This window comes from Pyxicephalus adspersus, chromosome 2 (assembly GCF_032062135.1).
Source record: "Pyxicephalus adspersus chromosome 2, UCB_Pads_2.0, whole genome shotgun sequence".
Classification (NCBI taxonomy): Eukaryota; Metazoa; Chordata; class Amphibia; order Anura; family Pyxicephalidae; genus Pyxicephalus; species Pyxicephalus adspersus.
The window spans coordinates 75,840,649-75,912,737 of record NC_092859.1 but is presented as its reverse complement, the minus strand read 5'-3'; the positions used below and the strand labels follow the sequence as shown (position 1 = coordinate 75,912,737).

The 72,089-nt window shown below is 36.9% G+C and overlaps 2 protein-coding genes across 5 annotated transcripts; one reads left to right on the top strand and one right to left on the bottom strand.

Moving 5' to 3' along the window:
- The first annotated feature begins 38,201 nt into the window (after nucleotides 1-38,201).
- CDC23 (cell division cycle 23) lies at nucleotides 38,202-46,390 on the top strand. The gene is made up of 16 exons (XM_072401069.1): nucleotides 38,202-38,355; nucleotides 39,481-39,553; nucleotides 40,668-40,805; nucleotides 41,540-41,582; nucleotides 41,987-42,092; nucleotides 42,169-42,301; nucleotides 43,098-43,275; nucleotides 43,355-43,452; nucleotides 43,533-43,614; nucleotides 43,725-43,878; nucleotides 44,064-44,183; nucleotides 44,263-44,338; nucleotides 44,837-44,898; nucleotides 45,205-45,283; nucleotides 45,359-45,478; nucleotides 45,938-46,390. The coding sequence occupies exons 1-16, from the start codon at nucleotides 38,249-38,251 to the stop codon at nucleotides 46,112-46,114; spliced, it is 1,746 nt and encodes a 581-aa protein (XP_072257170.1). The 5' UTR covers nucleotides 38,202-38,248; the 3' UTR covers nucleotides 46,115-46,390.
- A 2,457-nt stretch (nucleotides 46,391-48,847) lies between these two features.
- On the bottom strand, nucleotides 48,848-71,031 carry KIF20A (kinesin family member 20A). 4 transcript variants are annotated; one of them, XM_072401058.1, is made up of 24 exons: nucleotides 70,573-71,031; nucleotides 69,197-69,360; nucleotides 66,865-66,948; nucleotides 65,610-65,678; nucleotides 64,704-64,881; nucleotides 57,430-57,615; nucleotides 56,826-56,915; nucleotides 56,629-56,748; nucleotides 56,299-56,437; nucleotides 56,030-56,211; nucleotides 55,682-55,820; nucleotides 55,397-55,600; nucleotides 54,692-54,803; nucleotides 53,678-53,746; nucleotides 53,111-53,254; nucleotides 52,855-53,020; nucleotides 52,604-52,759; nucleotides 52,360-52,499; nucleotides 52,173-52,275; nucleotides 51,857-52,064; nucleotides 51,463-51,554; nucleotides 50,588-50,647; nucleotides 49,876-50,013; nucleotides 48,848-49,326 (listed from the first exon to the last, which is right to left on the bottom strand). In XM_072401058.1, the coding sequence occupies exons 1-24, from the start codon at nucleotides 70,768-70,770 to the stop codon at nucleotides 49,015-49,017; spliced, it is 3,453 nt and encodes a 1,150-aa protein (XP_072257159.1). In that variant the 5' UTR covers nucleotides 70,771-71,031; the 3' UTR covers nucleotides 48,848-49,014. The 4 variants fall into 4 exon arrangements, with proteins under 4 accessions (XP_072257159.1, XP_072257160.1, XP_072257161.1 ...); XM_072401059.1 differs by lacking the exon at nucleotides 50,588-50,647; XM_072401060.1 differs by lacking the exon at nucleotides 66,865-66,948.
- Between the last annotated feature and the right edge of the window lie 1,058 nt (nucleotides 71,032-72,089).

Genomic DNA, 72,089 nt, shown 5'->3' with positions numbered 1-72,089 from the left:
TCTCTTTTAAAAAATCAAGATGGTCATGATGTTCTAATTTTCATATTTACTCCAGGCTTTGTTTTTAAAACTGTCAAATCTATTATACCTATTTACTTTTGTTTTGGGCTTTTTCCAAAGTTTTCTAGGTAACTTTCTAATAATCAGCTCCCAGGAAGAATAGTGAGCAATATATTGCTATTAGGTTTATGTTGATGCAAATCATTATCTATACAGCAGACGGTATGTTCTATTTTTACAGTATTACTGTTCCGGGCACAAGTCCAAAGTTTACAGTTCTCTCCCAGATGAACGTGAAAGAATTAGGCTAACACGTTTGTATTATGCAAGTGAATTAACTGCTTCCTAAAACACAGTTAATGCAAAATTAGACAAGGATCTACCTCAAAGTCTGTTGTGAGTAATTGTTGTTGGGTTAATCAGTGCTTTTCTTAGTAGTTAGTTACTATAGTTCAAAGATCTTGGTATTTGAGTTTCTAAACTCTGCCCTTCTAACTATTTAGCAATGTTTCCTATTAAAAACTTTTTTCTGCATAATGAAACTCTGGTTAGAAACGATATCTTTTATTTAAAGTTGTGATCTACATGAAAATAGAATAAATTAGTGTGAATATAGGAGACTGTAACTACTACAAACATAGATGTGAATTGAGTGTATTTCCAAACTGTTGTGGACTGGAGTTGGACACCCCTGATCCATGCTTTTATACCCAGGGTAAGTGAACTGTAAAATGCACAGTTATTTCACATATAGCTAGTTTTCTATGCCTTGTAAATGTTATACAATGAAATACATGGCATGCTCCACAGCAAAATGGCCTTCATCAGCACAGTGCTTTTGTATTTTAGCATAAAACTATATGATCCTTTAATTTTTGTATCCTAACAGATTTGTGGCTCACATATGCTGCATAAGAAAAAATAAGAAAAAACTAACTATATCATATTTGAAAAATTTATCTATTATTACATTGGTCTATTATCACATTGATTCAACAATTTACCATAGTAAAATGAAGAGGGTAATCTGGGGAGTAAGATGCAGAAAAGTTTTGAAAACAAGCAAAACCTAACTTTAAAAAAAGAACTACAGAAAACAGTGCAAGATAGACAAAATAGGACAGGATGTTATCAGCTAGTGGTCAGGAAGAACATTTTTGCACTCATCAAACAAATCTTCTAAACAAATTTTAATTATTCATTTTATAGACCATATGTAGCAAATAGGATACACTTAAACTTTTGTTGCTCTTTGAACTTTATACTATTAACTGTTTAACTCTGCTATCTTCTTAGACTTTAGAGTCTATAGTAAACTTTATACAGCTATGGTTAAAACTTAGATCCTTGGAAGATCTAGGAGACAGAGCGGAATGGTGAAGAGATTAAACCAAAGTAACAGAAACTCACAGACCCCCTTTTCAGACATTATGTGCACTTCAATGATGATGCCCAATTGTTCAAAGTTTTTAATCAGTTATGTTTCAACTATGCAGATTAAAGATCAAGAGAAAGAAGATACGATTTCCTGTTTCTAAAGTTCAGAGAGCTCAATGTTCTCTCCTCAGGCTTCCCTCTGTAGTTCATTTGCTTTCTTTAATTACTAAGTGTCCAAAACCAAACAAAATAAGTACAAAATAATCACAATACACATTACAGTCAGGGACTGGCACCGTGCCATTATAGTAAATAGAGCCTAAAAAGTGTGTCCTATCCTAAATGTTATCTGAAATGATCTAATTATAGGGAAATGTATGTATTTAATCTTTAAAGGATCCCTATATGATATGTTTACTGAAAAACAAATTCATCTGATGGAACCAATCACAATATATGCGTACAATATACCAAACAAAATCACTTACAACATTCACTTTACATTATAAGCATGAATGGTATGCAATGTTGGCTTAAGATGAGTTCTACTATTATTTATGACAGTACTGAGTCCTTACACAAAGCCCATAATGCTTTTAATGGTTTATCACTGTTTGGTCAACAGTTACATCCTTACGTCATCCAACAAGTTTCCAATAACTGTGACTTTATCACCATCATAATCATCACTATCAAAGTGCACACTGATCAATAGGGCAAAGTGGTCATCAATAGTTCTTCTGGGTGAATTCAAGAAGGTCTTTTCCCTGTCATTAAATACAGACTTGTCTTTCCCTTCAAGGTTTTTATTTCAGATATGTTCTCTATGCAGAAATACATAACATTGCATTTCCTTTTACCTAGAATATATAGTAATAACTTTATAAAATGGCATTCTGTGTAAAATTATATATTCCAAGTTTAATGACTATTCCTGTAGGTCATGTGCCAATTAAGCCAAACAACAAGAGCATAATTACAGCTCTTTACTCGTTAACTTTTGTTAGAGCAAGAGTCAAAATGTGTCTGGCATGATACTTGGTATCCAATAAATAAATATAATATCAAAAGTACTCGGGGGGGCGGTAGAAGGTAAAAAAGTGCAAGCCTGAAACTCGCTATATATATATATAAAAAAAACATACACAATACAGTTGCTGACCCCCCCTGAAATGAATATATGTTTATGTACTACAAGCGTTGTTGAGGATAGTGAATTGAACAGAACACAAAGTTCTAAGTCCAGATGAAACTCAGTCATTAATATCATGGAGACAGATCAGCTAATATGTCCAGCACTGCTTGACGTCATGGAATATTGTATTATTAAGTAAAGCATCAGAGGAGCTTTGAGGCTGCCATTAACACAAGGTGACAGAGTGATTATACAGATGGTGTCTCCTGCAAGAGTCAAATATGATGGATTCAAAATTGAATCAAGTCTGGTTGGTTTGATGTATTTGTTCATTAGCTCTCACAATCGTTAACTCTTGACTTGCTTTTTTTGGGTAATGTTATTTTTATAAGGTTAAATCTGATGAACATAAAACTTTCAAAGTCAACCTTGAACTATGGACTACTTTGGGAATCACACATACATTGGGATCACAATTGAGTAGCATAGCATACATAGTATTTTGGTTTTTAATTGCTGCACTTTTGTCAGATTTCTCTGTTGACGACAAAACAATTCCCCATATGTTATAGAGATGAAGAGAGAATGATTTGTTCCGTAGTTCTAACACACTTGTGCTCCACATATACAGTAAAGTAAGTGCTGTCACCTTAGGACAGGAAGTGTGTCCACCAGGTAAACAACAGCATGAAAAAGAAAACTAATATTCTGCAATATAATATATCATATGTGTGTTTTAGGAATAGACATTCCTTTAAATGATTGAGGCACTACTATTTATAGATTGATCTCTTGTATTGTCTGTGAAAATAATAATCTATAATCGCTTTCTTCTGTCTCTGTGCAGCCCATAGCCCTGAATGTACATGCATGCCCAGTGTACAATACTTATATTGGAAAATTGTTGACAAGCACCACATTCAACACACCCTGATCAGAAAACAGAAACATTACTTTTGATGTTATACATCAATAATTTAAAATATTGCACCATAAAAATGAGACAGTAATATAAGTGCTGCTTTTGTCAGATAGCGTTAATCCTCAGGATTACTTTTGCTCATTTCAAAGAGCATTAGACAACCATTTTAGTGGTTATGCCGAGCAAACAGGACTAATTAGTGTAGAGGGTTTTTTGATTAAATAATAATGGGATATGTCAGTTTTAGAATATTTTATTGACTAAATACTTTTTACTGGCAAATACGTGCTGATGAACAGAATTACACACTTTAAGTGCAAGAAATGTGTCTGACAAGTCAGACAGGCGATCTTATCATACGTGAAATTTGTTTTCCTGTAATTCCAACTATAGTAAGGGTTATTTACTTTATTACTTAATAAAATGCAGATTTAAAAAACATCCAATTTATGTTAATTAACATTTTCTGATTTTAGAGTTATATTTATCATAAAGCTCTCGTGGGACTGCACCAAGGCCAACAGTCACACCCTCCTTTCTTCTCTGCATGTTTCATTTCGTTCTAGATCAGCTTTTCTCAACTAGTTTAACTAGGGGGAACCCAATTGCTGGCCATTGGTAAAAATGTCACCGTTACATTAAGGCAAAAAGATCATTGGTGTCAAGTAAACTGAGCTAAGGGCACAAACTGCTCATTGCTCAAGGAACCCCTACCAACCTCTGGAGGAACCCTGGTTGAGAAACATTGCTTTATACATAGACATGTTAAAGACACATACTTTATATAAAATGGAATTTGGAACAATGATATATGAGGGCAAACAAATGGATGTTGACCAAAGAATATATATTTAAAACAATGCTAAAATAAGCATCCTCAGTTTGGAAGCTGGACCATCAGCTCCGGCTTAGAACATCTTACTAAGTGTATTATTTTTCCCCTTTAGTTAAAGGCTCAGGTTGACATGTGTGTACATTCCTAAAACCAGGATAAATTGTAATATATTGCAGCTTAATATTCTTTTATTTTTCTCTTTAGGCTTATTTTCCTTTAAATTTCAGTCTTTCCTTTTGGGTGACCTAGGGGAAAGTGTTTTCTGGTCCACAGTGAGTACATGGAAAAATGCTAACTAAATCTAAAAATTCAGTAGGTATATTTTTGCACTACTATCATACAGATCTAACAAAATACTTCTCAATGGTATGCAGTATATAACAAACCTAACAAAAGGTCATTGTGAAGGTTTCTATTCACAGGACACACATTTTGATTTTTATATTTCTTACAAATCATTTTCTAAATTGATCTCAATCAATACATACAAACAGGAATTCTGCAAATGGCACAAGTCCTTTTTTTAAAAGAAGGCGTGAGTGCACAATTCATTTAGCAAAATGGAGATGCAAGATGACATTCTTAATAAGAGAGGAATCCATCAATGGCATGTGTAGACCTCTTGCATTATGCAAGGGTTTCAGTGAAGTGTTCTCATGAGAATTCCTCTGCTGTGCAATAAACTGCCCGTAGAGAGCTGCAAAACATTTTCTGCTTTGACAGATGAGTGTTAAAAAATCCTGCGACTTGCATTCTTAATCTTTGAGTCACATGGTAAAGTCAGATAGAAGTTATCACTTGTGCTCTCAGGGGTCTGTGTAACTTTGTCAAATTATCCTAATCAAAAGTGTCAAGAAGGATTACAGTCATCAAATGTCTCTTTATCTTTTCATCACTCAGTGCCCTTGTGTACAGGTGGCCAAGGAAATATTACATGGGATCTTTCAATGCTCATGTGTCAGCCAGAAGAGTTCTAATAATTCAAGGACAATAGATGTAATATTGTAATAAAGCAAAAATACCTTAGAACAGCTACAAAAAGCCTAATCTGAAACACATGTTGCTTATATGGCAAATTAGAAAATATCTTTGCAATCTGGTTAACTCGGCCACTTCTCCTCAAACCTGTGCTTTAAACTTGGAGGAGGACTGTTTTGATTATAATTGTTTTTTATCATGGTTTAACAGTATAATGAAAAATATATAGGATACAGTGTTTTAAGTAGACAGCAACATGTTGCAAGCTACATACATGCGTTAGATAAATGCCGCCCGACACAAATAGTCATGCTCGTATTGAATGGAAAGGAGAGTGTTGCAGGGTTCAACTTGCTTACTCCCACCTCTCCGCTTCAAAGTACATAACAACGCTGTGTGTACAGTGCTTGTTCATTCCTCTGTCACTGTAAATTATCATGAAAAACTGTTTCAAGCGACAATCTTCTGATATCTATTAAATGCCTCCATGAGGCTTAAGAGACTCATCATTGTGCAGACATATTTATGCATTCTTCCGCAAATGTCTAATGACTGCTCTGTTTATTTGACAGTCAAACTAATAACAACATTACTGGTCTCAGAAAACCTTACTTACTCCATATTCTTCACCTACATTTAACTCTTGCAATCATTGATGGGTGGAATAGAAAGTGAGAATAAGCAGCCTGGGTTTTTGTAGTAGAAAAAAATACAGAGGGGCATTTACATGTCCAGTAGCTGCTATAAGAAGAAGATGGCATACTGGTGATCAGTGGTATGAATACAGGAACAGGTCTATGAAAGAATCACTGGCTATCTGAACACCAGCTCTCTATTTGACCCTCTTTAATCTGGCTTTCGAGCTGCTTATTCCAACAAAACAGCTCTTACTAAAGTGGCCAATTACCTATTCAGAGCTAAGTCTTAAGGCAACGTTTCCCTGCTCCTTCTCCTAGACCTTTTCTCTTCTTTTGATACTATTGATCACCCACTTCCAATACATGTCATGTGCTCCATTGGTATCAGTGAACCGCTCTCTCTTGGTTTGCTTCCTATTTGTCTGACCACTTAAGTTTATATTAATGGTATTTCCTACTCACCTTCTTGTTGCTGCTCCCCAAGGGTCAGTCCTTGAACCGGTTCTCTTTTCTCTGTACACCATCATCTGTATGCTGATGACACTCAAATTCACCTGTCCACCCCTGACTTAAGGTTTGTCCTGGATAAGTTTTCATGGTGCCTGCCAGTCATCTCACCATTACAGAGTTTTGAAGCTCAACTTGGATAATACTGACTACCTCACTCATAACCTCATCACACGCATGGCTCCAAGACTTCTCTAGAGCTGCCCCAACACTCTGGATGGTCTTTCTCGTTCTATTCAGCTTGCTCCAACTTTCTGCTCATTTAAAAGAGCACTGAAAACCCATTTTTTTTCAAATTTGAAATTTGCCTGCCCATCTTCTTCTGTCTCCTAAACCGTCACTACTTCCCACCACCGCCATATCTCCCATCCTATTGTGTGATAGAGTGTGAGAATAGATGGGTTAATAGAGGTTAGTTCCCCACTTACCAAATGATGCAATCATCGGGAGGGCTCAAAAGGAATTATAGAGAGGATTATTTTGCATACAAAGGTTTTGGTGCTTTTTGACTACTTATCTGTTTACTATTTTTGTTACAATTTTTTTTTGTATAAATATTTTTATTTAAAGGCTTTGTACCTTTACTTATCATATTTAAGTTGAGAAGGGGCTTGGTAAATCATCATTACTACAAAGTGGAGGTTTGATTGGATGACTAAAGATTATGTATTTGAGGATGAAGTCCCTGGGGCTGATCTATTAGGTATTCCAAGTGTAAAGCATGTGAAGAATCTTGTCTCAGACAGTGGCGCCCTCTAGGGACAATAAGAGCAAGGTTCTATTTGTCTACAGCCCTTAAAAACATGCTAACCCTAAATACCCCAAACCAGAATTTTTTTTTTTTAATAAATTAAAACCTAAAAATGTCTATATTACAAAAACAATCTTTTGTGCTGATCACTTTTTTATCTCTCAATTCTTTAGATTTAGTTGATTAGTTGATGTGGATTAATTTGTTGTCTGCATTGGTTCGACTTAAAAGCTGAATATTAAGAAGCAGTCTTCCAATTCACATAATTCCTTAATAAACAACAGCATTAAATTTTCACATTATAAGCTACATGACTAACAATATTATGAAATAAATTATGGGCATCCATTCTAAGTAATTATAAAGTTGTAAATTTTCAAGTATTTTCACAGGAAAACATGAGTGGTTCTGAAATGAATCAGGTTGGAGCAAAGTGCTATTATATTGCTGTAATTAAATAGACCCTGAGTGTTATATTGCTGTTATTACTTACAGAGAGAAGAACAAGCTTATTTTGGTGAACGTGTAGTGTATAAAGTCTATTAAGTAGGTTATGGGTCATGGAGTCCAAGCTAATGTCAGCAGTTCTACACTAAGTGCTTGGTCAGAACAAGCCCATTTTATGGGAACATAACAAACATCATTTCGCAAAATTAAGACTTAAATCTGGATTAGTTGTTCGTTATGTCCTAGGTTTTGCATTTGTTGTTATTGTGGGTTATCCTGTAAAATGTTTGTTTTCAGTAGAGCGTAAGTAAATGATTAGGTGGTGTTAAACTTTCTTGTACTCTCTTTGTATATCTAATTATTGATGAGTTTTAAGGTTCACAGAATATTACCTCTGGCTTTGTGTTGATGAACAAAGGTTGTAACAGAACATTGTTATTTTGGTCAGTGTTAAGTTTTATGGTAGTCATGGTATTAAAGTTCTACTGTCTTTTTTTATGCTTCCTAAACCCAGAGACAACAAATTGTTGGATACAAAATTAGCAGTGTGTGGCGGTTGGATTAATTTTTTGTCTGTTTGTTAGAGAAGTTGGCAGACCTTCACTAGATCAGATCAGAGAAGATCTGAAAGTATTGTCAACAGGCTTTCAGGAAGTTTCTGCACTGTTTAAAACATGTTGAAAGTCTACCAGCTATAAAGCCAAACATGCATGGAAATTATGCACCAAAAGTCAGAAAGTTGCAGAAAATTGTGCAGTCCCCTAACATTAGTAGACATTGTATAAATGATCCCTTAAGTTTGCAGTCAGTGAAAAATTTACGTTAGGTGACGGAAGTCACTACCATTATCATCTATGTCTACCATTCCCAAATTGGAGCTCCTAAGGCTTCAGCAAAGCTACAATAATTTGCAAGTGGTGTGTAAAAGCTTGCTGTACATGCTTTTCTTATACAGATCGGAGCTTGTGTGCACATGGCCTAACATAATTATCTAAACATAAAATGTGTGATTTCTTTTTTTCTTTACTGGATAATTTAGTAGAAATCACATCATTATATTACAGAAGTAATTACAATAATAATTAAGAAAGCTCTTAAATTAATGAAGAGAGATGTGCACTTGCAATGTTTTCAGCCCTTCCTGGCTTTCCCTGCTAGTGTCAAAGAACAAGATAAGAAAAGTAGGCGTTCTGTTATCCACTAAGAAAAATTTGGCAAAGGTTGACAACACTGCTTGAATTTTCAGTACAGCAAAGGCTGTGTTAACTAATTATAGGAGGTTAGAAGCTCTCTGAAATGCTGGTAGATCTAATATTTTCTTGAATTTGCTTGAATTTTATCATAAAAATCACTTTTTCTTTTTTTGCAACTATTGTTACGGATCATCTCCAGCCTTTTGTATTCACTTTCTGTCTGCATGTACTTGACCATGCCTGTACAATGTGTGTCAGCATTGCTGATTATTGGCTCTATCAGTAGCATGTATCACAGGCTGACAACACAGGAGCACAACTGTAAGCAGGTCAGACAGAAAGGTGGACAGAGGAGGCAAAAGCCTTGGGCAGTTTAGCAGTAGGGAACTACAAAAAAAAGTCAGAACCTGCAACCTATGTGCTAATGGACCTTGTCTGACACTGCCTGAAAGGTAATTTTCCCCCATATAAAAAGCTGCCAAAACAATGACCTTCATAATAACATCTTTAGGTATTTTTAAGATTTACAATATTTTTCAAATTAAAAAACCATGTCATAGTTTATATAGGGTTATAGTGATTATGTTTACATATTTTTTGTATATATAGTTCAATAAAATATGTGCAATGCACAAAACCGACCAAGAGGGGAATATTTTCTTCTTGGAAAAACTGAATTGTTTTTTTATCACCTGTACCAGTGATGGAAATATTACTTATGAAATGGAAAAGTGGATGTATTATAATAAATTGTTTTCCTTAATGTTTTCCCAAAGGCATAGAAAAAAAAAAACTTCTGGTAATTATTTGCAATGTTGAACCAAATAGGTTCTTAGAAACTGTTATTCTGGGATCATTGTTTTGTATGTGAAAATGATTCATTTATTTTTTGTATAAAATTCATATTAATTGAAGACATTAATCTAATACTGGCAGTGGGTCTAATATTGGTAACTTAGTTTTATTTTTCTTATCCTTAGACAACCAGGATAATAAGTGTCATAGCATATAATACATTAGTACTGGATGCTGCAATTCTGAACTTTGTGCTACACTAGGAGGCAAAGTAATAAAAAGGAAAATTAGAGAATTCTTTTGACTTAAACATATTTTGTTATAGTGTACCTCTCAACAGAAAATTTGGTTTTGTTTAATAAATATCCCCCCAGCTCAGTTTTGAATTTATTTGCTTTAATTTTTTTTTTTTACATTTTTGATGTGCTGGGAGTTTGACTGACAGCTTCCTTCTGAGATACCCACATCATATATTCCAGGAGACAGCAGGTTCAAACTTTCACTGAAAGTTACTGCTTTTTGTTGCAGCTTGTTGTAGTTATAAACTGGTGAACACAAGACATAGGCTTTTAAAATAACTAGAACATATAGCCACAAAATTATATTGAGTGATGCTATATTTTGTCAGTTTGTAGCTGAGCCAATGGTGCAATAGCTGAACCATATCTATGATAAAACATTTCACAAATGTACCACTTCTTTAGATTATGGTTTATTGGTTCATCCTTTAAGCACCTCTGAGAATTAAACATTCATATTTTACTAAATTAGCAATAAAAAAGTAATTATGAAAAAAAGGGTTTAAACTTTTGCTCATTGAAGAACAACCATATGCAAGTTGATGATAATCCCAGATTTGGTAGGTATAGGTATTCTGCATTGAAAAATGCCTGAAAAGTAAGGATCATACAGGGAAAATTTATATGGGAAGAGGAGGTCTACTTTACCATGCGTAAATATCAAACCAACACATATAACAGGGACCTGTTTAGACTCCCACACAGGATCCTTTGGATAGATTTATTTGTTACATTAAATACTAACAGGTTACCAATGCCCTAACTAGATAACAGTATAGCCTACGTTTATTATAAAGCATATGAATTTTGTAATGCCAATGAATGAAGGGAGTACATACCCTTTTTCTATTTACTGAAAGTATCATTTCAAAATTATATTGCACTCTCTCAAAGACAAATATTTGATTAACATACGCTTTGTTAATCATAAAGTTGAAACAATATTTGTTTGGGTTTTCTAAAGACCCTAAAAATAGTCTAGATGAGTTTATTGTGAAGGGTAAAAAAAACTGTTTGAAAAAAAACCAAAAAACTTTCCATTCTGGGAGGACTAAAGCTACGTACACACTTCCAATAATTATCGTTTAAAAAAGAACGATCATGTACGATATCTTTGTACGATCGTATAGTGCCGATTCTATACATGCAGATAACAATACGATCGTTCAAAGATATTGCACACATGGTAGATGAGATCGTTTGAACAATACAGGAAGTGATGTGCACCAGAGGAAGTGATACACCTAGGCGCGAAGAGCGTATACGAACGATCAGTTATACCAATGAACATTCGGCCCACTGCTCCTTTGTCTCTCTGTGCATTATGTCTTTCCGAATTCTCTGAAGGAAGAAGAAAGCAGCTGTTGCTGTGATGTATCTGCTAAGTGATGAACAAGAGAAAGTTGAGAAGAAGCAGTGGTTGTGGTGTTAGTATTGGTTGTTGGACCGAGACAACATTTCGCATGAGAATCTGCTACGGGACCTGCGCCACTCATTCCCAGATGACTAAAAAAATTATTAATTAGGATGGGAAACAGCACATAAATATATATATATATATTTTTATATATACGGACACATAAATATGTGTATATATGTCATTCATAAGCAGCCATCTGTGAGACTCACACTGCATTCCTAGATAGGGAAACTCTATCCAGGAACACATACTACAGAGCCACTTTGTACTAGTAGTATGTGTTCTTGGATAGTTTCTCTATTATTATTTTTAATTATAATAGTTGTATTATTAAATATTAATATTTTAATATTAAAAATAATAATTATTATTCTCTATCTAATATTAGTGTGTGTGTATATATATATATATATATATATATAATATGGACACAGTGAAGCACCTGCAATGAACTTTCGTTCTTCACACATGCTCAGACCATGCATGATCACTGAACGACTGTACACACGATAGATAGCGAACGATTGTCGGACAATCAGATTTCCAATGACAATCCTTGTTCGGCAGTGTCGTGGGTCAACTTTTTTGCGAATGATTTTCGGCCGATTGGTCGTTCATTTCCAATGATAATATTTGGAAATGTGTAAGCAGCCTAACTCTGGAGTTTGATTTTTAGCTATATTTTCTTTACATTCCGTGTTGATAAAATTGTTACCAACCTTCAGCTAAATTTACCTTTTGATCTTCTTGGTTTGTCAGCTGTTCGTATAGGTATATGGGAAATCAGCTAGAAAAATGATTATCCAACAAGGCTATATAAAGTAGAGACCCTTCACAACATTCAAAGGCTAGATGAGGATGGTATGTAACATGGCCAAGCATTTATCTTCTTCTCCCTTCCACTGGACATAGTTACCAGTTCATAGAATCTGTACCATGGGCCTGCACGACCGATGGAGCGTAGATTTTACTCCAGAGTCTAGGTATCTTTTTCATCTAGATAGACTTTCTCATAGAAAAATATTTTTAATATAAGGGTGGAGAATTCTTTAAAAACCAAGGTCATGGTGTAGGTGGAAGTAGTAAGACATAATTACCCAAATTAATGTATTCTTAAAGACACTGCCTTATAAAGTTACATCATTAGGACTATGTTAATACAAAGACAGGTAGACTTGATCTTGTAAAGAAAGAGTAAAAACAAAAACTTTGGATTTGTGAAAAAATAAATTAAAGTACAGTGAAGTTATACTGATTTTGTTGTTAATTGTTATTTTATATGCCAACATTAATTGAAAACTGCTACAAGAAGAAAAAAAAATATTTATTTACCAACATTGGGTTAACCACATCAATAATACATTTCTACCACAATGTATGATAAGCACATTAGTGCTAAATATATTGTTATCTAGGTATTTACAATTTATACAGCCCAACACCCGACATGCAAGTCATATTGTGGTGAACTAGTGAGTCTGACATGTGATACTGAGTCAGTGTAACATAAAAGAGTCTCATTTTCTCCCCTTGACCCACAGATTACCTCATTTTCTCCATTTCCCATTGGATGAACTTAGGCTAATGAATCAGCAGCAATCATGAAATTCATAATTTGACTAAGATGCTCTGAAAAGGTCACAGTTTTTTTTTTAAGATAATAACACAGCAGTGGTAATCACCAGCATTTAATCAAAAGTAGAGGTATTGCTGGAAGTGACAAGTTATGTTTGAGCTGTTGTTGAATTACAAAAAATAATTTAAAAAGATTTGTAGACTCACTGTTTTTATGTGCCCATGATATCATCAAGGTATTAGAACACTGACCCTATCTGCTGTATTGATTAAATATATAAAGCATTTAAGGAGACACTTTCAACCTTTAAGCACCATTCAACACACCACTCATCCCACTCCAATCTTAAGTGTTTGGTACATAAATGATGGACAATATTGTACATTTAATATTTATATTGTGCAAGTTGACATAACATTTACAGACAAATCAAATTATTTTATTAAAATAAAAATGTGTAAAAATACGATGTATTGGGATATATATATAAATATATATGTATAATTACTTCAATAAACTTACAATATAGCAATTTTTTACATTACGTTATAGGTGTGGAAAGGAGAATTTATGATCATTCAGTGAAAAACAATGGAACTCACTTTTCACTTTTAAAAAAAAATATATTTATATATATATATATATATATATATATATATATATATTTATATGCCCATAAATGTGTGCCTGAATAGAATGACACACCCAAAAGAATAGATATTATTAACCAAATAAAGACAAGTAGTGCTCTTCTAGGCATTATTTGTGACAATGAGGTGATGCTGGATACATACTTACATACTTGCATTTAGTCAGAAGTGGTCAATGAAAAAGACGTTTTGCTTACCTGGTCTTTATTGTACAGTGGAGAAGTAAAGTAGGCCCTAAAGCATATAAACAAAAAATATGGGGGGCCTCATGACAGGGTGAGGGGGGAAGACTGGTAAGAGGTTAATTTATTGTCAAGAGCAGGAAAATTTGTATGGGGTGATGGGTGGAGTCGGCTTAGTCGGTGGGGTCAAAGGGCAAAGAAATAAAAGGGGGATGCAGGAAAGGGGGCAAGTCAGTTGCCAGGGGATGAAGCAAGAAATTGGAAGAGCGACAATCACAACAAAATGGGAGTGGTGGAGGTCATTAATAATAATTCCCACCCACCCTCCCTAAGTGTTTTGGCTTAAGGAGGTTATTTAGTCATGGCAGCTTGGGCTTGGTTGGTAGGTCCATGAGACTTTAAAATTGGTAGACTACAAAACAAAAGGGGGGGGGAACTCCTCAGGGCATGGAGTTCCCGGTAAGGGGGAGCCCCGCATGACACTGGGTTATTGTGGGGGAGAGAGATGGTGATGCCCGCTAATTGTCCCCGAGGCGGTGTGGTAGCGGCTTGTTAGCGGAAGTATCAGGGTTAAGGGATAAGGCAGGGGTAGTTTCATGGACCTAATACTGAGGTTGTTATTATCCTGTTCATACTTGAAGCTTGGTTAATGCTGTTTTATGGTTGTATTGTAAATGAAGGGGTTAAAGCTTATGATGTTAATAAAAAGGGCTGCTATAGCCAATTTATCCCACAAAAAGTGTTGGTGTGTTATTTCAGGTAATAAAGGAAATGGGGGTGAGGATGAATAGGTGATAGTGGGTTGAAAGGCTTCATCGGCTGTACCCTAGTCATGATCTGAAACGACTGATTTGAAAAGAGGTAGATGTTTTCCCAGCTATCACCCTTGGGTGGATGTCTTCCAGTCTGTAAAAAATCTAACAAGCAAACATTTGCATGTTACATAGTTACATAGTAGGTTAGGTTGAAAAAAGACATAAGTCCATCAAGTTCAACCACTAGGGAAGTAAACATATCAGTTCAGCTAATCTCTCCTTATAGCTGAGCTCCTCAATTCCTTTTATTAATTTAGTTGCCCTTCTCTGCACTCTTTCCAATTCAACAATGTCCTTTTTAAGAACTGGTGCCCAAAACTGGACTGCATATTCCAGATGTGGTCTAACCAATGCTTTGTACAGGGGCAGGATTATGTCTCCATCTCTGCAGTCTATTCCTCTTTTGATACAAGAAATTACTTTACTAGCTTTAGATATTGCAGCTTGGCATTGCATGCTGTTATTAAGTCTATGATCTACCAGATCCCCCAGATCCTTTTCCATTTCTGACTCCCCCATGTTGTTTGTTTAAAAATATTTAGACTAAACAAAAATTACAGCCAAAAACCTAAATTCAAATATTTATTATACATTTTTAATATAGTAGGAAAGAGCTGTAGCCTCTACTAACCTATACCAAGATTTACTTTTGGGTAAATATTTCTGAATAAACTGAATATATAGCCAGCTTAGTTGGCCAGATATGTCCATGCAGCTCAGAGACCCAGGACTATTTAATCCTGAATGTAGGCAGAAATGTATTAAGACCTTATACTGCACTGGACATCAGAATTATTATCAATATATATTTATTGCTAACATGTTGTACAAAGTTGTACATAAAATAAAAAAATTATCACTGAATGATGACAACATTTTGAAGCATTGACCATTTTGTTTAACTTGTAACTATTTTTTTACCATTTTTTGTGCTGCCCATTTACCCTGCTGGACTGGGTGCGTTATGGTAAAAATAGCTTGAGATGGTACATGGAGATGTATAGATTTTGTACAATAATATGAATGCTTTCTTAAATTATAAATATGTATAGCAAGCGTTGTACTTTACTATTTATACATACTTGCCAAAAAATACGAGGGGTTGCTGAGAAGTTCCTGGCTTTGCCCCCTTCCAGATGAAATAGAAAAATGAGTGTGGGGGCATATGACAGCCTAAAATCTTAGTATGTAACTGCAAATATGAGTTTTTTGCGATTCTTAAAACTGTTTTTTACTTTTAGTGAGAAGCTGTGATGGCAGAGGCACAAGCAAGTTTCATGTTGCTGGAGTTACGGGCCGTCATGAAGTTTTTGTTTCTCCACGGAAAGTCAGCAAAGGACATTCTCACTGAGATGTCACAAACACTGGGGGGAGAAGTGTCCTTCCCACAGCTCTGTCATAACCTGGATATCCCGTTGTAAGACTGGGCATTTCACTGTTGAAGATGAGCTCCGCAGTGGGCGCCCCCCAACCTCAACTGACCTAGCAACCAGCGATGCTGTCCATTAGCTGAATATTGACCGGCGAATATCCAAAAAAGATAGCCCAGATACTTGACATCTCACGGGAGAGTGTTGGGTTTATCACTACTATCCTAGACATGCGCAAGCTTTCCGCAAAGTGGGTGCCGAAATGTTTGAACAGTGATCAGAAGAAGGAACGAGTTGAAGCATCCAAAGCTGTTTTGGCCCATTTTGAAGCTGCACAGGACTTTTTGGCTAGGTTAGTGACTGAGGATAAAACCTGGCTCCACATTTATGATTCTGAAATCAAGGAACAGTCAAAGGAATGGCACCACAGCGGGTCCCCGCAGCTGAAGAAGTTCTGAACCCAGAAATCAGCCAAAAAAAGTAATGAGGTCCATTTTCTGGGACAAAGACGGTATTCTGTTGGTGGACTACCTACTTCAGGGCTCTAGTATCACCGGACAGTATTATTCTATCTTCCTGGACCAGCTGAAGGAGGCAATTAAGACGAAACGCTGTGGAAATTTGACCAAAGGGATCCTTTTTTTGCAGGACAATGCACCTGCGCACACGTCTAATGTTGTGGCTGCCAAATCGAACACCCTGGGTTTCCAATTGGTCCACCATCCCCCCTACTCATCTAACCTGGCCCCTTCGGACTATTATCTGTTCCTGAATTTGAAGAAACACCTGAAGGGCCAACATTTTGAGGACATTTCTGACGTCAAAGATGCTGCTGAGAGCTGGTTTGGGGCCCAACCAAAGGACTTTTATTTGAACGGTCTAGGAAAGCTGCAACTACGCTATACCAAGTGCATCAGTCTCAGGGGGGAATATGTTAAATAAATGTGTTACTTCATAACTCTGGCTCTCTTCTTTCTGGGCAAAGCCAGGAACTTCTCAGCACCCCCGCGTACATTGAGTTCCTGTTAAAACAAAGAATATCCATTATACTGACTGCTCCCCTTTGAATATATTATTTATACAAACATATCTATCGCTGGTTGTTTAGCAGGTAACTCCCCTAACAATAAACAGTGCACTCATCTCCCACAGGCACTAAATGCATTATATGTATTCTAGTTTACACCCAATCTACTTAGCAAATACATATTCCTATTGACTTATTGTTGTTAGTTCAACCCATTAAAAGATGTTTTATTGATCTACTGTAAGCAATTTTCAGTTACTCAGAAACAAAAAAATTAACCTGTTACTTACTAAATTTAAACATATTTTAAATTTATATATAACAAAGAAGTTAATAATATGCTTTACATTCTGTGAAGTTAGAGAACAAGAGCTAAAACGAGATTAGCTGTTCTTTTTTTTGCAGCTATGCCCCAGTTGCTATAAACCAGGCCTGGCATATTTTACTGTGCCCACATTTCATCATCTGTCATGTTCATAAATGTAATCTTAGGACAGTGGGATGTTTGTCATACAATACCAGTACAAGACAAGTTCAGATTGGCAGTGGGAACAGCAGTTCTCAGGTGGCTCATGGCGACTTGCATTTTGCCAGGTGCGCTGCAGCATCAACTACTGTTCTGATTCCTAATGAACCAGTGTTTCTACATTGGAAATGGAATGGGAGACCCACAGGTGAGTTGCTACATGTATCACAAGAACGGTAGAGGACATGAGAAGCAGTAACTACATAAAAATTTTTCTGTTCATCCATACTGAGCCTATATTAATAGTCATGTTTAAGTATAAAAATGTGAGTATGCAGGTTGTAAATTGCAGAAGGGACAGGACATTTTAACAAATGTATTTGCCTGTTTTCAATTATTTATCTAATTTCACCTATTCTTGCTCCTTTGCTGGTGCTGACATCTTCACCTGGTCCTCTTCTGCATGTGAGCTCCTCACATTATGAGCATCCATGTAGTGGGCCTGATTTATTAAAGCTCTCCAAGACTGGAGGGGACACACGTTCATCAGTGAAGCTGGGTGATCCAGCAAACCTGCAACTAATTTGTTAAAATTAATTTCCTATTTGCTAGCAAATGTTTTCAATCCTGGACCAGATCGATTCCAGGTTTCCTGGATCACCCAGCTTCACTGATGAAAGTGTATCCTCTCCAGCCTTAAGAGAGCTTTAATAAATCAGGCCCATTGACTCCAAAATAATTCCTAAATCAACCACTGTGTTCTGCTATATATATAACATTTTGTCCCGCTACACAAAAACACAAGTAAACCATGAAAAAGTATATATAATTTCAGATCTACTTTAAATATTTATATTACAAAATATATTACATGTATATTATGTAAAAATTAAATAAAACAAAAAAAAATTTAAATATAATAAATATAAATAAAAACTAAAAATTTATTCAGTGCTGCTTTTTCACCCATGAAGGGAAGTGGGGAGTCTAGAGCCAAAGTGGATAAAAATAAGCATATATTTTGGAGTAATTTTCTTTTAATGTTCCTGGCAGTTAATTAGAAGAGCTGTTACGTTATTAGCAAACAAAAAATCAATGGAAAAAGGATTTTAAGAGCCTTAGAAGTAAGCATTGGCTGCTTATGAACAAAGCACCAGAGGCAGCATTTAGCTACCATCTAAAACACATTAGTTATGAACACATGAAGCTATAACTATAGAAATTCCTTTAATTGAACTCCACATTAGTATTTTTGAACCTAAACAAGCAGAGAGTTTAAAATAAGTACCTAAACAGCCCTGATAGAAAAACAAACCTGCAGTTATATGATTATGAAGGGTGAGGAGAATGGAATTATTCTTACCTCACTATAGTTATAAAATACAGGTCTAATCAGAAAACACGCAAAATTAATACTGTATAATAAAATAAATACTACTAAGAAAAACTCAAAACACTAAGTCACTTGTATTGTATTAAAGAGAACAGTCGGGTGTGCAGACATGGTGGGACTGGCTTCAGAACAAAATTATCTACAAAGCCTGTATAACACTTCATAGACCTGCAAGCATCCTGAAATAACTTTGGAATAAATATTACACAAACTTTTCTGAGACTGGTCATAAATAAAAAATTTATAGACATTAGACTTTAAAAACTTAGTCATATACTGATGGCATCCAAAGAAGTAAACACGGGTACCTACTATACAGACACAAATGGGTTAAATGACTAAATATGTCTTTGGAAAAGTATATGTAGGCAAAAAATCAAGCATGATGACTATGCATGTCATGTACAAGTCATTTGAAAAGGAATGTTTTGTGGACAAATGTACCCCTGTATCCATTTGCCATCTTATGACTGTTCTTGGCCTTATTTAGTTATGCACGTATTGGCCATACGCAGAATGGCATTTAGGTTTGTTGTAAGAAATGAAAAATGACACCTTGAACATTGGTATGCTCTTGGTGTTCGTGTATATAAGCTCTAATCAGCTTATATACGGGAACGCATTTCTTCCCTTCTAAATGCAGAATAGTTTGTTGGACATTGAATAGTACAATAATAATTTTTCTAAATATGCTCTTTATATATTGCACAGCAATCATGTTTGATTGTACATTCTAATGCAATCCTAATCTGACATGTTGTATTTTACACAGCATTACACTATATTTGCTGCTCAGAGTCATGTAGCCATATTTGTATAGCTATTAATCAATTTAATGAGCAAATGAGCTCACTCTTTCCTGAAATTTATGGCAGCTAAAACTGGGTCAGTATTTTAATGAGTGCATTTTATCAAAACCAAACATATATATTAATGATAACCATGTCTTCTTTTGTCATGGTTTACAATATAAACTGATATTTGTAGGTCCTTGAATGTGATGCAGCTGTTGCAAAATGCATTAGGTAGAGCTGTCTTGCAATGGATAGCATTTCTAAAGAGGCTCTCTCTCAAAGCAGAAGATAGAGAATTGAAATTTAGCACTGCACAATGTTTATATATCTGTAATAAAATACAATCACCGGCCAGCACCAAGGTTATAGGCAATAGTATTTAAACATTATTAAAGATTCTTAGTATAAACATAAATAGTATTATCAGGCTGCCAAATCAATTATTTTGTTATGGATTTATTTTTAAATATATGTTTGTATACAGATTGCAAAAGTATGTAGCCTAATCTTATTTGATATCAGCATCTTTGTATGGCAGCAGAAACAATAGAAGAGGGAGGGTCAGTACTATAAACCAGACAGGCTTTAAAGCTGAACTCAAGGCACAAAAACATTAATTTAACTGTATTCCTCTATAGACACAAAGGAAGGAGAAGAATGGTCTCATTGGTTTATTGTTGCACCTTAATTGACCTATCACAGTGTAGAAAGGATCCCAGACCAGTCAGTACTGCTGTGTATTAGTCTCAGGCAACTGTGCTGTATGGAAGGGGTGACTGGAACACAAGAATACCTAAACAGGAATACACAGGATTATGCCAATTACCATATCTCCATTTAGCAATTTGCCTGCAGTGGTAACATTTATATTAAAACTTTTATTATTGTGTCAATGCTAAACAAATATGACAGCTTATACTTGCTATTTTATTAAATGTGTAATTCTATATGATGTAAGGTGTTACTACTGAATAAAGATCCCTAAAATGCAATTGTTCTGAGTTTGGATTGCATATATTTTAGTCTGTTAAGATAAAGTATTTAATGCATGTAAAAAAAAACATCACATGCTGAGTACTAATTCATCACTTTACTATTATTCTATTACTTAGGCTAGGTACACACGTGCAATAATTGTCATTAGAAAACGAACGATTACCGACGGATCAACGATTATTCATGATTATTTTGAACAATCGTATTGTGCACAATTCTGTACATGCTGAAACGATATGACTGTTCAAATATATTCCACCAATAATCTACACACACTAGACATGATTGTTTGAACTATGAAGGAAGTGATGTGTACTGAAGAAAGTTTATCACAGAACCATCCACAATCATTTGTCCAGTCGTTGTGCACTTTTGTTAACGATTATCGGACAATCGGTCGTTGGATGTTTGTTTTCAATGATAATTATTGCACATGTGTAAGTAAATTCTCTCTGCTACAAAAGTGAGGGTTCCAAGGATCTGAGATTGGTACCTCCGGACAAAATTATGACCCGTGGCAAATACAATATAGACAAAAGCAGATATACAGTCTTTGTCCTGTCCTCTACTTCTTGTCTCAGTTTCAGAGATAACAGAATAAATAAACATATTTTTTAGCACTGTGGGTAAAAGGTTAGATTTCAACCACCTGGGAAATAGAATGATACTTGGTCCTAAACAAAGAAATAAGGTAGAAATTTACTACAAAGAAAGGAAGATATATTTACAAGCAATCATTGTCTTTGGAAAGGATCTTTCACCATCTTTTCCAACAACTAACGACTGCACGATTCATGAACGAGTACATCATCGTTCTTGCTCTATGGAGAGGGGAGGGGGAGAACGATGGAGCGGCACCCTGCTGCCCCCTCTCCCCCTTCACTTCCATTATGATCCTTTGTTGTCCATCGTCCATGGATCCGCCAGGGTGGTCGTTGATGGATGACGAGCGCTGTAGACACGCAAGATTCTTGTACAATATCGGCCCTGAGCCCATTATCGGGCTAGAATAATTGCAAGTGTGTTGTACCTGTGATACCTGGGTATAGTTGCATAACATTCTACCTTTATTAATGTCCTAACAATTTCATTTTAGCACTGATACTGGAATCAGCATCCGGAATGATACTGTGTTGTTTGGGATTTGATAATAAAAAAAAATATACCTGTTATCCTAAACCGGTGACCAGCTCCAACTCCTAAGGAAGTTTTTCATTGGCAGTACATACTGCCCTTAGGATGGTCGATCAAAGAATATTTTATTCAAATAACAAGAATGTAGGCAAAATAAAATGCTTGGAAATAACGCAAGACAAATCTGCTTGGAAAATGTATTTAGCTGCTGCTATCTGTAGCAAACACACATCACTGAGAAAACAGTAGCTTTTTCCCCTATGGATACGGCTCATGATGTACAAGAATGAAGCTGCAATCCATCCCCCTCCTTAGCTATTCAGCAATAGCACAAGGGTAGTACTAACATTTCATGCTTTTTAATCAGGGCAGTTCTTACAGCACCTTCAGTGAGGGAAACAGTCAAGATGATTAAATACCTAATCTTCCACCATGACCTTTCCTGTCAATATTCCTTCTTGACAAGCAGCACTGGGAGATGCTCTCCATTAACCCTATCATCAAACACAGGGGAGGTTTTCAACATTAGCTAAAAATTGTTTCACAAAAGGATCGGTGCAGTGGCTTATTTTAAAAATCATACGTGAATTCAGCCATCTGATTTTACTGCTAGCATTCTAGCGAATATATACATTTAGGTTTGTGAAGGTGGTTGCCCAGTTTTCTTTTAAATAAGGGCAACTACTGTCATCCACTACAAGAAATCTCAGAGTTACAGTGGGATAAAGGAGAAATATAGTACTATATAGTATAGTACTATATAGTAATATATACTATAGCAGAAAAAAAGATACTGGGTTGCTTTGAATGTACACGGCCAACAAAAGGAAGCTTGCCTATCAATAGCAATGATATACATCTGACCTTTACTGTGGAGTTCTGATTGATGTACTGCAGTAATTGAACCTGACTTGGGTAGTGTTTAAACCTAGAAGTTTGTACAGGTAAAGAAGCATTTTAGGTAGGCTTGGTTATCTCAAATATCCTTTTGTGACTTTAAATCAGTATTTCTCAATCAGGGTTCTGTGGAGCCCTAGTATTCCTCCAGAGGTAGCTAGGGGTTCCTTGAGCAATGAGCAATTTGTACCTCCAAGGTCAGTTTAAAGTGGACCTATCACCATTTTTTATATTATATAGAAGGTTGGGGTAAAAAATGTATTTTTGTTTAGTACTTTGTATAAGAGCTACTATAGCCAGCTATCTCGGTGGCTCAGCTCAGCCACACAGGTAGTGTAGTGTTAAAAGTGTATTTACATTTTTTTGAATAAATGACACATTCATTTGAAATTCTCATTTAAAATGTTCCTGTGTGCAAACCATAAATCTAATGCTTTTAGATGAGTGCACCTTTAATCAGTAAATATCTTAAATAGCACTTAGATAACATGTTCATATATAATTTACTTTTATCTAAAGTGTTTTAGCCCTATCGGTTTGTAAGATCAAGGAGATAATAATCATCAGAATATTAGATTTCCATGTAGATGTTTCTTAGCTAACAAAGGGTATGTTGTGTCCTTCTAAAAAAAATCTGTTATCTGTAAAAGAGAAGTAATTTACAATCTCTTAATTCATGGTGATGGACATTGTGTGCGGTGTCAAGCCCAACCATACATCATGAGTTAAAGAATTGCAGGATAATTATGTCAGATCTTTTACCCAATAATCCTAAATAAATACAATCTATAAGCTCAAGTGGACATTGCCATGAGAAGCCTTAGACGTGGAATAGGTTTATTATAATTATAATTGTATGTCATGCTTTACATAAGGAAAAATACAGACAATGAGAAGCTGAATTTTGTTGATGAGGTATAGAAGTATGCATTTGCATAGATTATTGGTAGTAACTTTACAATTTTGAAATGCAAAAGAATCAGAATTTTAAGCCCTCATCAAAATACAACTTTCACATTTATTAGGACCAGATTCTACTGGAAAATGATCAGTAGTTATGCTGATATCAGGAGGAAATGGCCATTCTGAAAAGCTGTATTCAAAAGTGGACACACTTGATATGATGTTTTACATGTCTTAACATAATCAATGTGTTATTGATACCCTTATAGGAAACCTTGAGGGGTAACACATTTTGGTAAATTACATAAATGTTCCAACATATTATTGTACCCCAAGACACAATAAAACACTTAGGAATGATGGATTTTATCAACTCACCACTTTTGTGAATTAATACATTGCTATGCTACATACACATGTCAGATCATTCTCGTTCGATTATCGCTCCAGGACTAGTATCGAATGAGAATCTGACATGTGTACAGCGGCCGCCCAACAATGTTGATGAACCCGTCCTGGCGAATCCATGAGCGACGAACGATAGCAATGCAGGTGAAGGCAAGAGATCGCAGCGGGATTTTTCAAACTTGGTGTTGTCAATCAATGTGGCAACACAAGTGGGGGACAACTATATATATTCTTGCCACTTCCTACTAGAAAGTTATGGTAACTGGAAAAATCAGCAGGTAACTACTATGTATTACAATGTATTTTAAAAATAGGAACAGTTCCTAGAAACATGTTAAGGAGCCTCTGAAGAAAAATACATGAGTGGGTTTACTTACAATTTAAGTTACCTTTCAATCAATATTCACTGGTTTGAATAGTTATTTATTATCTGCTTGATCAATAACTTCATATTATTTTTGGCAGCAGCTAACTACACATGTTTTCTAGCCTCCTGCCCCAAAGCATGACAGACAGTAATATATTGCCATCATTAAGTCAAGAGATAAGTTACTCAGTCCAAGAGCTGCCAGGGTTCTATGAAATGATTAGGCTGAACATTGAATTTTCAGTTACAGTCTAGTTAAATTAATTGTTGCATACATAAATATTGGCTCCACATCATGCAGCCATGCAGCAAGTGCCAACTCCTCTCACTTGAATTGAATAAGGTTTGTTGTAGGACACTGCAAGGATTGTCTCCTGGGACTGGCTCTCCATAGGCCTTTCCTCTAACTTGCTGTCTGTTATTGTGCTATTGTATTATTAGGATGTTTTAGCACTGTACGCTGATATATGAGACAGAATCAATGCACAGCAAAGACTACCAGTCAATGTAAAAAGTTTTCATTGACATTAGATTGAACAAGGGACAATTGAAAAAAAAAATTCCATCAACTTAAATACATCGGAAATAAACACAAAAAAATTGAACATGTGTCGACACAAGGTAGGTCTGATGGTTCCCACCCGATAATTGGCTCAGGGCCGATATCGGGCGAGAATCTGGCGTGTGTACAGCACCAGTCGTCTGAACAACCATCCTGGTGGATCCACGGACCGCTCTCCCCCTCCCCTCTCCATAGAGCAGAATGGTGCTGTATGTACAGAGCTTGTTCATGCATCGTGCAGTGCTGGTCGTTGGAAAGGATCGTGAAGGATCCTTTCCAACTACTATTATTACACGTGGATATAGGGCTTTAGGCATTTAAACAGTAGGAAAAATTACAATTGCTAGGGGTTTCTTGAGCAATGAGCAGTTTGTGACTCTCAGATCATTTTCCCTAATATCAATGATCTTTTTGGCTATCTCCTAAGGTGACTTAGAACTTCTTACTGGCCAGCAATGTAAGAGGCATTCTTCCTAAGGCCACCACACTAATGCACTGTGGTGATATTAAATATATTAAGGGTTCTCAGAAAAGCTGAGAGGTATTTGAAGGGGTTTCCTTTTGTTAAAAAAATTTAGAAACACTGCCATGGTAAAGGAAGGTTATTGCATGGGTTGTTTTGCTTCTATTTAGTGCCCTAAGCAAAACATCCCGAGTGGCACCCCCACAATCTGAATCAGCAAGACAATGGTGCCTTCCCCTACATCAGAGTTGGCAAGACATCTCTAGTGTTGTGCACCCCCTTCCCCACTGACGGATCCCCAACCACCATTAAAACACAGCAACCAGTGACTGTGGAGACACTTTGGCCAAAAGTAATGCAAGTAATAAAAACCATAGCAATCAGGAATATGTGACATGAGCTCCACCATACTGTATAGAAACTACTTCCATTACTACATCCCCTACACCCTTTTATATAAATTTTCACCTCTCACCCACTTTCTTCACTACACTCTCCTCTGCCTATGACCGAAACTTTGAATACGCTTCAACCTCAGCCTCTTAGTATTGCACCCTTTTCCTCCTCTGCTATCTAACCCCACACTAGTCCTGGATACCTGAATCTCTTGCTACCCTGGTGTCAGTAGGCCTGCCAGTGTTTAGGTAACTGCATGTACCCTCTCTGTGGAGGCACACCCCTATGCCACCACCTCTAACCTTCCTGATGTCTTAAATAGATTTAATATATAGATTAAAAATAGATAAATAGATTAAATAGATTCAGGTTCAGACTGTAATCTCCTGGCTGCTGGCCAACTCAGCTTCTCACCTGCAAACTGAACTTTTTAGCTTATTCAGCTACCTTAGCTCCAGGCCTCATATTTCTGTTTTGAACACAAGGAAGCAGGAATGAGTCCAGAAGTTGGGGCTAAGACCAGTGAACACCAACGCTTTTAGGAGTGGGTGCTGAGAATGCTACAGGCTGTGCAGTGTGTCTTTGCTATCCAGCAGCAGGAGCCTACTAGTATAATCTTGTCCTAAGCAATTTGTTTATAGCACTTATAGTATTAGTCTGTCATTTGCAATCCCTATTTAATGTACAGCGCTGCGTAATATGTTGGCGCTATATAAATCCTGTTTATTAATATTAATAATAATAAGGGCAAGCAGTGGCTCCCTCAGCCAGAATTCTCTGACAGAATCACAATTCACAAGAGCTCACATGATTGCTATTCTTGGATACCAAAAATGTTTGTTTAAAATAAGATCTTCAGAAGCTTTAACACTAACAACATTTAAAAAGAAGACAGCCCAACTGCATGGATAGTTTTGAATTTATTCTGGAGTTCAGCTTTAAAGAAAATATTAGAACAAAGTCTTTTATTTCTATAAATTAAAAATATAATTTTTTTTTTCTTAATGACCAAAAAAAAAACACACAACATCTAGATCTGATTATTATTAGTACATACAACAATGTGCTGCATGATTAGATTTTTTTCCCCAGCTATAGAGTGAGACCTGTAAATTAATGACAAAAAATGACAGGCAAGAATAACTGCTGTATGTATTTAGCCACAAACTTGGTTACAGGGCATTGAACCATATCAGAGATGAAAATCAAACCATACTCTGAGTCTGGAATAGCGTGAACAGGTCAGCCAAGAGCTCATGCCTGAGTGAACATCCACTTACTAAATGGGACAAGGCTTAAGGCCTTAACGTTTTACCTCCTGATTTTGTTCTACTCGCTGCTCTTATTTTTACAACTGTAATGTTAAATTTGTCTTGGATTTTGAAGAGAGCACAACAGACACAGAACTGTCAGGGCAGGACTTATCAGAAGGAAGAATAGCATGCTTCTGAATTACAATTGCAAAGTCACAAGTGCGCCATTTCAGAGGTCATTTGGATCAACATTTCCTTTCACCTCAATAAACAATACTGCAAGCATTCACCAAAATCCTTAATGACTGAATAAGTATTAACCTTTATACCCAATTTTACAATCTATAACCTGTCTTTACTTACACAAATTTGGCATTTAGGATGCACACACCTGTATGCCTCAATTTCATTTACTGTATTATTTATCTTCCATAGCACCAAGCTGTTCACATCTTTATGGAACCTTTACTCCCAAGTTTTCCCTCTCGGTGTATCTTTATAAAAATGTATTACTTTACTGACTACTATATTATTTAACCTTTTATCCAAACTCAGAAATATTGTATTTATTTTAAAAGCCAAACCGGGATCTTGGCAAGATGTTTCTCATCTCAGAACACTGTAATTCAGAATATAAACTGTAAAGATGCAGATTATTGTGTTTTTTGTATTCCTACAGCAATTTCAGTTGCTTTAAAAGTGGAGGGAAATTGCACAAAACAAATTTTTCCTAAAACAAGAAGTTACAGTGTAATTTTACAAGTACATTTTAGGTATTTTTAAGTACATCATGGATCTACTGTGCTAAGCACTGCTTGAATGAAGAATACATTGATAAATTATAACTACACTTGGAAATCTGATCTACTTTTTTGTACAAAATTCAATCACCTAATCTGAATCACCAGGCAGCTGTACATAGTGGTGGTGGGGTAAAGTTGATTATATGAAGCTAGGGGTTACAATTAAGTGAACCTGTCGTTTTGCCATGCATGATGAAAACATGTGTCTACTTTAAAGTCATCCTTAACTCTATACAGGTTTAGATAATTTAGCAGCAATAGTTGTAATAGGTACCATTGTTGTACCCTGGAAAATATCAGGTATACGTAGCCATTTCAATGCTGTTGTATAATGTAAAAGGGATAATGCATAGCTCTGCACCAGTTTGGGTGTTATGGAAGGCATAACTTGCACTGGGTTTTCAGGGAGGGAGGAAGAAGGGAAAAGCTGAGACCTGCAAGGTAAAAAAATATATAATTTAGAAGAAAACAAATGCAGCTATTCCATGACATAAGTACCAACTTGCATTCCATAACAGAAATGTTGTAAAACATGTATTACAAGTCACTCAAATAGTCAGAAATTTTGTACAATAAACAGGCATGACCAAATCTTAAATATTTATCAGACAATCATCCAATCTGGCTAATGAACCTGCTGAATATAAACCTATAGTTCCACATTTCAAATATATGAGCACAAAAAATTTGTTTTACAAATATAAATAACTATCTCATAAGGAACATGTTGCTCCTTATAAGATAAGGAGATGAGTAAAGCAGTCTGATACTTCTATAGCTGTCTAGTCACAAACTAGGAGATGGACAGGATTTGAAAATGTTACCTAACAGCAGCATCATTATATACCCAGTCCTATGTCCTACCAACACAGCAGAGCTGTGTTGGGTAAGACAAAACACACACACACAAAAAACACACATGTATATGTATTTTATAAGTTAATTTGAAGTTTGCCTGTATTTCAAATTTTTTGCAACCTTCTAACCATGCAAACATATTTAATAGAAACCTCAGGAAATTATACAGCACTTTAACAAAAGAGTTAAAAGCATGTTTAAATGGTGTCTGAGGCAAGCTGTTTTCCATATTATGCCTGCTTTTTTTCTTTAACCAATCTATAAAATACCTACAGCTTAGTGACCAGCACTTTATAATATATATATTTACTCACTATGTTTTAGAAATAATTGCTTAGTGTATAAGATTTTCATTTTCTTAAAGCAGCTCCTACTGAAAAATAAATGTCTTCAAAATAATACTTTGCTGAAAGAGAGCACACAGGGCAGAATGTGGTTAGCTTTAGGTCAGGACTAAAAGGGTCTTGGTAGAGCCGAAAGAGCCTGTCGTCTTCCTAATGATGGTTATTAAGATGTTTTCAATCATCTAGCTTTCTCCTTTTCTTTGTCTGACTCTATCATGTACCATCCCCTACGGGACTGGAGCCTGAAGAACAGTGCAGCAAATGATTGGAAAATCAAACGATGCCGTCCATTACTCACGTTAACAGACTCATGTAATGGAGTGAGCCCCTTTTATATGCAACTCCTGTTTACTTCTATTAGGAAATTCAGTATGTCAGGAGAGACATACTTCCTTCTTAATTTGTTTCTGAAACATGAGTAAAACATATTAGATACCACAAAATACATGCTGAAGTAGTCCAAATACTTACAGAGCATAAATCATGTAGTTTTTACAATCTGATTAATGTTGTTAATCTCAATTTATATGTTATAGAGTGCTATCAGTGTGTAGGTTCTTGAGAGCAGAGTACATAGAATAGCCTATTATTTAGCTACTTACTATACTCATAAGGATAGCAGGGTCTAACATTAACACAGATTTATGTCACTTCTACAGACTTTGCGGCACCTAAAATTTATGGTAGAAAGGGGTTTGTGTTGTTCATTTTCACATTTAGGCAATTTCCACTCATGTCCTGACCTGGTAACAGAAAAAAAAGTGAGAAGGGTGGTTATGGTGATAGGAAATCTTCTAATATGAGTATTTTCCTCAGTGACAACTTTCAAAAGTAGGATTTTTCCATTATTTAGAAAGATTACCTGTTTCTTGTATCCCAGAAACAGGTGGATCAAGAAAACACAATAAACACCTATAGATAGTGTTACTATTCCAATTCAAAACATATGTAACAAAAAGTAACAAAGAATTTACATAGGTGTGTCTTGACCGAGTAATAAAATATATGGTAACGTATTTGCAGACATTGCCCCTGATTCATCAAGCAGAATCGGATTATCACTGTTCTTCAGCGATCCGAAATCGTACACCGTCGCGCTATTCAGCAACTGAAAAAGATCGCGGCCGGAGCCGCGCATCTCCGGCAGCTTTACACTGGCGAGCCTGCATTAAAAGTCACTGTTCCCCTAAAAAATCATTCTTTCTAATGGCACACATATTACCCATAGCCCTAAAAAAAAATGTTTGCGATCGCACCATTGAGCTTAACAGATCCTCCTTAATCGCGCAGCTGAAATCTAATCGCCTTAATTGGCAGATTCGCGCCCCCTATTGCTCATTATTATGAAGGCAGGAATCCGGCTGGCAGTGAGGAGGCGAGTGTACGAGCACACTCGAGTCCGGACCACAGTAAACCGCGATCGCTGGCCGCGCGTACTTTCGCGCTTCCAGCGAGTGCGGATTTTATTGATGAATCAGGGGCATTGACTGAGCATGATACTTTAAATTAGTAAACTTCTGCATGTTTAAAAAAAAATCTTCTTGACAACATGAATACATTTTTAAGTACTGACACATGTTCTGTGTAAAATACATGTAATATTTGTAAAGAATACATACCTGGATTATAGTTTTGTTTTATATTGTTTTGGAATTTGGCTTTATTTAATTTAACAATGTGATTTAGTCCTCTGGGATCAGCTGACACAATGTTACAGAGTCTGCTGTCCTCCAACCTGTTCAGGTCCCACCAGAATATGACAACAAGCTTGGGTACCATGATTTAAACTTATCTCTGATTATGGTCCCTTTACTCTGGACTGGAGATCTCACAACTGATACATTTCCAGTGATATTCTCCCTTCCAGTTTCCCAGTCTTTTTACAGAGTTTGAAGCCATTTGCACCAGCGCTTGGGTAGTAGTGCTTGCTCCTAGCGCAATTCGTTGCCACCTAATATTTTATTTTATTTAGGAGTGGGTATATAGGTGGGAGTCAAAACTGGAATTTTACACCAGTAAGGGGAGACAAGATTCCCCTACTGACACATAATGTATCTACTAGGTAAAATGCTTCATATGTTCTGATCTTGCAGCCCTCCTGGAGAACTGTTGCAAAGATAACCTGGAAGGTCAGAAACTTTAAGGTTTCCATAGATCCTACCTTCATTTTGCTTCATCAAAACCAGACACTCATTAAATCCTACAAAAAGTCTGTTCTTAGGCTATAGACACACGTCAGTTGATTATCGTCTGATTATCATTTCAGGGCTGGCATTGGACCAGAATCTGGTGCATGTACAGCAGTCATCAAGACCTGGCAGATCCTTTAACAACAAACAGTGAACAACCATAATGCAAGTGAAGGGGAAAAGAGAGAGCGCTGGCTCGTTCTCCCCCCTCCACTCTCCATAGAGCAAAACAGCGCTGAACATGTACTGCGCTTGTTCATGCATCTTTCAGTCTTTTGTCATTGGAAAGGTTTGTTAAAAGTCTAACATGTGTACGTAGACACATAGTCACTTGGTCACAGCAACCAGATCGTGTAATTCTTTATTCTGGGGGGAACAGATGTCCCTGGTGCAGCTGTGGTTGTGTCAAGTCAATGAAATTTAGTACATGGAGGACCTAAGATGTGATGTTTTAATATTGGTGTTTGCACCTTTCTTTTGATGGTAATATTTTGTTTGTTGTTGCCTTTCTGGATGCGTATTATTTTTCTGTGCTTAAATATAGAATGGTATAAGTTTGTTCTAGTGCATTGGAAGCCTGTTTAAATGGGTAGGCATAGTAATATGGGACAAAATGCTTGATAATTTGCAACACAGAAACATTGTTAAGAAAGCAGTTAACTTGTTTGCCTATTTGGAATTTTGTTTTCATTTCTCACCTATTTGACATGTAATAGACATTGATTGGATGTCTAAAGCTGCGTACACACTGCCAATTTTTGTCGTTGGAAAGGATCTTTCACGATCCTTTCCAACGACAAGGGAGTGCACGATGCATGAACGGTGCTGTACATACAGCACTGTACACACAGCAGATTTTCGCCCGATAATTGGCCGATGCCGATTATCGGGCGATAAAAATCTGACGTGTGTACGTAGCTTAAGGGATAAGGGGGTTAAAAACCCTGTTTTTGTGAATGTTTAGTACAGGTGACAGGGGTCAAATACAAAAAGTAAAAGAAGTAATAGTGTAGACCAGACACTAAAAACTGATGGAAATTCTGATCCTTCTCCAAGCTAGATTTAAGGAAAATGTTTTAAAATGTGTTGGGATTTAGATTGCCTTGTAAGCACTTAGGAAATAACCTACAAAATTAAAACTTGCTAAGAATTTGTTACTTGGAATTCCGATACAATATATACTTGTTAAATGAGATATGGCTCTGAGGCACAGTCTTAGGTTGAATAATGATACATGTTCATTGAGAAAAATAAACTGAAGAACAAAAATCTAATATTCAAAAGCATATATATAATACGAAGCATATATTAATATACAAATAAATACTCCCCTGAAATACTTAGATGACTCCTTATAATATATATATATATATATATATATATATATATAAACATATATACACATTATGTATATATATACAGTATTGAACCCAGACATTTTTTTAAGCTGGGTGGGAAGAAAATTTTAGGTGGGTGGCACCCCTCTATTGTGACCCAACTCTTCAGTAACCACCCAAAAATATCTGGGTGGTGCGTCCAGCTAAAAGGGGCTGGGGAGAACACTGTATATGTATATACACACACACACACACATATTATATATATATATATATATATATATATATGTTGATGCAAATAATTTTAATTGCCACAAATAGAATCAAAACTGTTGTAATGTAAACACTAACCCTTTCTGTCATTTACATAAAGAATTTATTTCCCAAACAATGCTATTCCAATACCTTATAGCACAGCAGAACAACTTGATGGCCAGATTCCATAAATGATGTAAGTAAAATATTAACTACTCTTCAACAATGATGCATACTCTTTGATACCTAAAATCTACTTACAATAGGTCTGGGCCTTAATTTGCCAAGGAATACCCTCCAGGGACCCCTTCCCTTCCCAATGATCCCTAATAAATTCGTAATTTTTTATCCATTCATATCTTTTCTGTTTTGGCAAACACTGCAGAGTCTGCCTAAATCCTCCCTACCTCTGGAACTGTCTAAATGTTATAAAGATTATTTACTCAATAAATAATATGGGTTAATAATGTAATGTAGTATGTAGAATTCTTGCAGGCAAAAAGAAATCTGTATAGTTATTGGCGACAAATGTTAGCTGGAATGTTTTAATAAACCGGAATTATCCTTAAACAGTTAGTAGGAACAGACATGCAAAAATTTTCTCCAGATGCAATAGTGTTTTGCTAATAGATTTCATGCAAAACAGAGCCACAGACCACCAAAATGTTCACCGTTTGGCGACCGCTGATCTACAAAGCCTCCTAGGTATTACCTCAAAACTACAAAATCTGATAGTGTCTATAATCTGGAGAACAGGATAGGGGTTGAGTGTAATTTGCTTAGGAAACAAAAACTGGACAGAGATAAAACCAGTCTACAAAAATGCTTTGTGTTATGACAAATCATAGGGATGAACAAAGAACACCTCTCTGGTTTCCACCTGACAACAAACACATTTTAAAAAGAAATAACAAATTCTGGGCCCAGGCACAAATCAGAGTTTGCAAAAGAAAATGCAAGATTTTTTTATATATACAGTGATACCTTGGTATAAGTCCAACTTGGTATAAGCCCTGTTTGGACATGAAAAATTTTGCTTGGTATACAACATTTGTGCTAGAACTGGTATGGGTCAAAATGAGTCACAACACTGCGTGCTACCCTTATTTACCTCTCTCAACACAAAGCCACAACTGCCCATGAGCGTCAGTACGCCAGTTGCTACCATTCAGTGAACAACCAGCGCTATAACTCTCTGTAAAATTACAGAACATATCCTCCTCCTCCCTTCCTAACACCATCCTAGTAGGCACTCAACTCCTCTCAGCAAGGTTAAATTTTCATTTATTTCATCTATTTGCATTTTTATTTATGTATTTTAGTATTAAGCAGTGTTTAAATTATTGTATACAGCCCCATCAATGTATAATATGCCAATAACAATAGGTTTTTTTCATGGGAACGGATTAATCATTTTCCTTTTATTTCCTATGGGAAAAATGTGGTATAAGTCCTGTTTGGTATAAGTCCAAGGATCTGGAATGGATTAGAGACTTATACCAAGGTACCACTGTGTATGTATATATATATATATATATATATATATATATATATAAAGGTACTCTAGTCACTACTGTCTGTTCTACAAGTGTATAAAGAAAACTTCTTGGTAACTAGGTAACTAGGTACATGTCACTTATTTGGGGCCCCACTTTAAGTTACAACTCTCAACTAAATGATGGAAGCACTGCCAGTAAAGGCCTAATTTTCCATAAGCATGGTTCAGTCTCTAGTTACTACAAATGTTGTAAATAATGCAGCCTGGTGAATAGAAAATACCTGCTGCTGGTAACAAAAGGGATACACAAATACATATACAATCTAAAGGCACAATAATATGCCCTTGCTTGAAATCTTTCTTTAAAAACTTCATATCATTGCCTGCTTTTAACTGGATGGTATTTGACATTATTTTGTGTACTTTAAATCAAAAAGCATAAAGAAGGCAACTAACACTTACCCAGCCAACTGCCTGACCCACCAAGCTCTGTTGTGCTGAACATCCTAACTTGATAGAAGATATCCAACATCCAACACACTTCCAGTTGTGTGGAATGTCTGGCACCCCTACTGCGCTCTGTAGTCCCTTCTGAAAATCCCTATGTTACTATTGTGTGTTACAGTGACATTGAAGCCAATGGAGGAAACCACAGAATGCCGAGGTAGATGTCAGCATCCAATACTCATGGATATGCTGAATCTTCAACGCCTGGATTGCAGTGGTCCTGGAATTAGCTCAGGTAAGTATTAATTGCTTTCTTTGCTGGGATGCTGGTAATAATAAATCAATTCTGTTACAGTTTTATTTTTTATCTTTCGTTTGAATTTTCCCATGTGCCATGTAATGGTATGGTGTTTGTGCCATACCATTACACTTTGATTATGGTGTCATTGGCAAAGCATTAATGTAGCTGCATTATAATTAACATCATGAATATATAATTGATGTAGTTACAGTGTTTGTATGAAGAGATTATTTGGATATCTATCTTACAGGACAAATGAGAGCCAGCAATGTCCTTGCCATCAAAATGCAAAGAGTTTTTAATTAGGTTCAAAATAGTAAATATTAGCCCTTGACATGAAGATGCATTTATCATAAAGGAGAGCGACAGGCTGAGTAATGAAGGCAGACCCAAGAAATTTAATTACACTACTCAGAGCATAGCCATATCTCTCTATAATAGCAACACAGGTCATAAATAGGAAACTCACAGCGCCACCTCCTGGCCATTTCAAAACTATGTGTAAGGAATTGTTATTATGTATTATATATTGTAAAATAAGATGATGTGATAGCCTGTAACAATTTTTTGAGTACAGTCGGTGTAATAGTTTATAGAAAATATAAACAATGACAAAAGACACTTTAATAGTCAGTGGCAGATTTTAAAGAGAGATATTAGTATAATAAAGTAGAACTATCCATGGAAAATATAACAAGTAATCTGCTTTATTATGGGGGGGGGGGGTGAAGCTCCAGTAGGCCATAAATTGTTTAGGAATATTAATCACTCAGGATTCCTGAATAGTCACTTATCACTTCAAACATTTAATTAAAATACCTTACTGTACCACCTACTTTACTTTGTATAAATAATAATATTTTCTGAATAAAATCTGAACAGCAACTCTATATGAAGTGGTGTCTGTTTCGATCGTAATATTAACATAACAGCTGATGTTTAAGAAATAGATTACATTTTTCCTTCACAAAGTGCATAGATATGTCACAACATTTTGTATTGTCAGATGTCTGCAACACTGCCTAAAATAAAAGCTAAATCCAGCCCTCGAAAAGAACCCTGAACTTTACAGAACTGGCCAAGGGTAAACACAGCCAATGGTACCTGGACACCTAAAGCCCCACACAAGGGGGTGTTCTACCACAAGGATAGATCAAGGGGGAGATTAAGGAGAGAGTCTTAAGTGAACAACTCCAACAAAGTCTTCCAGCATTCACACCAAGCTTGACTAGAAGAGGCACCAGCAAGCCCTGTTCATTCTTCCCTTTGTCCAAGCAGTCTTGGAACTGAAGCTGCTGAGTCCAGGAAGTATTATTACCCACTTGGACTTGAAACCTGTAGTCATGTAAAAACTCAGACTGGGTAGTCCCAAAGGGCGGGGCACAGCACAGCACAGCACCAGGAGAAAGATTACCTATCTATAAACATGGCCTGTACCACCATCATGAGAAATACCACTCTGCAGTTCATCTGTACCCTTCCTTTACCACTGATCACCTCTGCAACCTATATATACTTTTCAAAATGCTCCTGCCAGTCACAGCTGTCACCGCTCTCCATGTTGCTGCACTGCCTATTCACTGTAGTGACATGTAAACATCAGCAGGGTTGGTGGGTAGAAGACAGCAGAAATATGTAAAAAATGCAGTGTATTGCAGCAGAGACAAATAAAACTACCAGGCCAGTGCGCAGGAGGCAGGACAGTCATGTAAGGAACCAAGGGGTTATCATGGTGGTGACCTCTGTCCCAAAGGTAAGAATGTACAGCTTTCCTATAAATTATTAAATATAATCTGAACAATAATTCTTTTATTTTACTGTATATTTTTAACTTTTTTTGCTCAACCTTCGACTGCAATGTTATGTATGAATACACTTGAAAAGACTTATTAAGATAGATTTTCAAAAACATAATTTGAAGGAATGCAACCAAACACTGGTACAACTATGGGGTTTCTGATTTTAGGTTCTAAGCTAATACATGCTCCCCTACTCACAAACCTATTCTAGCACTCATATCCCTGCAACCAGGAGCAGAATATTGGGCGCAACGTGTGCCCCAGACCCTCCTCAGCCACAACATTTTAACAGTCAGTGAATGTAGTCACTGCAGTAGTTTTTTTTTCCAGGGTTTTTTCTCATTTTTCCTAGTGATCTTGCTATGACATAATTTTAGTCGTAGGAAGACAATGTTCACCCACAAAACTGTACCTAGACAAAAATAAAAAAGGCTGTGGTTCTGTTCTTTTATGGACCTGTGAAGATTGAACTAATAGAAATGCAGTCAGTGAAGTCTGAGATTGAAATGCACATTTAGGAACCCCCCCCCCCCCCCCCAAAAAAAATAGTCCTCGCTCTTCTCAGTTTTTATTTATTATTATTGGAATGGATACATTTCATATTCAGCTTTTATGGTTCATTCCCACCATAGCATACACATACCTTCAATATAGGGAGGGCACAGGAAAACTATTGTGATGATAATACAGCCTCACAATATCCCAGCTTAATATTTTTAATAAACAGGATTTACGGTATATAGCGCCAACAAATTATGCAGCGCTGTACATTAAATAGGGGTTGCAAATGACAGACGAATACAGTGAGACAGGAGGATAACACAGGAGGATGTATTTTACAAATCAGTAAAGGAAATCAACAAAATACCAAATCCAGTTATAAATCGCGCTTAGTCACGTGACGTTATCCCCTGGCGCGGGTCAGCCAATCAGAACCCTCCTAGAGGAGCTCTGTGTTGAAACCGCGCCATGTACGTTGGTAGAAAATGTACAGAATACCAAATCCAGTTATAAATCGCGCTTAGTCACGTGACATCATCCCCTGGCGCGGGGCAGCCAATTGGAACCCTCCCAAAGCGGCTTTGTGTTTAGTCTGCGCCATGTACGTTGGTACGATGAAAGGATTAAACTGGCTTCTGATTGGTTGATGTCAATACCAGAGAAACATAACATTTCCTGAACCCCCATCATCACCTGTCTCCCCCATATCCCCCCACATAACTACCTCGGCACCTTATAATGAGAGTATGACACCCCAGAACCAACCTGACAGCGTATAAGTTATAAATCACACAGATACATCTCTGTTTTGCTATGTGAGGGGACTGAAAATCCATTTCCCTGCCTCTCAACTGCAGTTTCCCGGACTTTAAAGTTTAATTCGTGAAGCCCCGCCCACTTCCGGGTCTCTGGGTGCCGTCACTTCCAGGTCCTTGTACTGGATGGGAACTAGCCGCTACCGGGAAACATGGCGGCGACGAGTGGTCAATTTTCTGATCTCCGGGAGATAAAAAAGCAGCTGCTGAGTGTGAGCTGGCTGTGCCGGGAGAGGGGTCTCTTACACAGCGTGAAATGGTGAGAGGCTGTAGAGCTGTATGGAGCAATCCCTGACTGAGCTGCATCTCTGCCATACATGTCACAATATTCCCTGTTATATCTGTATCTTCATACAGAACTCCCTGCTGATTGCGGGCAGATGTCCATATCACAGCCCACCTCTAGGATTTAGATCAGTATTGCTGGACATGGCCTTATATATTATACTCAGCAAAGCATTAAATGTAAATCTAAACCAAAAAAGAAGAGTAAAGAGACCCTGTCACCAACTAATAATTCCATCTTTTAAATGCTTTCTTGCAGCCTTTTCATTTTCTTTATGTAAACCTAATTCCCCAGGTACATTATTTTAATAAATGCAATGAGGTCAGAAGTTTGTCTCAACATAATATTAGGCAGTGTGGTGTCAGTTACTGGTAAAAATCCTCACTGTGAGTTAATCACAAGCAAAGCAAAAAAAACTTAATAGAGCCTAGATATTTATTAATTTCTGGAGCAAGCTGTGCTTTGATATGCAAAAAGAAACAACTGCAGAGTTTGTCTTGGTCATTAAAGAGTTACAAGAGGTTGCAGAAAGAACTCACCCCCCTAAGATCTCCCACAACCTCAGCTGTTTTTAGCAAAAGATTTCTTCTGCAAGTCATGCAAACCGCCCCTTCTCCTTCAAGCCTCCATTCTGCACACAGCGAGCAGGGAAGTCTGTTTGTATCTAGGAGTCCTCAGGATATGTTACAGGTTATGCCTGTTCCTATGTAAAAACTCAAAGGCAGGCAACCTCAGGGTCTACACCAGAGGAATCCACTCTATCCTCTAATAAGTTGTGGCATGAAGCGGGCACATCTTGCCCCTGCTCTTGTTAAAGAGTCTCACCTTAATGCCCCCCTGTCTCATGCCAGGTATACTGTCTCGGGTTCATTTGCCATGCCAGATTGGCTGATCCTGGCCCCTAGTAGCAGCAGGGCTGCTTGATCTCCAAAGTTCTGATGATAATAAAGTATTAGTAAAGATGAGTAAAACTTTGCTTTGGTTGCGTGTTCAGAATCGCACAACTTTGAGTTCATACAACAAGAACTTGTAAATTACAATGATGATTTGTCAGTTAAACACAATTCATTATCACTAATAAAATGTTGTCTTTTGTAGGGCGTCTGAACTTGCATTTTCATTAGAATCTATTCCTTTAAATGAATTACCACCGATGCCTGCACTTACTGAGGTATGTTTTAGTATGTACACTATATCTGTCAACATTATTACCTTATAGTATTGCTGAGGTTTAGTATGTACACTATATCTGTCAGCATTACCTTCTTATACTATTGCTATGGGACATCATTTATTTTACTCATTTTACTTATATAAGAGAAGAATGACTGAGCAAGATTTGCAAAGTAAGTCTAAGAAGTACCCCAGGAATGAACAATATACATTCAAGATAATACATTTATATCCATACTCTTTTCTTTAAAGAACTTTGTATTTCTACAACCAGTGTTTTTTGGACTGCAGCTTGTTTAGATAACAAAGCAATCAGAATACAAAATACTAAGATACAAAAGTTCAAAGCAAATAGAAAAAAGGGGAAAAAATCTGTCTGACAGCCAGGTAAGCTATAACAAACTTATGTAATGGCTATCGCAATAAAGAGGAGTGTAGTGAAGGGGGAGAAGAAGGGGCTAGATAATCATAGTCTATGGTAAGGAATTTCAGTTCAATTTAAAAAGGCAGCATAAGAAGTCAAGGATATAAATATCACCCATGTCATCCAAGTCTGAGGGAATTTAGTGACCACTTCAGAGAAATAGCTCCTGCTTCTTCCATCATATATATTTTGTGTACTTTACTAAGCCAGATACTCATCATTGGTATATCTGTGCATCTCCAGTACAAAGGAATAAACATCCTGCAGCAATCAGAAAATGTAACAAAATGGAAATCTCAGGGAAATATCCTGGACATACAGTAGACAGGAGAACAGGAGTCCTTGTGATTTGGTAACACACTTGGACTTTCTTCTCCCAGAAAATTTAAATCAGTGGGCGCTCCCACCAATTATGGAACCAACAGCTGTATGGCATCTCCAACACTTCTTCAGAGGTCTCTGGGATCAATTGATGGAGTTTCTCTGAGATCGCATACCAGTAATTAAGTATGTTGTAAAAATCGAACATTTGTGTGCTGACATAAATGCCCTTTTCCATTGCGTATCTGAAATGTCAGTCTGCAGGGAGGTCTCCCATATTTCCATGCATTTTTTATCCATAGTAAATATTTGTATGATATTGAATCACCCTCAATCTAAATGACGATTTATGTTTTACCCTTGCCAGGATGATGCTCAAGATCTAGATGCTTATACATTGGCCAAGTCATATTTTGACTTAAAAGAATATGATCGAGCTGCTTACTTCCTTCGAGGGTGCAAAAGCCAGAAAGCCTACTTCTTGTACATGTACTCAAGGTACTTGGTAAGAACCTTGTATATTTTCATTTCTAGCATTAATAGGGCAGTCCACTAAAAATATAAATTTTGCCATAGGTGGACCCTTTTGAATGATGTGAGCTCCTGACTTCTTAAATCTTTGATAATTACACATGCCATAGGTCCCTGGCATAAGTTTGACTCCTGTCCACTAAGAGTTTTGGATTTTGCTGCACATCATGTTATCCATGCATTTATGAAATGCTTAACAAAATCTGGCAATATATACAGTACAATTTATACAGCTTAGAGCTGTATAAATCACAATAGTTTTTAGACACTCCTGGCTGCTATTACATTTGTATTTCTACTGTATAATTAGCTATTTTAATAAAGTTCAGCCTCAAGAGTTACCAGGGAGTAAGTGACACACTATGCCCTACTGAAATGATTTGCGATGTATTAAGCAAAATACCAAAGGGTCAGTGCCATCATCCCCATAGCACTCTGGTTTCTTTTACCTGTCCCCATGTCACTACAGGAACAGTGGCTGGAGAAAAGATCCATAGTGCACAATATGACACATCTGAATGTATGGTAACTATTGGTGATCTTCAGTATAGAAGAGATGCTCACTTTTTTTGACTGTAAATCACAACAGCCTCTTTAAATGTTTCAGTTTGATGTTTTCAATTTAGCTTTAGTTGATTATATCTAATTCACTTATATTTAACAGAATGGACTACAATAACTAATTATTACCATCATTGTTTTCTCTAGTCTGGAGAGAAGAAGAAAGATGATGAAACTGTAGATAGTTTGGGTAAGCATTTTTATTTTACAGTGTTATATAATAGAAAGTGTAAACGACAGAATAAAATGTGACTTGTCTTGAGAACTAAGAAACTGTAGATCATTATATTTTGTATGATCAGTACTCTAGTTAACTGTTAAATCCCTGGCAGTAAATACTAAAGTGTTGGTTGTTTAACCAGGACAAACCTCCCCTTTTTCATGGAAAAATACAAATACTGTAGGACCAAGACAATTCTTGTTATATACTGCCTCAGTTTGTTCACTTTAACCTCTAAATTTAGTCTACTAATCCTCCAAAGCTTTTCTGAGAACTGTCTAAAAGGGGAATTACCTGACATCGAAAAGATTTCCACTCATTTCCTGCTGTTATCAAGACTGAAAAAAATTGACTGGCACTGCATCTGTTTCCAGGTCCTTTAGAGAAAGGTCAGGTGAAGAATGAGGCTCTTCGAGAACTTCGTGTAGAACTTAGTAAGAAGCACAAAGCCAGGGAATTGGATGGATTTGGACTTTATCTGTAAGTTATGAGCTGACTTATGTTACTTCCTTCAGCCATCAATCTTTTACTCCTCCTAATTGTTTCTTGTCTATAGATATGGGGTCGTTTTGCGGAAGTTGGACCTGGTTAAAGAAGCTCTGGATGTATTTGTGGAGGCAACACACATATTACCCTTGCACTGGGGAACATGGCTAGAGCTGTGCAACCTAATTACAGACAAAGAAATGGTAAACATATTGTCTATAGCACTGACATATTACATAGCGCTTTACAAAAACTATAGTCTGTTACTAACTGTTCCTTTAAAAGGGCTCACAATCTAATGTTCCTACCATAGTCATATGACATTGCCACAGTCCAAGGACAATTTTGAAGGGAAGCCAATTACCTGAACGGGATGTTTTTTGGGATATGGGAGGAAATTGGAGTGCCCAGAGGAAACCCATAAAAACACAGGAGGAACATACAAACCCCTGCAGATAGTGTCCTGGCCGAGTTTTGAACCATTGCTGCTTCATTTTAATCGATCTAAAGATTGACATACATACTTAATTTACCATCAGCTTTCATCAGTTTTATAGTATTTACTATTATATCTAATTATAATTTCAAATGTGATGCAGGAATTCCCCATCTAAAATCTGCTAGGCATACACGTGTGGAAAAACTCCTATGTTATTTTTGATTTATATTTTGATCAATTCTTGTAACTCACTCAAAGTATTCTAACTTTTTTATAATTGATTTGAATTATGATATGTATCTCCCCCCTATTGTGTGTTAATTCCCCCACCTACTAGATTGTAAGCTCTTCGGGGCAGGGTCCCTCTCCTCCAGTTTCACTGTCTGTATTCATTTGCAACCCCTATTTAATGTACAGCGCTGCGTTATATGTTGGTGCTAGATAAATCCTGTTTAATATTAATAATAATAATAATAATTATGATCATATCATTAGGTGACCCTGCATGCCTTTTTCTAATAGGATGGTAAATTTCTTACTGAGCTTTGTTCATTCTGCAGCTGAAGTTTCTGACTCTGCCAGACTGTTGGATAAAGGAGTTTTTCCTGGCACATATATACACCGAACAGCAGCTGATTGAGGAAGCTCTACAAAAATATCAAAGCCTTATCGATGCTGGCTTCTCCAAGAGCACTTATATTATTTCCCAGATCGCTGTTGCATACCATAACATTAGAGGTGAGGTCATACAATGCTGATACATGTAAAGGTTGAAATATTGTTTTCAGTAATAATAAACATAATGTTTTTTCAACAGATATTGATAAAGCTCTCTCTATTTTTAATGAGTTACGGAAGCAGGATCCCTACAGAATAGAAAACATGGACACATTTTCCAACCTTTTATATGTTAGAGTAAGGGGCTTTATATTCTATTATTGTATTTGTGTTTATTCTAATATTTCTGCTATAGTAACTTGTTCTGTGTTTTCAAGGGTTTGAAACCGGAATTGAGCTACTTGGCGCACAACCTGTGTGACATTGACAAGTATCGTGTGGAAACCTGCTGTGTGATTGGTGAGCAAGAATTTTGAAGATATTACTGTTATCTAATTAGCTAGAAGATAATTATGTTATCCAATTAGCTAGCAGAATTCTTTGGAACATTTTTTCCCCTTTTTTTGTAGGCAATTATTACAGCTTACGCTCCCAGCATGAGAAAGCAGCTTTGTATTTTCAAAGGGCATTAAAGCTCAACCCTCGATATCTTGGTGCTTGGACACTAATGGGACATGAATACATGGAGATGAAGAACACCTCTGCAGCAATACAAGCATATAGGTACAAAGGGGACTTTAAACAATGATGTGCGCTGTAAGCAGGAGGGTTCATATAGTTATGTTACCAGTAGACTACTGCTAATACACAGAAATCAAGGGTACCACTCTGCAGCTACACAGTGTGCTGTACAGATATACGGTGTTCTGAATGTTTTATTTTAGACCGTTCTCTGATGTTCTTTGCAGGCACGCTATTGAAGTCAATAAGAGAGATTATCGAGCCTGGTATGGATTGGGCCAGACCTATGAGATCCTAAAGATGCCATTTTATTGTCTCTACTATTACAGACGTGCCCACCAGCTCAGGTAATAACACTTTTTTGTTGTATATTAATAAATGTACCAGTATTTCAGGAGACCAAAATATTAATTTCTTATCTTCCAGACCTAATGACTCTCGAATGCTTGTTGCCTTGGGGGAGTGCTATGAAAAACTCAACCAGCTTGTGGAAGCTAAGAAAGTATGTGAATTAATTTAAATTGTATATGTGGACATAGATTTCTGCTCTTTGGATTTATGAATTTTTTTCTTAATATCCAGCTAAATTTGGTTGGTGGTTGGTCCTAAGCCTGTAACACATTTATTATGAAATATAATTATAAATCAATAATAAATAGAACTGATATAAGTAAAATAATAAAATCGAATGTAATTTAATGTATATGCGGCTTTTGAAAAGTCAGCTAAAATATGTCTTCATTTTTAGATCACTTCAGAGATGATGACTACTGCTGAGTTAGTTTAAGATTTTTAGTTTAAGATAAGTTTTTAAGCACGTAATCTGCCATGATATCAAGTGTTAAATTTACATGACAAAACATACTCTTATCACTGGAAGAAACTACTTAGCCTTTCCCAACCTTCTGTTCCACAGCCTTGTGCTAATTTCTATGATACAGCAAGGCTCTATAGCTTTTTAAGGTCTTGAACTAATGTAAACCTTTTTCTTTCTTGATAGTGTTACTGGAGAGCTTATGCTGTTGGAGATGTGGAGAAAATGGCTTTAATAAAATTGGCTAAGTGAGTATATGACATTCTTATTGTTAGAAAAAATGCTAACTGATTGTATGAACATTGTATGAGCCAACCAATTAGGACGACTGAAAATTCTAGACCTAGGAAAAGACCAGAAGACGGGCAAAAATTTACCATACAATAAAGTTGAAATGCAGACGTTGCATCGCTGGAGGAGGTTTGTTTGAATTGGCAATATTCACTCATTATATATTTATTTTTTTTGCTGTAACACTTTGATTTCTGAGTTAATAAATATACCATTTGTGGAGGAGAATTATTTCATATTCCTGCAATTGTTCTTCTATTTAGACTTCATGAACAACTAAATGAAACAGAGCAGGCTGCCCAGTGTTACATCAAATACATCCAGGATATCAATACTTGTGGGGTAGGCATTGCTGAACACAAATCTTCCTGTTTTTTATTCATAATATAGATGATTGATTTATGCTTTCCTCTCTAGGAGATCGTGGAGCACCAAGAAGTGAGCACTGCCTTCCGCTATTTGGCTCAGTATTACTTCAAATGTAAACTTTGGGATGAGGCCTCAGCGTGTGCACAGAAATGCTTTAATTTTAATGATGTAAGTACAAAACTCCCTTGTGTCTTACCATTCTTGAAAGGATAATATCCTTGAGAAGGTGCATTGAGATATTACTTACTAGGTTGTTGTGTTGTGCAGATGTATTCATGATACTTGAATTACATGTATAGCAGGAATTTGTGCAGACTATAATACCAATTCCAGATGAGGTAGATGGAGATCATAAAGGTGGTCATCCCCTATTTAATGTACAGTGCTGCATAATATGTTGGAACTGTAAAAATCCTGTTTAATAATAATTCCAGTAGTTCTGTATTTGACGCTGGCAGTATATGCCCCATCATCTTTCAGTGCTGTTTGGTGGAGGCTAAATGGTAATGCAATATAAAGAGATTGAGATGTAAAAAAAATCACTGTTAATAGAACCAGAATAAGGTATATCTTTATTAAAATTGTATTTATATATAGTAATTTAATCTATATATGTTTTTCTTCTAGACAAGGGAGGAAGGCAAAGCCCTTCTGCGCCAGATCTTACAGCTCCGTAATCAGAATGAAAGTCCGTCTGCTGATCCCCCAAACAATGCTAACTTTTTATTTCCACAATCCCTTTCAGCAAGCAACACACCTACAAGAAGAGTATCTCCTCTGAACCTTTCCTCAGTCACACCATAGCAGGTTCTTGTACATGAACCTTTGGTGCTATGTCTGCTGTAAAAACAGTGCAATGAACTTGATGAAATGTTGCTTCTATTGAAGCTCAGGCAATTTCCATTTCAAGCATGTCTGTGAAGTAGTCAAATGAAATTGTTCTCCCAAACAATTCTAGGACTGGCCAGGTTTGTGCTGGCATAGAGCATCATGAAGCCTGTAAGAGAGACTTCTTACCACGAGGTTATTTGCCTTTTCTTGCATTTCTTGTCAATAAACTTTTTTTATACAGTTACACAACTTAGTGTAATTCTGTTTTAATCCGTAAATGTTATCTCGCTGTGTTTAGTCTGTTTACAACCTGGTCTCTTCAAGATTCTACAATACATATATTTTTTTTTATTTCAGCATGTTCTGATGCATCTCTTGGTTCTATCTAATATTTTAGCCCCCCCAGTTCCAAAGTCTTTTTACACAAATCTTTATTCGCCAGGGGAGCGAAAAATCTTCTATATGTGTACAAAGAGTGCAGAAAACCCCAATATAGATCATTTTACCTTTCCTAATATTTTTAAACAGCTCTATTTTATTTAAAACAGCAAATCACACATTCCCTTGTTTGAATTTTCAAAGTCTATGTGTTCTTAAGGCAGTGATTGTCAGATGACCTGCTTCATAATTAAAGCCCTAAGTAAACTTTTGCATTTCTCAAACATAGTGTACAACAGTTCTTTACTGAACCATACAGCCCATGCAGTAAGGTAACTAATTAGAACATTTTGATTTGCTTTTATTTTAGTATCTTAACCCTCATCTCTATCTCTACCCATTCCTCCTTTCTGCTGACATGATCAGTGACACAGAAAAACTCTGCTATCTGATGATCAGACTGTGAATAACACTTTGGCTTCACCTTCTCTGTGTAGGGATTAATTTACTGGCCAAAGAGTTATAGCTATCTTTTAAGGTAAAACCTCCACAGATGTGGATCAATTGTTTTACATTGCCTGCTTTGCATTAAACTGCATTTCTTTAGACCAGCATGTGCTAATGAGCTGCATTTGAACATTTTAACTTTTAAAACACAATTAATTAGCAAATTCAAATGAGCTTGAATAGCAAGCTCAGCATTTGAAAAAAATGCCAATGAAAAACCTATGCCTAAGGAGATTGGAGAAAAGGATAAAGCTGAAAGTGCAAAATAATCAGACATCCCTCATTCTGGTGAATAGAGGTGTATTCTTATGCCAAAGAGAGCTTTACAAGAACAGGGGTCAGCAAACTTTTTGGGCTACTAGTCCATTTCAGGTCAAGAGGGCACACTAGGCCAGACTCTCAAGTCCCACGCTGATGGCTCAGAACATCCCCCCCAGAATAATAATCACTGTATTAAGGCAAGAGCATGACTATTCACAACTTCGATTTTGGTAATCCTAAAAAGCATTTAGGAGATGCACAAAAAAAAAAAAAAAAAAAAATCCAGGTGTCATCTTCATACAGAAACCTCATTAAGGTTTTGGAGAAGGAATGATGATACAGAACTGGTAGAAGTGACAGGCTGATCTCCCACTTGAGGTGGGGAACTGTAAGGGGAATTTGCACTGAAAGGGGCAGGAATTTTTTTTTTAGGTTTGGTTAAAAAGAATTTGTGTTTGGGGGGTGGGGGTAGCATTCAGTGCATTAGGTTCCTGACACCAGTGCTTAATGTATTATGTATGTATGTACCGCAAATCAATAATTTAAAGCAGTTTGTGTGTATAAGGAACTCGGCATGTGTGTGCCTTATGTGTACAAAGTTTGGCATTACATCTTCCCACTGTATAGTGTTGCCATACCGATCACACTGCATCAGTTCAACTTTCCTTGTGAAGGAAGCTATGTATTCCAACACCAGACTAAATATGCTAGACAACCCTGATCTAGAAATTAGGTAAGTTGCATGGCTGCCAAATGGCATAGCAGACGGTCCAGTAGGTGTAAGATGCAAGGAAAAGCCTTGGTGAGGGTCAGAAGCTTAAAAGTAAGTTTTCAACTTCACTTTTGCAAGTAGCTTTAGGAATGTGCATACTAAAGCTGTATGGTGGAAAAGAGCATGCATGTATGACACTACTCCCAGTGGATGACATCAGCCATAGTCTGCAGACTATGAGTTTGGTTTAAGGAGTTGCTCCTGCTGTTTGACCTTGCCAGACCTACATATATCAAATAAGATGTTATCCAGAACCAAGTGTGCATAGTGCCTTAATGTGGAACCCAGTGTTTCACATTAGGGGTTTAATATTAAATTATTTTTGCTCCATCTACAGGGGCAGCCACAGCATTGTTAGCTCTGAGATGACCGCTATCACAGCAATCCAGAATCTTGATTGAAGACAAAAGAAGCACAAACTGGAAAGTGCTCTGTGCTGTGGAAAATTGTCCATTCTTTTAGGGACTAGCAAAGGGAAATAAAACAAAATAAAAAACAGGCATGTTGACAGTAGAACAGTGTTGTCCTAGGCTGTCCGCTTCTAGTCCATTACCTGCTGTGCCATTTATTTCAGCTTCCTAGCCATGCCTTGAAGGCAACTAATTTGTAAATCCTGTACATGTGCAGTTACATGTATTCTGAACAGCATATGCAACATGCAGGTTATATAAAAGAAAATTGCTGGGGGTTAGTTTTTCAGCATAGGAAACTTTGCTTGTCTCTACCAAAAATGCACTACTTCCAAGCACGTATATTTGCTACCGTTTATAGATTGGTTATGCAGGTTATGAGAACAAAAGCCACTATTTACATAGAAGTCCTTTGGCAGGATATAAAATAATAAAGCATATATCATAACTAGATATTTGTAGGCACTATACAAGTACTGCAACCATTAGCCTTAGCAGCAACAGTTTGCTACTATGAGTCCACTTTTTTGTGAAGCAGCTTATACTCAATATTTGGTACCAAACGCAACAGTCTTCAATACAGGGGAACGGCGCGCTCTCAGGACACGGCTGTAGGGGCTGTTCTCCAGAAGAGCTTTCTGACCAGGAGTTCTGGACAGGAGGTTTCGCAGGAAAGGTCTTTTCTCAGTGGGTTGATTTGGCTGCACATTTTCGTTGTTACACATGCGCTTGAAGCCAGAAGGTGTCCCCTGTAATCGTTGCACAGTGTGGTACTGCTCTGCAATGCAAGCTGTCTTTTTTCTTAGATCCATCTTAACCAGGGCCATATTATTTTGTAGTTCTGCTAAAGTCTTTTCCTGGGGTAAAATAAATAAATAAATAAATAAATAAATAAATATTTGAATATCAATATCCTACCTGGTGAACTGCAAATAATATAGGAAGGAAATATCCATCCTAACAACCATAGGGAACATCCCTAATAGCTGCCATAGATAAAAATGGTTTTCTGGTTAACTGATAATTCTAAAATTCATTATCTGATAAAAAAGACTAACTTTTTGGGGTTCCATTTATAAACTAGGAAACTGGAAATTACCTCAAACATTCCATTGTGGGAATCAATTACCGCCATAAAACACATGGTCTGGATGATTTCCGGAGAGAATGTTTTATTCCCTGTTTTATACAGCCCTTAAAGTTATTCTGGAAATGGTCTTTGGAAAAAGGAATATTTTCTCACTTTATACTGCCATCACACACATACTAAATAAAGTTTTCCAGTCAATACAAATGCATATTTTAAGTTGGGAATATATTTTGTTGCCATGGAAAGCACTGAATGAGACCGTAACGTTTGGTGAATGCATTATTAGTATCAAACAAACACAGTAAAGTGAACCAACCTGTTTACCCAAGATTTCATCACATGTACCCAGAGCTTGTCTAAGTTTTTCTGCACCAGTAGTGTGGCAACATGCTCTATCCATCTGCTGCAGAGATTCTCCAAACTTCTGCATCTCTGTGCGCAATAATCTGACATTCTGTAGAAAAACAACAATGACAATGTACATCACTTTAAACACTCACTGAGAGCCACCACCCTCAAATATACCCCACGATTAAAAGAAAAAGGAAAGAAGCAGGAATCTGTGCAAAAAGCGGGGCTGCTAAATTGAATTCTGGGGAGCATGTGGCCCAAATAAACAGTCTGTCATGTTTTATTCTTATTAGTCAGAGCCCCTGTATTCTGATGTAGTCCGTATGCCAAATTTATTTGAAAAATAAAGAGGGGGGGGGGGGGGGGGTTCCCATAGCAACCTGCTGATCTCTATAATTATCCACATTTGATTAGTCCAGTGACAGCATTAGGCGCCATTAAACCAACATACATTGTAAAAGGAATATATGGTAAGAATGTAAGCGAGGATCAACATCTGCAATCTAGCAAAGAATATTCTGTATGATCATTACCCAGAAGACAAGAGGCCTGCAAACACTACAAATTCAATGCAAGTAAAGAAAGGACAGCTAAAAGACTGCAAAGCAATAGGATCACAGCTGCTCCCCAGAACCTTATGGCGATGGAAGTGTGAAAACATATAATAAGATGGTTACCCAAAGAGCTCTTGTGTGCCGAAAATCTGTGCACGTGTGATGAGAGCCCGTTAAATATTGCTGGAAGAGCAAAATAAAAGGAAACATTTACAGCACAGAAAAAGACCACTTGACACTCAACACACTGCCAACCACCTTCTGTGGTCAGCACATTGATACACAAGGACCATTCAACCAAAATGATTTTCTGCACAGGCATGTCTGAACAACTTGCAAGCGTGCGGAGTTTCTGCAAAGCCAACATAGCATACAAGTGCCACATGCAACACAGTATTGTATAAAAAGGAAAAATTGTAATTAAAACCCTTGTCTGTAATATGAAAGAAAAGATGCCAAGAGCCTTTGAATTAAATTAATTATTCCTCAAACATGCAGCCATTACGCAAATTTCTATGCTTATCACAAGCAGTCATGTCACTTGGCTCGCATGTACACCTATGGAGACATTAGAAAGAGTATGTGACCCAACTACCAAGATATTATATAGGAATATATAGAAAAAGTCTCTAAACACACCAACTAGTTTGTGTGTGTTAATACAGAGGGTCTGCTTTCAACATTCAGATCAATTTTGCACCATAAAAACTCTGTGACCTTACAGTTGCAAGGCAAAAGACCATAATTATACAAACATCCTATTATCAACTGATTAAATCTTTGCAACCCAAAAAGGTTCATTTTAAGTCCAGCAATAATAGTATGTGTGTCTCAGAACACACCACTGATCTCATAAAACATCTAACACATCCACACCTTCTGTAGGAATTACACAGGTCTTTCAAACATCTGCTGCCTCATACAAATGGTTTATACAGAAAGATGCACAAAACAGGTACAGCATCTTCTCCCCTGACAAATACAAAATTTTGACTCACCTTTTGCCCTTCCTGAATCTTTCTATCTACATCGGCAGTGAATGTCTTTGCAGAAGAAGGAGGCTCGTGTATCACCTTAAGTCTTTCAATTTCTAGGTAAATTAATATTACAATTATAATTCAAATGTTCATTTCAGGAACAGAAAAAACAAAACAAAAACAAAATATACAAAGGCAAAAGGAGGATGAGGCAGGAAGGCAGGAAGCACCAATGGATCATGTTAAAAAACTGCTTCTGTAGTCAGAATGACACGGGATGGGAACTGGCATGATCACCAGATAATTGAGAGAGATCTTTTACCAGGTAGTTTATTAATAAAACGTCACGGCTTTCAATCACTAATTACAACAAACCCCACAAGTGATCATTTTTAGCTTTGGACGTAGCTCTCACCTTCATTCTTGGACTTCAGCTCTGCAGTCAGCTCCGCTATTTCCATTTTAAGTGTTGCCACTTCAGTTGTTGTGTCAGATACTGCCAGACGCTTCGATCTACGCAAAGGAGCGATGTCCTTTTTAGTTTTTGTAGTGTTTAATGCATCAGGAACATCTTTCGCTTCTTCCAGAGCAGCTTGTAGCTCCTCAATGTGCTCATCCCGTTCCTAGAATAAAGTTTGAGGCCATTAAATATATTAAATATTTTTGGCAAAAATAAATAAAAAAAAATGGAGTAAAAACGGATTCAATCTTCTATAGTACTGCAAATTTACCTTCAGCTCTCGCTTGTAATAGTTTGTGAGCGATTCTTTCAGGTTCTCTAGCCTTTCCTCATACATTTCTTCTAACAGCTCTCGTTCATCTTCCATTGTCTCACTTTAGAGAGAGAAAATAAAACCAACTTAGAACAAAGTTTATGTATATCAGTATGCAAAGTGTTGAATCAATATATAGACTTACCCGTACTGGGATTTTTGTTGCTGCATCATTTCCATCATTTCACTACAAACTTCCTTTCTTATCGTCATCTCCATGGCTAGTTTTTCTTGACGTTCTTTAACCACAAGCTGTTTCATATTCTCAATTACCTGTAGCAGTTCCTTGAAAAGGCAGAATATGCTGGTTTATTTTCAGCAATTCATATTTTAAGCACTTTATTTTCATTCACAAATCAATTTGAGTTAATTGCCTGTGTTCAACATACCTCTTTATTAAACATGGTGATATCTGTTTCAGAATCACTTTCCTCATCAGAGCCCTCTTCATCATCAGTATAGCTGCGATTGGCTAAAATACTGCTCTCTTTGATAAGAGACTGAATACTGGGCATGTTAATTTTTACCACAGGTGCTTGGACCAGCTGGGGGGGGAAAAAAAAAAAAAAAGTTGATTTCGGACAATTATCAATATTTGTAAAAATAGGACAAACTGGCACTACCCATCACTCCATACTACCTGGCTGGCAATTGCAGAGAATTTCATAGCATGTAGCGTCTCATCATAGGTGGAAGCACATTGATTGATGTTCACAATCATGCAGGATTTTCCTCGACCAGTAAAGTAGGCTTGGAAGACTCGAGTCAGCTTGCTATCCCTAAATGGAACCACATTCTGCCGAAGTCTTAGATGAGAAGAACAACATTGCAAAATTAAAACTTAATTTACACACCACAAGTGCAGAACCACCAAATTGTTAATAGGTGCCATTTACTTGTTTTGTTGATTTTGTCTCAAGGCATTGATGCAGCGGCCTAGAGTATGAAGGGACGTATTGATATTTGTGGCCTCTTTCATTCGATCTCCACTTCTCTGATCTTTGCATCGCTCAGATCCAGCCAAATCACAGAAAGACAGCCTAGGGGAAGTAAAAACACATTCAGAATGCCAGACTAATGAATAGAAAGATATAGTAAGCAAAGGAAGAGTTTCCTGGCGTTCCATTCAGATCTTTTTACATAAGAGAAACATAAGTTGATGGCGGTTTAAAAATATTTAAATATGTTTTTCAATACTTTAATGTCTGTTGTTTAAATACTGAATATTGGAAAAAATTGCCTGGGCTGCAATTAGTGATTGCTTCTCTACATGTAATCCTGACCTTGAACAGTCATGCTGCCAGTGAAGCAGATTCACACATGTGAATTTGTAAAAAAAACAAGAACAAAAAGACACACCACACAAGCACAAGGCCAAAAAGAGAAGCTCAAATATGTACCTGTAGAATACAAAACAGTCTTCGTTTAAACTGTCCAGTTTTTGGACTTGTACTCATACTTACTCACTAATCTTTGGGGTCATATCGTGCTTTCCCTGCATGTGAAGGATTCGGATGCAAAAGATACTATGACTGCAAGACAAAGAAAAAACATGTAAGCTAAAATAATTGGTATGCTTTCTTAATATGAATACTTACAGTATACCCCTTAAAGTTCCTTTGTTTTCCCTACGCAATCCACCATTTATATCAACTAGGTACTGTAAAGTGAATGTCTGTCAAAAAGCAAATGCTGCATTGCCTATTCTGTAAGGCTTTATTTAGGCTTGCTTTGAAACAGCAGTACCTGTACCACAGTGGTCTGGCACCTTGCCAGCCACCTGCACCACTACAAGGGTTCTTAAAGAATCAGTTCATGCACACTTGGTGGCAAGCATTTTTTTAAAACACTCACTGCTGCCTTCATTTGAGGTGCTACATTGTAAAGGAAGTAGAGGTAGCCAGACCACAACTTCATCAACAGACTAAGCATAGCTTAAATATGTAAAATACTGCAGTCTCACAATATATATTATAAATGCCTACTCTTCCTGTCTACTCTGTTTCTGCAATAAACCCCAGGGATGGGTGAAGTACCCAAGAGCACAGTAGGCCGGACCCACGCTAACGGTTCTGCCCACAACCAGGGAACGCCCCCTGAAGTGAAATCCCCCCCCCCCTCTGTATGCACTGCAGAGGAGAGGGATTTACATTCAGGGAGCTTTCCCTAGTTACCGCAGCGGCAGAATATCAACGCCGAACGCGGTAAAAAGGGAAGCAGCTGCAAGGGGGAGGTACTGGAGCTCCAGTAGTTCCTAAGGCCCCCTGGCCGATCTGCCAGCAACCCGCGGCTCCACATGTTTTTCTCCACGAATGGCATATAGAGTGTCAGAATGTGTCACATTGTAATAGACAAACAAAACACAACACTTTCACTAGTACTCACTAAGCCATTTGCTTGACATTGCTAAAAGGCTAGTATATATAGGCTAATGTTTTTATTATTTACTAAAAACTTTTCTGGATGTTGCATCTCACCTTCTGCTGGAATTTTGATTTAGATGGGTGCTGGCAAAACTCTGATTTTTCCTTCCAACTCTCAGCACTTTCCAAGCTTCATCAGCACTATGAACATTAATCCAATTAAGGTCTGTGAGAAACAATTATTAAATGAAAACTATGGTGAATTTTCAATTCTGTTATGATTATGGCAATCAAGTAATACTGTACAAATACTCCTACTAGTAATCCTCTATAAATTAGAGAGTAAAGCCTGTGTACAGAACCAACATGACTACAAAATAAGCTATACAATTTTTAGTTAAAAACAACCATTACAGAGAAAAAATTACTTTGTAGCACTACAAATAAAACAATCTACATATGTAATGACAAATTACCACCAATACATTAGCCCAGAGTCAGTTGAATAAACTTTAAATTCTTAGATGCCTATGTGGATTCAGTACTGAAAGCAGTTTTCCTTATCTGCACTCCTGTTTTTCACCTACCTAAAATAATCATTTAAAGATTTACAAGATGTTCTTGTTCCTTATAACAAGCTTTTGGGAATGCAGAGTAGTGTAAAACTTACAAAATGAAACTATAGCCAGAGTAGGAGCTTCTTTTGACAAGCTTTTCACCAGTTCCAGTCATTTGGCTGAAAAGAACAAGACACCATCCTTGCCCTGGACACCATGGCAGAGGCGTAAGGGCAAAAAAATAACTTGAAAAAAAACGAACCTTTCACATAAGGATTGCCATTTCTGTCTTCACACAGCCTCAATGTCGTTCTTTTGCGGTTCGGGCCAGAGGACATAGGCTCCAACAAGTCATACACAAACTCATTATAAATTTCAAAGTAAGCAACCCAAATAGAAAGTTGAATATCAGAAGGTTCCTGAAGTGAAATAGCATCTTGTTGCTCACCCCAGCGTGAGCATGTTTCTAGAGAGCAAGAAAACACCAGTTAGTTGAAAATTAAACTTCATATAGCAACATCCTTTATACAACTCAACTTTAAATTACCTTCTAGCTGAATGCTGGTCTGATTGGCATGACTTGTTGAGGAGAGTCCGCCAATACCACTGTCAAAGCTTATACTTGTGCCGCCCCGAAGTTGGGACTCATCGCCACCACTCCTTTTCATGGGAGTCATAAGTTCTTCCTACAGCAAGCAGTCCAAAATGAACTTTAATCAGTTTTAGCAAAAACAAACATTTTACTCATGTTGAACATTTGAACATGTTGAACATTATAAAAAAAAAAAAAAAAGCCAAGGTCATGGAGGTAGAACCATTTTGGTATACTAGTTATAGCTAAACGTCAGTTAAGCAATAAAGTAGTAAAGCATTTTCTCAGTACAAGTACACTTACCTCTCTTAAATTGACAAGTAAGGAGACCTTCTTTAACTCCTCCTGTCGCACTTGCTTGCTGTCCAACCAAATAACTTCATTGGAAAGAGGTTTGAGGTCAGAGCTTTTGTAAAGGCGGTCCTGAGCACTGTTAAAAATGAGGGCAATGGAGCGAGGTAGAATGCCACCATCTTTGTTTGTTCCTGAGCAGGAAACAGAAGCACAAATGATCATAACATGCATATACAGCAATGCTAAAAAATCCATTTTTCTTTTTAAAGAAAATATACCTTGTATTGTATATGTTTTGCCAGAGTTGGTGACTCCATATGTATAAACTAGCCAGTTTTGTCCATTAAGAGCATCCTTTACCACTCTTCTCATGGTCCCGTCAAAGAACTGTTTCTGATCGACTTCAGGTCCAAAAATCTGTATTAAAAAAAAAAAATGTTTTGTGTAATATACATAGAACAAATACAAAAGTACAATACATAGCAGCAGAAATTTTGAGGGCAGTGTGAATTTTTACTTTGTTAGCATGCCTTCAATATATTGTTTGGATCGTTTAAAATAATTACACATGGACATAAGCAGTATTTATCTAGCCGTTAACTATTTACCTGAGAGAAGGTGAACTTGTGAACACTCTGTCCCATTCCACGTTCAGTGTTCTTCATTGTAAAAGAATCTTTTGGGGCTCTCAAGATAAGAGTTTCCTGATTTTCTACTACCACACAACCCTGCAAAGTCACATATGAAGTCAAGGTACAAATAATGAAAAGTACAAATCTCATAAATATGATGAGTTTTTTCTTACCTGGTCCTCTTTCTTATCCAACTCCTCATCTACAAAAGGTCTGATCCGAACATATACCATTACTTTGTCAGGCCCTTCATCAAGCATGGACTAAAAAAAGAAATATTAAGAATAACATTTTAAAGGAGGTCACCCACCACTAAACTACAAGCATAACACCAACATTAGTGCTGGGCTTGTATATTAGGACAGAAGCAGATAACACTATTTAACTAAGAACATAATGAAAATTTTCAATGGTATAATAAACATTTCGAAATGTTTCTATCTTAAAACAATTGCAGACCACCTTCTGGTGTGCAAGCGTTATCTTGTCATGCCAGTGCATACACTTTCAGCTTTCAGGTACTGCTTCCTCTGACTGCTAGTCCCAGGAAATTTAGGGAAGTCACTACTGCATTGTCCATTGTCCTCCCTACGAGGGGCTGAGACACAAGGAAGCAAAAGCTCTGTGCCTCTATCATGAGGCCATAGACACAAATACACACTGCAGAACAAAGCAAACTAATAGAGCAAAATGGCAGGGAAACCACAAGCAATAGTCTGGAATAGTCCTTAGCGTGATTTTATAATGTTTAAAAGTAGGGCAAAGTTATCATCTTACCTGAGAAGGATGTCCTAGGCCTGGTGAGATGACAGAGAATTCATTAAGAAGATCTTTGCGAATCCCTGCTGCACAGTCAGCTGATGTAGATTCAAAAACTGGAGATTCCTCATCATCAGACAGAATTCCAAGGCCAGGGGAAATTACATTGTTTGCCATGTTGAGGAATGTTACAGTTTTTTTTTCCTTGGGGAAAAATAAATACAATGCAAGTTTATGTACATATATTTGCAAAGTATAGAGCATTAGTTAACCATTGTTAAAGCTGAACTTTAATCTGCATGCTAAAGGAATAACATTGCATGCCTAATTTTAATCTTCATGCTTTTCTATGGAATGCAGACTGATCATGACTGGTAGGAGAGGCAAGCAAAATAGAACTCTTGTTTTCGCCTGGCCATTTTTAGGGTTAGCACTAAAAACTGATAAAGGGGTTTTAGAGCATTACCCAGAAGTTTTGTTGAGCCGGGTGGGAAAAAGCTGTAGGTGGGCGAGAGCCCCTGAATTGTGACCCAACTCTTCAGTAACCACCCAAAAACAGCCAGGTGGTAACTGAAAAGTGCTAGGTGGTGCGCCCAGCAAAAAGGCCATTACACATTAATTATTCTGACTATTGTTCTTTTTTTGTGCTACATTTGCAGGTGGTTTTCAGGTTTGATATATCTGGTATTTACTCATTGGAGTCTTGTTTTAAATTTAACATAAATGTTTGCATATCTTTCTCTAATGTAAAGTCTGCAAAACAGTTGAGCAAGTAATGCATAACATAAACATTTACAACTGCCACCATTGTATTCCAGAGGTTCAATAAACACAACATAATATATTACACACACACACCACGGCTTTACTAAAATTTTGGTGGAATGTATACTTGCAGCTATTTGCCTAACTTCGACCTATAGATATTAACAGACAGAGAGAGAATGTAATGTCTAGAAGCAACAAAAGGCAGTAGGAATTATATCAGAAAGCTTTTTGCAAAGGATTATCACTTCACTTAGCTGGCATCTTTGGTATCCGCACAATGCCTCCCCCCCCCAGTCTGATCTATGGGTCTAAGTGTCACCTAGAAGAATGTCATCAACATAAAGGAAACTTCTTTATTAGTGACCCAAAAAAAAAAAAAAAAACATTGCCCGTAACCAAATTCATACTTTTATCTTTACATAAAACTTTACACTGGTAGAGACTGGGGGGCTCTTCACTGAATCATAGGGGCCATTCCAACATCAAGCAAAGTCTTCCATGATTCACAGAAGTGGATAGTGCTTATAAATCAAGCAAATTACACTTTTTAAACCTTTTACCTAGTTTAACCACCACAATGATATGCAGAATAAACATTTGAGGAAGGTTTTATTTCATAAAAAATCCTTTCACTTTTCAGTACAGCTCAAATACTACATGCGTAATCCACATGTGTCTGGTTTGACAGCATCTGCACATGTCCACCACTATTATATAATATATATATATATATATATATATATATATATATATATATACACACACACACACACACACACCTCGCAGCATCACTGCCAGTCTAAGCTCAGAACCTAGATGTAGAGATTCCTTGACCTACATGACTGTATTAGGGGTGGCAATTTCTTAGAATCCCAGTAACAGTGCCTGGTTATATGTACTTTTCCCCATACCTGGGAGCCCTGATCTGCTAACAAAGGCTGGGTTGGGGAGCGCACCTGGGTGAGTTTACGTCATTTATAGAAAACTGCTTACACAACAAGTTCGGATATGCTTTGAATTGTGTTCGTACAAATGACAAGTCAGAAAGGAATGTTTGCAATGGTGGATGAACATTGAGCATTCTATTTATAAACCATTTCTAACACATCAATAGCAGATTACCCATCCTTCTGTGTGATGGATTATTTGTTTCCCCAATTTTGTAAGCTAAGAGCATTTTAAAAACAGAAGATGCCCCACTCTTTCTTGTGTTACCTACTAATCTGATCATTCCCCATGTAATGCAATGAACACAGGGTAAAATACAGCCTGTGTGACAACCATAACACACTGTACAGATACAAGGAAGGAATAAACATGAGGAGAGTAGTGCAACCAGGTGAAAATAAAAAGAAGACCAATGCAGCCACCACATCTAAGGACTGTTTAGCAGCAATAGATTACATATGTGGGGTCAGAATGCAGCACTCATTTACATGTGGAGACCCTGTTATAATAATAAATATATTTCTGTTAGAATGTAATTCAGTATTTCCCACACACAGAACACACCAGCACATATATATATGGAGGAATGGATTGCTGAGCATGCAAAACAAAGCACCCAGCAGCCAGGACACAATGATACAGTACACAGAATAAATCCCATGTACAGTAATAACACAATGCCTAGCTCCATTACACAAAACAATGTGATGATATATATAATATAATGGAATATATTCACACACATGTACTGAATACACGTCCGTTCTATAATAATACGTCACGGGAAATAGAGGCGACCTGCTGTAATAGGGGGTGTATGGAAGGGCTATGAGGCTGCACTCACCGAGTCCCCGCGCCGCTCTCCTCACCACACCGGGATTCTATCACCTTCACCCTCCGACTGTTACTAACTGCTGCTTTCAAATCAGGCACACAACTCCTCAGCCATTCACAATCAACCTTTTCCCCGACAGCCAATCGGAGAGCGAACAACTCCGAACTGGCCAATAACAATGAAGTAAGGAAGAGGTTGTCACGTGACGTTAGTTCCGGCAGTATATAGCTTGTTGTAATAGGAAGAGTGAATTGGCTTTGCGGTGATGTGAATGGAGGAGGATATCATTCACAGTCAGGGGCCACACATTCCCTGTACCAGTGGGGCTGCACCATTTAGAACTGGGTGTCTCAACCTCTGTAACCTGGGGAATCACTGCTATAATTACTATATCCATATCTCAAAGTACATTAATGGGTTGGTCAATATGAAGAATGCCTCTTACAATGCTGGCCAGTGGGAATAATGTCACCCAAACAGTTCATGACCTGAGAGTCCCAAACTGCTCATTCCTCAAGGAACCCTGGTCTAATTTGAGTAGTAGGAATTCCTAATAAATGTTGCAACAATATATTGGTCAAACATCATTTGCGAAATGCCCTACTAGATTTGAGTTAGGCTCAATATTTATATCTATTAGATATATTGACAGTGTATGGCTATCATTAGAAAAACAGGAGGAAGTGCAGAATCAGGCACCACCCAGCTTCCTTTTCCTGCAGGAATACAGAGAATGCAGGACAGGAAGAACTTCACTGCTTCAGGCTCTGTACACGTCAGATTATTCATGTCCGATTATTGCCTTGGGGCTGGTATCAGATGAGAATCTGGCACGTGTACAGCGGCCATCCGACGACGTTCATGGATCCGTCCTGGTGCAATGAAGGGGAGAGAGCACAGCAGGGTGCGCTCTCTACCCTCTCCATAGAGAAGAATGGCACTGCATGTGGAGCACTCCGCATTGTCCGGTCTTTTGTCAATGGAACGGATCGTGAAAGATCCTTTCCAATGACAAACATCTAATGTGTGTACGTAGTATCATCTGTGGCTGGATTGTATATGTGTATTTATGTATGTAATTCAGTGCTTTGGGTGTGTTTATATGTGTATGAAATGCAGTGTTGTGTATGTTTTGTGTGTGTAATGTACAGATAAAACAGAGTACATGGACATATCATCAGGCATAAAGGTAAGTATTGCATTTGCAGTACCCATTACAGATCAGCACAGATAGAAGTAGCCTGGGGATCATGTCAGACATCCCACAGTCCATTGTGTTGAGTGGAAGAAAATCCACAAACTCCAGCTGGTTTTAGGATTCCATTGCTCAGAATGTAATGAAGACAGCATCAACTCTGCTGCACAACACACTAATATGAGTTGCTGTGTGCCATCATGCTACATGTATGTATGTGCACTAATTTATCTTTAAACAGGTCCTAGTGTAAACTATAATACAAAATGTATAAAAAATATTATTATAAATGGTATTATGAAAACATACCAGTTTCTTATGTGTTTTCCCTGGCCTCACGTCCCCAACATTCACACGCCGGGGACCCAGATGCTGGCCAGGCATCACCAGGTTACATAGATGCTCGGCCAGCATCGCCAGGGGAAGAATATGCTGGGCATCGCTGGAGGATGCTGCAGGTACCAGGTAAGCATTTTAAACTCCCTGGCAATTACACTACGAGTATGGCTAACAGTTACCGCTTTTGGTATGGATAATTCAGCCCAAGCCACACTCAGGATTACCTCTAGGGAGGGAAATAGGAGCAGTCTCCGAATGAACCACTGGTTGCAGTAGACTACCCCTACAGTAGGGCTTTCTAATTGTATGCCAAACAAGACATGTGCAGAATGGTAGTAAGTGTTGGGCAGAACAATCTAAGATCAACCATTTTATCAGGTGGAGGGATCTGTTCTTCTGTGCATGTAAAGTCCTGACCATGTCACTACAAAGTGCAGAATGGGATATGGAGCCTACAAGATAAATCTCAAAGATTTTTCAGCTGTCAATCACTTCTGTAGGGACATTTTTTGTTCTACAAACCACCATTGTGGGAAATGTTTTCAACTTCCTCTGACCACAACAGTGGTCACAAAAGTTCCAACCCCCAAACAGTATGGCAGGCAATAAACTGGCCATCGATAAAATCAAATCAAATAATAATAATAGAGTGACATTCCAATCCAGCTGCTTTACACTCTTCAATAAATAGACACTCTTTTTTGTTACTTTATGACTACACTGCCTGCTGGAATCACTTCATACTTTTTGATTACACCAGTGTCATTTTATACCTGTCCCGTATCAATCTTTCCCTTACTTCCGTTTTCTCTCCAATCACCTCTCCATCTATGTAATGAAATTAGAGCTCCCATGGTATAGTAATGTACTAAAATATAAACTTTTGCAAAAAAACTGTCAGTTTACATCAGAAAGTTAGAAAGACACAAAGAAGAACAGTGATCTACTGAGTTATATCAGAGGGCCTGTAGTGTTAAAATCAGAAGGACCCCAATTTTATTCTTGCCCAAGGAGCCCTCATCACAACTTAATATTCAGATATATTAGTCAGACATTGGCTACATAATGTAGTAACATTTTTCATAACCAGATGGGTTTAACCATAACCATGTTTAACCATAACCGAAATAGGTTTACAATGAACTAATGTGTGAGAACATTGAATGCATTACTGACTATTTTTGGATAGTGTGTGCACTGGAGCCATAAAAACTATTCATGCTCCTACACCAACCATGTGCGCAGAATTGAAGGTTTATAGCACTATAACAAACATCATATAACTGTTTTAGGCTTGTTGCCATAATTACGGGATCTATTTTTCTAGTATGATAGATATATTTTTATGCCAGAAGAGGCACCATTAATATCTACCTGCTAGCACTTTACATGTCCGGTTTAGATCTGCTTTAAATTCCCTCCTTACATTTTCCCCCCACCACCTCACTGCAGCATTTTAAATGACCAAATATATACATCCAGCATTATTGACATAGCCTGCCCAGTGCTGGGACGTCGTTTACTCTGGCGGCCTGCCTTGAATTCCAGCACATCTGTCTGGAAATACCATGGGAAAGTATGACTATCATCACAATACTTTGTTACCTATGGAAAAGAAAACACTGCAGCCATTTAATTGAAAACAACATTAACTAAACTTCTTTTTATTTAACAATGTTTATATAAATAAACTTTTAAAATGAACTCTAAAACTCTAAAAATATTTTCACTCGGGATTCACTCAACTTTAATGCAAAATGTATGGATTTTTCAGATTGGATTCAACAAGTAACATATGTCAAGTAACAATTGTGTCAAATACATTTATGTAAAGCTCCATTTACAGCTATGTGCACATTTCTGTGCGTTGATGTAATCCAGAATATTAGCTTGAAATGAAACTATAAGGAACCTCGAAGCAGGAAAAAAACCACACCCATGCTGTTTTTGAGCAATACAGAACATTACATTTTGCTAAAGTGTAGGTATTATTTTAAACTGAACATGTGCATTGTGAATGACAAAATGACTGGCAATACACTAAGCTTTGTGAATATACACATACTGTGCTGAATATATGTTGTTTGTGAGAACAGACCCTAATACCAATACACACAAGCAGTTCGCCCATATTCACTCACTGTGGCACAATCTGCATTTTTAAAGCTGACTGTTTGCAGGAAATAGGTAGAAATTCAACAACATAAATCTGTGACCTGGCATAAGATTTACAATGCAGCAACTTTAGGTGGATGCAGGATTCCATGTAGATCAGTTAAGTTTAGGCTGTGGAATTTTATATAAATGAGTTCTGAGCAATATACAGTAGTCTCTAAATCCAATGTCAGTTGCTTGAATCAGACCTTTGGTACACCTGCATATTTAGAATCTGTAACATAAATGAAGGATCCACTGATTTAGTGAGATACACCAATACCGCAAATTGAAATATGACTTCTTGAAACAGTAGGTACAAATACCAAAAAGTAAGGTTTTACTCAGTGTTTAACGATAGTAGGTAGAACCATACAAAGTTCCTTGAGTCCCTATGGCTTACTGTGCATTCTATCAGTTCATACTATGGATACAGCATTCATTTAGAATCCTGACAATCACCACAATTCCGGTTTTGACCTGAATTATTTCTGTAATGCGATAAATTACAACACGTGGAATATGTATCATGGTGCATTACTACCTACTGTACTAGCACACTGGGGTATGATTCTAAAGGAATAGCAGCTTACAGCACTGATACAAAGCGTTGGCAGGTAAAGTGCAATGAAGTAATGTGTGCCTTTTTGCAAGCATTATTGCAATGGATAGGCAAGAAGTCAGCCTAAAAACATTTCTAAATATCACTTTCAACATCCCCCCAAAAAAGATATTGGTAAGAAGAGTATGCAACTTTTACTGTGGGCCTGTGTGTTCTACAGCTCAGAGACAGCCTTAGTTTTCAGAAACAGGACACAAGGGGCCTGATTTATTAAAGCTCTCTAAGACTGAAGAGGATAGACCATCATTTCCAGCATTCTTTCTAAATTACAAAGTCTGTTTGCTGTAAGAGGTGCATTTCTAACAGTTAATTCTTAGCTGTTTTTACAGTAATTTTTCCAACTTGCATACAGCTAATTTACTCCTTCTGACTCTTATCAGTGCAATGTGATGACACTCACTCGAAAAAATTTACAATTTTTTTTAGCATACCTGTAGCAGCTGCACTACATCTTTTTGCATCTCCAGTGTCTTTTGGTGTATTATATATTCTACATTATTGTACATGATGCAGTTTTGAAGCATTAGCAAGACATCTCTCTGGAATTCCACAGTTGTCCTAATGTTTTGTCGTGATAAACTCTTTTTAATTGTTTTGAGGTCCTTAGGCCTAGAATTGCAAACATTTGTCAAAATATACATATTTGAATGTTATATACTATTCATACAAGTGGTCTTATTAAAAAAGCAGTGAATCTGACCAAGTGCCAAATATTCACTGGTGGTAAATCAATCACTGCCTCTTGGACAAAACCTATGGATTTAGAAGGATCGCCACCAGTGAAGGTTTGGTGAACGTCTGATTAACTGCTTTATAAATAGTGTTTGCAACCTAGGGCGTAATAATAGAGAGAGTACAATTTTTACATACCTTTATCTGTCCCAAACAGTATATGTTTGTTTTGGAAACACTCAGTTCGTTTATCAGAACTGTACAAATAGTATTATAAATTACCTAATGGGTCAGATTCTTGAAGGAGATAACAGGCTACTAGTTGTTGGCAGTGACTTATCACACACATAGAATGTTTATGTTGTTGGAAAATTTTGGTGTGAAGGACATCCAGAAAATAGTATGCCACTTTTGTTTTCGCTCAACTTTTAGCATTAGGAACGGATTTGCCAGTTTTTCTGAGACATTTGATGGCATATTGCTCTATTTTATTTTATTTTTTTTTTTTTATTTCATTACGATGAAAGGTTACCTACACACAGCCATCTTCCTTCAGTAGAGGGTCTTTAATAAATATATTCATCTTCTGAAATGTATACATTTGTATATACTTTGATTGGCTTTCAGTTGATGTATATATTAAATAAAGTTGCAACTGAACTAACCGCTTTATTATCTCCTTGTATCCTGGAGCTTTTTTTTCTCTCACTGGAGCCATGAAGGGTCCTGCATAACTGCAATAAATTAAAAATGTGCTTGAAAGGTTAGACATTAGCAAGAAACTACTGAACAATTTTGACAAGTTAAAAACTGCCCATTTTCGTGGTATGGCTGCTATATTTCCACTCCTCTACACATATCTATGTGTCCACTGTTTTGTGTTGGCAGCTTTGGTTACCCAACTACAAAGGGGAAGTTGTAGGAAATCAGCGCTGAATTGTGTGTAGTAAATATGCTATACATATATAACCAGGTCTAATACCCATCATCTTAATATCCTGAAAAGCCATTCTAGATTTAGGAAAGCAATTTTTCTGCCTCTATTATTTAGAAATGATTCCAATTTGCTTATTATTTACTATACATTAGATAAATGCACATCCAATGGTACCTCAGAAAAGGAATAGGTAATAGAGTGAACATTTCCATTTCAGATACCCGCTGCCTATTGTAGAACCAGCTGATAATGATCCTGCCAATCCACTGTCAAGATAAACACTTATTTTGTGACGATCAACAGGTATAAGACCCAATAAAGTAGGGAAAAGCCCAGCCCTCAAAAATATGTTCCTCTTATAAACAACCTATGTCTAATCGTGTATGTTATTTGTGCAGTTTTATCTTGTTCACTCTTGGTCTAAGGTAGCCATTTAATTGTGTTGGAGCTGCCTGTCAAAAGTTCTTCATCAATAATATTATACAAGTATCTAGGGATTCAGGGTTTTTTCTTTCATTCTCTTTTTTAAGTGGTGTTAGTTGTAGTTGGATTAGAACCCCCATCAAGTTTTCCCTTACTTCCTATATAGTAAAACTGTTACCACTGGGACAGTAAGCAATAGAAAATTCTCCTTAACAGTGTCGCAGAGAGCAGTAGGAGGCAACAGATATTCCAATCCTTTTACACTATTTGTAAAACTATAAAAAGGTTTGACTGGAAACTTTAACAACTGTACGCATTGCAAGATTTCTCCCTACCCCCTGTTTCAGTAACAGCTGTCTGTACTGTACAACTGTTAAGTTAAGAAAGTGAAATTTGCTAAAGGAAGACATAGGCAGCAATAAAAGCATACATGACTAACAAAGTTTTTAACTCTATCCAAAACAAAAAGTACTTTGTCAGCAGTTCCACTTTAAGCATTTACATACGCTTAAAAATGTGAATGGACAGTACTATATATTTTGGGTATTCTCATGAAATACCTGTGAGTAGCTATCATTTTCCAGACACTTGTTAGTATCCTTTTAGTAAAGTTTTCACTGTATTCTTTAGTATTTAAAAGCAGTCTAAAAAGGAAATTAACATAGGATTACATGAAACAAACATTATGTACGAAACAGTTTAATTGGCATTACTATATAAAGAACTTTAAAGGAAATGTGTACTGAGAAAAATATATTGGCTATCAAGCTCATGTACATTTTAAGTCCCTGACCTGAGGCAAGTAAGTAAGATAAGAATAAACCTGATTTGCATATTTGCTTCAGGTCAGTGATAATAGGATATAACATTCATTTGCCAGGAAACAACATTTTTAGAGGGTAAAATCAGCAACAGCAGCCTACATATTCAGCTTATTATAGGTTTCCTTTCTCTATGTTCTTTTAAACATTCCCCATTACCATTTATTAAATCCAAGGTGAAGGAACAGAAATTGGGTATTTTAAATTTTGACTTGCAGCATTTTTACTTTCTATAAATACTTCTTTATTTACTTTCAATGTGTATTTAAACTCCCTGAACAATTTGACTACCCCAGAAAAAGGTAATTTCCTACCATAACCCTGTCAGTTTTAAGAAGTGTCTAATTACTTTATGTGTTGGCCCAGCTCCTCCATCTTTCTCATCTCTACATATCCTGTTATATAGCAGCTGGGGAAGGTTAAATACTACAGATAAGCGTTTTTCGAACTTTTTAACATGGGGAAGCCTTGAAATGATTTTCAGGTCTTTGGAGAACTTATGCTATAATTACTATATCTAAAAACGTTTAGTGCGCTAGTGTGGTGTTCAGTAGGAAGAATGACCTTAAATTCATGGCCATTGGGAAGAAAGTCATCCTTGCAGATAGCCAAAAAAAGATCATTTTTATCACCTAAACTGAGAGGCACAAATTGCTCTTTGCTCAAAGAAACTAGCAACCTTTGGTGGAACCCTAGTTGGGAAACAATTCTATAAACTGGATGCTGACTCCTGGGAGAGGTCTGCCAAAACTGTTGACATACCATTCAAGGTGGTGGTACCCAGCAGCAGCTTCAGGGCTTTCATATGTCTACACAACAGAGGCAGATTAATAACATGCATTCAAATTTGTTAATGCACAAATCTGTCATTAAAAAAATGCCGTGGCTGCCATTGCTGGTATCCTTCTAAAAATTCTTCCTAAATCACAAATCTGGTAGGTAAGTGAAAGTCACAGACATATCATAAATCCTTATCTCTATACTGATTTGAAAACAAAAACATACAGAAAGCAATTATTTATTATTCAATTATTTTCAGTAGTAGGGGAGCTTCTATACAGTTCTGAAAGGTGCACACATATCCTGTTCTGAGGGAAATATATTACTGTCAACAGTACATAAATATTTAGAAGTCAGCTATAAGCCTTAAGTAATAACACACTGTTTAATTCAACTGACTGTAACTCAATTATTTTTTCCAAATATAACCAGCAATAATTATTGATAGAAAGTACAGCATCGAAAGATAGAATATTGATCAGGCTGGAAAAATTCCAACCATTGTACAAGAATCTGATGGGTTTTTGAAACCTCTTGATTGAGATATGTTTGAACCAATTTTGGGGAATGCGCAAATACACCTACCTTCATTGATTGGGAGATTGATCAAGTGGCTGTTTTACATTTTGTTCGATTACAAAGAATCAATGCTATAGAATTGACTGAGCATCAACGGAGCCGTATGGTAATACTAATGATTTTCAATCAATGGTCAACATTTATACCAAACAAGTCTATTGGATTGAAATTCAATCCAATAAAATAGATTCATGGATGGATACCTTAATACACTGTCTCATAATGAGTATGACTTACATAATCTTATTTTAGTATTAAAAGAGCCTTTCCGAACTAGGATTCTATATGACTGCAGCTAGTAATAACTCTAGTGGCTAGCACTACAATATTCCAGATGCTCAGTCCTTGATCACATTACTATAACTAATCAACAGGAGTTTATAACCTAGATCCCCACAAGTTACCACGTCTTTTTAAAATGCTTTAACGCACTTTAAAAATTTGGCATCAGGCAGGTCCCAATTGCAGACCAATGAATCTTCTAGGGCTTGGGACAAGTAATGGCTATTATTCAATACTACCCTACGCTAATCTGCATATAGTGTAAAGAAGGTTTACAGCTTTGTTAGACTGAAGGGTTAAGTGAGGGGGGGGCATGGGGAAGAGTGAGTGCCTAGAGTACCATAAACACTAGAAAGGACCCTGGCTACTGCACAATAAATGTGTTACAGGTTAGATCACCTTGTGAAGTCAAAGGTTTAACTATACTCACAATTCAACAAGTGGAAGATTTCTGGGTAAAACACATTTTGTACTTTCATTTTCCAAAACAGGAGAACTGCGAATAATTTCTGAAACAAAGTCGCAAGGCTCTAAGCAATCTTCTTCCTTGATTTCCAGGTCAGTGCATTCACTTGCTTTATTATTAAACAGACCCTTTTAAGTGAGAAAAGCATTATGCAGATTGCAAGAACATAACACATTAAATGTGTAAATCAAAATAATAAGTTAACACAATATAATGATGTTGCCAAAGATACTAGTAGAGATGGGTTCTAATGCAAATTTGCAAGAACAATTTTAAACATTGCATCCATACTTTAAAAGAACAGGCTGATTATTTGTAAATCTTAAGAATGGATTGACAAAATTACAATGCAGCTCCTATATGTATGTATGTTTATTGTGTTGTTAGCTTTAGTAGATGGGAGTAGAACAATAAATTAGACAGCTTATTTGACACAGAGTTAACACTCTTCCCTACAAGTGGTGAAATTTAACTTCATTTAGTTTTTGTATTTCCCACATGTGGTTTCTTCTCACAATTCTGAAAAGCTTCAGAGATGTATTGAGTTTAATTTGTTTTCAGAAGCAGTAGGCCTTTGAGGAAAGTTTCTACAGTGTTTGGTTAAATTCTCATATTCATAATTCCCTAAATAAAACAGCTCTAAAAGTGTCAAGGTAGGCTATAAATTTGATACGTACCCATTGTTCTGTGCTTGAAATCTGTTTCAATACATCACATGATTAAATACCCTCCACGAGGATCAAGTCACCATAAAATTTACATAATACCTGTTTACCTACACTTGTGCTTTTGTTTTCAGGTTGTGAGCTACATCAAACCTTGCAGTAAATGTAACAGCAGCAGATTTCTCTAATAAATGAATGTGTAACCCACCAGACAAAATAAATAATGACTGCTGTGTTGTTTTTAATCCACAGAAGCAAGGTACCACATAGCTTCCTACCATAAACTGAAATCTCTATGAAATGTGCATTCAAAAATGTTTTTCATTATTTAAGTTTGTAGAAAGACTGGATCTACAACAATCATACCTATGAGGTCCTTGAGTATCTTACTTGAGTATTTAAGTATCTTACTATTTACTTGAGTATCTTATGTAAATTAAAAAGAAGCTATCAGAATAGATGACTTGTTTTTGAAGGCTCATTCTCCACTGTCATATTTAGCTGCGTTTCATCGTAATTTTCTGTTCCAGAAAATCCATGTGCATATTTGATATTTTGTTCCAGACATGTGGCTCAGCAAGTAAGGGAGAAGCAATAAAGATGGAGTATGTACCTTCAGAAACATCTTTTATTTCAGTATTGCCAAGTTCTAAAAAAAAAAAAAAAATATTTAACCTGTCCTTCTGCATTGGATATATCTTCTAAGCAAAGTAGACTCATTCCCAGCTCTATAAACTGTAGCTCCTCCAGACTTGTTTTTAGCTCACATATGGCAGAGACTGGGCCTCTGTTTAAGGTCTGTTGTTCGGACAACAGAGAAGACATCTGTGACAAAAAAGAAAACTCTTTTATAAACCTTAATTTGGAATACATTTTGATTACAACATATCCATAGCAGTCCCTAACTGTGCATTACTGAATTCACAGAAACAAAATGCAAGGTTTTCCACCAGTTAGCTCTTTACCTCTATCAAATTTAGTTATATTGACTCTAAATCGATGATTGAGCATGGTCAAACAAACTTTTAGGCCCCATGATAATTCGTAATATTACCAGGGTTTCTCAGATCACAAACACAGAGCTTGGAACAGTTTACATATTTGACTTAAAGATAAGAATTTTAGTGTAAGTTAACAAGTGACAAGTGACAAGTTTTTGTCCATTGAGTCTTATATCTGCTGTGGCAATTCGCAAAAAGGCCTCTAAAAAGTTGCATAATAAACAAAAAACAAAAAAGCGACAAGCTGGAATCACATACCTAGAAGATGCAAAAAGAAGAAAGAGGACCGGGTAGCAGTTTTGCCTTTTTGATGCTGGAAATGAAAAACAGGCACTGCCAGATTAATGAGAAAGCCTTGACAGAAGATGATTAAGGGATGAGCTTGATCCTTTAAACCATGAGGGCTGCCTGAGGCACTTGAAGGTGGAATGGGTGTATTGGGATCCAAAGCAAGAGAACCTATTTTTCTGCAGAAGGCAGTGGCTCTGGGATAGACCTTCACAGCTCAAACCACATCGAGACAATAGAGAGAGATCTCCTACGAGTGAACTACAGCTGGAATATGGGAGCAATGTCCAGCTTGAAATAAAAACCATAAACTACATCAGGTAAATAGGAAGATCTTGGCCTTAACACCATTTTGTCCACCTTATGTAAGACCATAAAAAATCCCTACAGGAAAGCAGGCAGTTCATTTTTTTCCTCACAGAAGTAATGGCAACAAAGAACTAAACAGGAAATCTTGTGGGTAAGAGTACAACAGGGAATATCTCTAAATTGGTGCCAAGTGTGCTTTCTGAAGATCAGAAAACAAAGGTTCAAATTTTAAGGAAGTCACAAAAAAATCAGGATTCACTGGAGAAATTTCCTGCACAGGCTTATTAAGGTGTGAAATGATTAAATCTACCTTGCATAATGCATGATCACTCCTCCAACATGCTTGACATTTGGTATGAGGAGTTTGGTTTCCACCAAAATATGTGCACTGTGGATTATGGCCAAATATCTCCACTTTGACCTTGTCTGTTCAAAGGTCATTGTTCCAAAAGTCTTTTGGTCTGTTTAAAAGCAACTCTGCAAAGTCTTTCTTCTGGCAACCTTTCCAATCATGCTCTTGTTTTTTCTTCTTTTATTAGCAATTTATTTCTCAGAGAAATGCCCAGTATAACCTTGTGGTGAATTTGCTGGAAC

Excerpts from the sequence above, each read along its gene's own strand:
- CDC23 (XM_072401069.1), top strand. The coding sequence starts at position 38,249 with ATGGCGGCGACGAGTGGTCAATTTTCTGATCTCCGGGAGATAAAAAAG. Across the intron at positions 43,879-44,063 it reads GCAGCAATACAAGCATATAG|GCACGCTATTGAAGTCAATA; the intron begins GTACAAAGGGGA and ends TGTTCTTTGCAG. Across the intron at positions 45,479-45,937 it reads AATGCTTTAATTTTAATGAT|ACAAGGGAGGAAGGCAAAGC; the intron begins GTAAGTACAAAA and ends TTTTTCTTCTAG.
- KIF20A (XM_072401058.1), bottom strand. The coding sequence starts at position 70,770 with ATGTATTCCAAATTAAGGTTTATAAAAGAGTTTTCTTTTTTGTCACAG. Across the intron at positions 64,882-65,609 it reads TACAAGGAGATAATAAAGCG|GCCTAAGGACCTCAAAACAA; the intron begins GTTAGTTCAGTT and ends TTGCAATTCTAG. Across the intron at positions 52,500-52,603 it reads TCACCATGTTTAATAAAGAG|GAACTGCTACAGGTAATTGA; the intron begins GTATGTTGAACA and ends TGCCTTTTCAAG.